Source organism: Cajanus cajan, chromosome 11 (genome assembly GCF_000230855.2).
Source record: "Cajanus cajan strain Asha chromosome 11, NIPB_CcT2T_4, whole genome shotgun sequence".
In the NCBI taxonomy this organism is placed as follows: Eukaryota; Viridiplantae; Streptophyta; class Magnoliopsida; order Fabales; family Fabaceae; genus Cajanus; species Cajanus cajan.
In genome coordinates this window covers 22,176,492-22,248,580 of record NC_138527.1, presented here as the reverse complement: position 1 = coordinate 22,248,580, position 72,089 = coordinate 22,176,492, and the positions used below count along the sequence as shown (strand labels likewise).

The following is a 72,089-nucleotide window of genomic DNA, read 5'->3' as shown; positions in this document are numbered from 1 at the left end:
CTTATTGATCAATCATAAATACCAAACGCCAATTGTCACCATCCGACTAACTCACAATATAATTAATATAAAACAAAGAAAAATAATAAATAATTTAATCAACAAAACTTATCTTAAAAAGCAGAAGAAAAATCACAACAAAGCACAAAAGCATGAAATCAAACCCTAGAAAAGCACTTCAAATTGCAAAATCTTCATTAAAACTAACCTCTTTCTCGAGCCTCGACACCTTCTCCGAGAGCGCCTCCCTGTCCTTCCTCTGCATCACGGCCTCATCCAGCAACCCTAACTCCGAGAACCGCTTCCAGTCCTCAGCGTTCCCGGCGTCCAACTCCACCGCCACGGTGGTTTCGGTGAGAGACCCCAACGGCGGCGGCGGCAGAGGATCGGCGTCAACCGCCTTGCCCTTGGCGGAGGCAGAAGCCACCGCAGAACCTCCTCGGTGCGGCGTGAACGGCGCGGAGGCGGGCCACGCCTTTCTCTGCGGCGTAAACATCGATGCAATGAAACGTTAACCGAGAAAGTTGTGCGGAGAGTAAAATCCGGTGAGGGTTTCGCCGGAAAAGAACAAAAGAGAGGGATTGTGTTTTGTGAAAGGGTTTAAAGGTTTTGAGGAAGAGAAACTCTATGGATTACAATGCTCTCAATGATAATAATTGGGGAAAATTAAAAGCCAATTTTTATGGATAATCTTTAACGTATATAAATATATTTTTTTTCATGTGTAACATATACATAAATATGACACTGAATCAAATAATTGTATATTGTAAAGATTTTATTTGGTAAAAATATAACTTTTTTTTCTTTTTATTATTTATTAATGTTAATTTAATCTTATTTTAATTAATTAAATTAATTTAGTTATATATTTTTAAAATGTATTTATGATTAATCTTTCGTTTCTTTCATTTAAATACTTAATAAATTTAACACGTGTCATATCACATGTCATATTGTCATGTTATGATGTCTAGCTATATCGCATAAAAGCATGACACGTGACATAATATGGTGATATTAATTAGATATTTAAACGAAATAGACGAAAAATTAAACATTAAGATACATTTTAAGATATGAGACTAAATTGATTCAATTAATTAAAATGTGACTAAATTAAATTTAATAAATAATATAAAAAAATAAAAAAATATATTTTTGTCATTTTATTTTATCTTATTAATTTAATCTTTACATATATTTTATGAGAAAAAATCATATAATATAATATATTAATGTATTAGTTATACAAAATCAGAAGTAATATGTTAAAACTATATATTCCACTAAATCTCGCAGTATACTTAATAGAATAAAAGAATTTTTATCTAGCATTAAAGTATAAATAGGTGGGTATTTTCATTTTTCAACCAATTATGTACATCTCCCTGTCTTAAATTCATTGAAAATTTTATTATTAAGAAAATGTTAACTTGATAATTAATTTACTTTTAATTAGTATTTTAATATATATAATGTACATGTATTTTTATTATATATAATATTTATAATAAATTATATAAATAAATAAATATTATATTTAAATATATAAATTATATTTAAAAGTAATATTAATATAAATTTTTAACATATAAAATATATTTTAAATTTATAATAAATAATTTATATTATAGAAAAAATATTTTTATTTATTAATAATTTATTTTAAAATATTAAATAAAAATAACTCTTACAAACTTCTTACAAACTTTCTCTTTAAGGAAAAATTTCTAAAAACTTCATCATAAAACATAAATATTCATGTTTAATATATAAGATTTGATTAAATAAATGACACATCAATTTTACAAAATAAAATTTAGTGTTTTTTTAAATAATACAAAACAATTTAACTAAATGAAGATTTTATATTTTAATAATGTCTCTAATCAATAAATTTGTATTAAAAAAATAATCATATTAATGAGTATATAATCACATGTTAAACTAATCATATTATTGTCTAATTCTAAGAATTCTTTTTCTGGGACTGAATTTTAAACTGATCCTTGGCATCGGCGAGAGGTGGTGGTTGTCATTCCGAGCAGCCTTATTTTTTTCGATTTTATTAAATTGTTATTTTAAAAAAAGAATTTAAAATTTTTAAACAATTTAAAAAATATGTAATAATTGAATAAAATTTATTTATTAATATTTAAAAAAAGTAATTTAAATTTTTACTTTAATAAATTGAAAATATAATAAGTTATAATGTTAAAATAATAATTTTAATAAGTTATTTTTATAATAAATTAGAAATTTAATAAATAATAATTTTAATAAGTTATATTTATAATAAATTAGAAATGTAATAAATAATAAATATGATAAGTTATAGTTATGTGTGTGTTTAAAAATATTAATAATATATACTATTTAAATATCTTTATAATTACTAAATTTAATAAATTAGTATGTATTAAATATATTGATTATATTTACAATGAAAATTACATTTATCAGACTTAAAACTTATTACAACAATAAAGATCAATGGTGGCGGAAACTAAATGCATGACCTATATTTGAACATGTGTTCTTAGTGTGACCAGGGGTGTGACAATAGGAACAATTTTTTACATGATTATGTTATTCTTTAGTGTCTATCTCTATTCTAATCTTGCTGGACTTGGGCCGACCCTTAAAAGTTCTCTTGAATTCCAGATTTGGCTACAAAGTTAGACCAGTGTAAGTAGCTCAATAATCTTCATGTTGAAGATCTCTAAACTGTCATTCGTATACCTTTGCAACTTGTTGTAAGGTATATATGAGAGATATGTAGCTTTCATAGTCGTGGTGTTCATTTAAGCATGAAGCGAGTACATGCGAGCAAGGAATATGAACTTTCTGGAACTTGCCACAATCATACCATATCTCATCTAGCCTTATAGTAAATCTCTCAGCGGGTTGAACTTCTCCCAGATGTTGCGTTTCTTCCACTAGAAATCTAGTGTTTGATTCGTCAAAGGTGATAACTCTATGAATATTTGCCTTTAACTATGCATCTTGAATAGTTTTACTAGCAATTTCCGAGTAGACATGTCCATCATTAATTATTGCATCCACTTTCCTGTCTCTTTGAACGAAGAACTTGTTGCAACGAGTGTATGTCGTCATTACCATGGAACAAATTGATAGATTTCTTGTTTTCTTCAATACCGAATTAATAGACTCTGCTAGGTTTGTTGTTATGTGTCCCCAACGTCGTCCATTGTCCCATGTCAGCGTCCATTTTTCTCTAGGAATGTTATCTAACCATTGTGCTGCTTTAGCATTATTATCTCTTACTATGTTGTAATAGTAAAAGAATCTAGGTTCATTCATCCCATATGTTGGAGAAAAAAATAACAATTAAATAATGAATACTAAGTAACAAAGTTTTAAAAAAAAAGTAATGATAAAATTACCCATGTTGACAACATCCTTCTTCAATGCTGCATTTTTGAATCGTCGCATGAAGTTCTATGCAATGTGTATAATGCAATAAACATGACATAATTGTTTTCTATCCAACCACTTCCATTTTTGGAATATGTATTTCGAATAGCCTCGTGACGATCCAAAATGACGCACAACTCGTCTTTCGATGTTACATACCGCCTTAAGTTCTTTAGGAAAAAAAGTCATGCATCACTAGTTTCACCTTCAACAACAGCAAACGCAATAGAAATTATGTTGTTGCGTCCGTCTTGCGTAACTGCGACCAATAGCGTACCTTTGTATTTGTCGTATAAAAATGTTCCATCCACTTGAACAATTGATTTGCAGAAGGAAAAACCATCAATGCATGGTTTAAAGGTCCAAAATAACCTTTTGAATAAAACACTCCTCTCGTCCAATAAGTCACCTTGGTATGTCGATTGTGTATTTAATTCTAGATAAAGCCCAGAACATACATTTGCATTGATTGCAACATACCTGGTAACTTGTTGTATGAATCCTCCCAGTTGCCAAAGATGTTTTCAATGGCATGTTGCTTCCCCAGCCATATCATTTTCTGTAACTGATTGTATAACCTATTGTCGACTTAATGTAGGCTATGATGGTTGAGATGGGTGTGGATGGATCAATGTCAATAATTTCACGAATGGTTTAAGAAATCATTTGTGATCCCAATTTATTATGATCTTGTGAGATGAGTGGGAAAACACATGTGTGGGGGCCTTCAAGGATCATGATTTCCCAATGTTGCTCTCTAGTGTGTAATATAGCACGACATCTCCAAGCACAGTCGTGGTGAACGGATTCCATGTGTAGACATCCAATTTTGTCCGGACCCACAAAAGCAATGAAATGGACGTCTATTATCAAGGAAAGGAGCTCCCGAAGCATGGAAGCAACAGGACATGACATTAGAGGGCCTAAAAGCCCAAACAAGCTAGTTTTAGTAGCCCAGAACAGGTTGTTACAAAACTGGAACGGGCCGTTCCAAGTCCATAAACAGGCCTAAAACCTAAGTTTGGAATTGGAGTTTATTAGAATTGTTAACATTGAAAAGTGTCTTAACATCTTCGTCATCAGTCAACTCAACACAAGTGTAGTTACTAACCCCGGGCCAAGTCTAATAGGTAGCGAAAATGTATGTTAGCCACCCTTTCAGTAACTTGTTGATGTAGCTTTGTGTGGATGACTCTCTATAGCCTTTCTATATCGTAATTCCTCTCTCTATATGAACTAATTTTTCATATGGGGAGGAGAAGTTGACTCCTTCATTCGGACATTGGTTAATGAAACCATCTGAGTGAACAATAACATAGATTGAAGAAGACATTTTATGAAGGGTTTAAAGGAAATGAACAACATGATTCAGAGGATAGGCTTAGTAGGGGAAGAGGTATAACGAACAAGGTTAGAATGTAAGCTGAAGGTGAATGAAGAAAATGAAGGGAAAAGGGCGTATTTATAATGGTAGCATTGGATTCCCTGTGGGCCCTACACATAAGAAGAAATTGATTTCCTAGGGCGCCCCACGCGTTAGAGGGAATTGATTCCCTAGGCCCCACGCGTCACAAGGAATTGATTCCCTACGCCCTATGCATCAGAGGGAATTGATTCCTTGGGCCCCACACGTCAAAAGGAATTAATTACTTACGCCCCACGCGTCAGATGGAATTGATTCCCTGGGCCCTACGCATCGGTGCATGTAGTGCGAAGATGGAATTGATTCCCTAGGCCCCCACACATCATAAGGAATTGATTCCCTGGGCCCCATGCCTAACCCTATCCCTAAGTATAACTCTAACCCTAACCCTCACCCTCACCCTAAACCATAAACCCCAAAAACTTAGCCCTAAACTGGAAATAATTACCCAAAATCCTAACTGACGTACCATTTTCGAGATGATATTTTATGTAAATATTTTTTGAAATTTTTTACCAAATCCACTTATTTCAATACTTTTCATATCAATGAATTCAATAGTATAAGTTTCAAAAGTCAAAAAAATTTGTAATTTATCCAAAAATTTAGCCCTAAGCTAACAAAAATTACCCTAAACCATAACCGACGTACCACTTTCAGGATAATATTTTATGTAAATTTTTTTGAAATTTTTTACCAAAACCACTTATTTCAATAGTTTTCATATCAATGAATTCAATGGTACAAGTTTCATAAATAAAAAAAATTGTAATTTATCCAAAAACTTAGCTCTAATTTGAAAAAAAAATTAACCTAAACCCTAACCAACATACCACTTTCGGCCACTTTCGGGACGATATTTTATGTAAATTGTTTCTGAAATTTTTTATCAAAGGCACTTATTTCAATTCTTTTCATATCAATAAATTCGATGGTATAAGTTTCAGAAGTCAAAAAAAATTTGTAATTTATCCAAAAACTTAGCCCTAAACTGACACAATTTACCCTAAACCATAACCAACGTACCATTTTCGGGACAATATTTTATGTAAATTTTTTTTGAAATCTTTTATCAAACCCACTTATTTCAATTGTTTTCATATCAATGAATTCAATGGTATAAGTTTCAGAAGTCAAAAATTTTGTAATTTATCCAAAAACTTAGCCCTAACCTGACAAAAATTATCCTAAACCCTAATTGACGTACCATTTTCAAAACGATATTTAATGTAAATTTATTTGAAATTTTTTACCAAATTCACTTATTTCAATAGTTTTCATATCAATAAATTCAATGGTACAAGTTTCAGAAGTCAAGAAAATTTGTAATTTATGCAAAAACTTAACCCTAAACCTTAATAAATTACTCTAAACCCTAACCGTACCATCACTACACCAGAAGTGGCAATAGATAACGCTATTTAGATAGCGCTTTGTGTTATTTTATTTATAAAAAAAAAAATTGTTTATAGCACTTTTCTAAAAAAGTGCTTTCTAAAGAAAATAAATAGACAGCGCATGTGAATAGAAGCGTCATTTATAAGATTTTATAAATTGATTATTTTTTTAAAAAAAATTATTATGGCGCTCATTGAAAAATAACATTTTTAGAAAAATAACTACAAAGCTCTTATTAAAAAACCCTTTTTATTGGTCTTTTGTTTAATGTACCAATTCACTTCACATGCATTTGTATTCGCTGTCCCTCTCATAACCCACTGTTCTTTTTTTTTCCTTCACACCCATGTTAACATTCAGTATTCTATTGTTCATGCTCCTTATCACTCCCGTAGTCATCCTTTACATTCATTCTGAAGTCTTCCTCCACCATCATTCACAAAATTTGTATTGTTGTTCGTAAAGTGTATCTCAAGCTACCTCCGCTCAGCATTCACATTATTGACTCATATTCTACGTTTTTATTATTAGGTGTTTCTTTTTTGTTTTATTTATTGAATATTTTTTTCCATTAATGCTTAACTTTGATTCAAGAAACAAATATTAAATTTTGTTTTTTTGCTTTCTGTACTTTTTCTATGATCAATAGATGAATGCACTGCGACAAATTTCGTGATGAAGAAATTTTGTGACGAAGACGTTAATCTCTTCCATCGAGAAATCTAGGGCTTTTTTTGCAAGATTCATCCTTGAATAGGCTTTTTTCAAGATTCATTAAAGTTACATTCTTTTCTTCTTATAAGAAATAAAAAAAAAGGTGAGTTCTCATATATGCAATTACCTTCTTTTAGTCAAATATTACATTTTTTTTATTTACTATTTTTATATTTAGTTGCGAGTTTATTGCAAATGATGTATGATGATTTGTGTTGTTTTGAAATTTTAATAATTAGACAAGATTATCTTATATGGTTGAAAATGAATTTTACAATTAAGAGATGTTGGTTGAGTGTAAATTGCCTTATAATTTTGTAATTAGTGTCCATGCTTTACTATTTTTTACAAAACCACTCCTAATAAGATTATGAAATATTATAACAAAAATTTGTGAAATCATTAATTGTGAACCCGAAAACATTCATGGCTTCAATTAGAAAATGTGAACCTGAAGAATTATCAGTCTATTGTAATCTTCCTGTGTTGAATTCATAAGACTAAAATAAATAAGTAAAATATCACATATTTTCCATGAAAGATTAAGAAGTGAGACTTAAAAACGGATGTTTATGTCCATCCTAGAAGTACAATTTTAGTGGCAGAAAGTATAATAATTTGGTATGAATTTGGTAAAATGGAAATTCCCATGAAGGTTTCATAGCAATGAGGATCAACATTTTTATCATATATGTAATGCTTGCATATAATTATGCTCCCATTAACCATAACATTTGCACTGAAATATTCAAAAACTGTGAGAACATAATCCTTGTTTCAAGGAAGAGATAGAATAAGTGAGTTTCTTATTGATAAAATTGACAAAATTTGAATGTTTAAAACACTAAAAGTTAGTCATACCGTGGGGAATGTGTTGTTGGTGTAGGAGATGATCATGCAAGTCTTTCCCACAGCCTCATCATAAATGATACACTTGATGAATCTTGTTGTGTTTATATTCTTTCAACTTTGCAATCATGACACACTAACACAAAAAGGCAGTCGTCTTCGATTAAAAGAATTAGTTCTTACAAATAGTTTAAAAAGTGTTTTCAGTCTGATTATTTAGAGCCTAAGAAAAGCATTCCCTGTTTTTATGGTATAGAAGTACTATTTTAGCCAAAACATATCAGCACTTGAAGCAAACCACATTAATGAAAACATAAAACAAATGGGTATGAAACAAATTTCATTACCTGCCCTGTTTAAGTTTATATAGTTTGATAAACTAAAAAAAATAATATCATTGTATAGTTTTTTGTAGGGGAAAGCCTAATAATATGAACATAACTCTTACCTTTTTTTCTACTGGTCAAGAATGCATGACTTGTTGCACAAAAACAAAATCCCTTTCCAAAGACACATCCTCATATATGACCTTTTTTTTTATCTATGCTACTTTTTCTCCTTTATCTGAACTAACAAATCTTTATTCCTAGCAAGACCTTCAATAAAGTGATCAATCTACTCCCTGAAGATTAGCATTAGGCTTGATCTTCATAATATCAACCCCACATAACGAATAAACCTTAAAGTGTGACACATGCATGCTCTAATTTCATACAAGTAGAATATGAGAATATCGAGCTAAACTCAAATTATGCATTATGCAACTCAACATAGGTTCAAGAAATGAATATAGGAAACAATACATACTTGTAGAAAACATGATGAGAAGAAGATGCAGATTTTTAAGGTAGTGTTTTTAGCAATTTTTCATGATAGAGGAAAGTTGTAAGAGGAGGGGAAAGATAAGGAAAGCAGAAGGTAAAATTGTGATTGAAGTGCAAGTGAAAATGAAATGTGAATGTTAAACTATGAGTGAGAAGTGAAGATAATGATAATTGACAAAAGAGCGACAATCGTCGGAGGAGGGGAATTTGCGGTCTGTGTTGTAGTGTAGAAGAGAGTGTTGAGTGTTGAAATAGAAGGAAAGGGAGCGTAGAAAATAAATGAACCTGATTCTGTATCTTCTATTCTCGAACACCGACACTTTGCCAGAATAGTAGCATAGTTTACCAGAATTGGATGATTAATTATAGTAATAGGGAGTGGTGGCTTGGCTTGGAAGGAAATCAAACACATTACACATGTCTAGTAGGTGTGAGTGAGTACGATTCCCATAGAGCATAACAATACCAGTGCATCAGTTGTCATGTGGTCCCCACATACAGGCTATCACAGAATAGTATGTATTATATTCACATATTCACATACAGGCTCAACAATTAAGCAAAGGCAAAAGACAGAGACTCACCAACCACGTGTTCCTGAGACCATGAGTAAGCAAATACAAGCTTACCTAAGGATATACACGTGTTCCTGGGAACTTGAATCCAATACCATGTGTTTATAAGAAAATAAAACACGTGTTTATAATTCAATTCTATATTTTTTTATTTTTTTTATCCATGAGAATACAATTCAATATAGAGATATTTATAACAACTAAACTGAATCCCCTTAATCAATTATAAACTAGTAAACAACGTAAATTGATTGATGAATGTTAATTTAATTTTTTCTTACATGCATATTGATGACAATAAAAATCAAACTTAAATAATAATAGATTTACATATTAATAAAAAGAAAATATTTTCAAATATTTCAAATAAACTTGAATACAAATTCATAAGATAAAATAAAACTCTCTACAAATTTTTTTATACTCAAATTTGATAATTACTTGAGAAGAGTTAAGCACTCTAGCATAATTGTATTTGTCTAATAAGTTTTATAATAATTTATTTAAGGCAACTTGATAATATATTACTAACTTATTAACTAAATTTATTCCATTTTATTAATTTAATTTATACATACAAAACACTTTTTATCGGTAGTATTTTTTTTCTAGTTATTTAAGATGATATTTTTGAGAAAAACTATTATAGTAGTTAATCATAATATTCACAACAAATATTTTATATCAAAAGAAATTTCTTTAGGGCTAAATATATATGAAAATAAAACACGTAATAAGTTTCATGCATGTTTAACTTTATCCAAAGTTATCTTTATGTGCATCTTATAAAAGAAAATAAAACACGTAAAAAGTAGTTTCATGCATGTTTAACTTTTTATTAAATTAAATCTCTATGTAGAGTACTAACGATTATATACATTCTTAACTTTTAAGGGGAAGTCCTACTTCTACATTAAGTTATTTTATATTGTTATGCTTAAAGAAAAAAGAAAATATATTTTTAATATAAGACTTTATAGGAATTCTTTATACTTCTTATTAATTTAATTTTTATTTGTTATAATTATTTATAAATTGATTTTTAATATTTTAATAAAATTATCAATAAATAATATTATTTGACAATATAAATTATTTATCATAAATTTAAAATATAATTTATATTTTATTGTTGAAAAATATAAGTTTTATATATTTAAAAATATCTATTCATATATTTTTAAAATATAATTTATATATTCAAAAATAATATTTTTATATATATAATTTATTTTAAATTTCAAATATATATATATAATAAATATTTAGTCTATCATTATATAGATTAAAATACTAGTTGGTTATAATCACTTTCATTGTCAAAAAATTATATTAAAATTTTTACTTTAATTTTATCTTATGACAGGTTGATATTGTTGAACTTACAACTACTATAGAAAAGATTGAAGGCCTTATTGTACTTGTTGAAAGTTTTTCAAATTTAAAATATTAAGGTAAGTCTTTAAAGAATTTCCTTTTTTATTTTATTATTTGATGTATGAAAAGTATAGATAAACAACAATTTTTTTAAAACTATGCATTTATGTCATTAGATGTTAACATTGATGTAACTATTATCAATGACTAATATGATAGATCAAGAAAAAATGGATCGACAATGGATGTATGCTAGTCGATTGTCAAAAGAATATGAAGATGGGGTGAAAGAGTTTCGTAGATTTGCAGTTGAGCATGCAAAAGATCCTAGTAGAATTATTTGCCCTTGCTTGAAGTGTTGTCATTCAAAGGTAGTTAATGTGGATGTGTTGAAAGAACATTTAGTATGTAATGAAATTGATAAAAGTTATTCATGTTGGACAAAACATGGTGAAACTAGAAACATGATGTTGACCTTGATTTACAAGATAGTGTCAATTATACACCAAGCGAGCCTGACACTACATATGAGTTTGACCAAGTTGAAGAGATTGTAAATGTTGTTGAAGAGGATCTTCATGATTGTCCTTAGATGTTTGACAAATTGGCAAGTGATGCAAATACACCATTATATGATGGTTGTACTAAGTTCACAAGACTATCAGCAGTGTTAAAGCTACTCAAATTAAAAGCAGAAAATGGATGGGAGTTGGATTACAAGACATTTCAGGTTCCCATATTTGGTTGCAAGTGGGTTGATAACAATAGTGGAGTTCGACAAGATGAGACAGGGTTTATGCAAGTGAACTTTAATAAGGAGGGGTACCAAGATGAGCCATTTATCTTAGCATCACAAGCTCAACAAGTTTTTTATGTCACTGATCCTGTTGATGCCAATTGGTCAATTGTGTTGTTAACCAATAAAATAAATGATCACCAAAATGAAGATATAGAGGATGAAGATACAAATGTTGAGGATGACCCATTGTATGAGATATCACATATACTTGACGATGATCCAACGATAGATGATATCCTGTATAGGAGAGATGACCATGATGAGGGGATTTGGATCAATCCATCATTTTGTGTCCATAAGAAACAAAAAAGTTTTAATTTGACTAGGAAGAGGAAAAGGTTGATTTACACATAATTTTTACATTATATTGTTAATTTATTTTTATTTTTATATCTTTCCTTTATATCGATGGTAACATTTTTTATTACTCTTTTTCTTGTAGGTAAATGGCATCTCCTAGCCAAGATGATAGCTTTAATTCTAATGAACCTAAATGGAAGAAAGGTGTAGTTATTATGAAGAAAATCATTGGAGCTAGAAGTGAAGGAAAAAAAATAGATATAATGTATTTATTTTTTGCTTTGGAATCTTAGTTATGTTTCTTGTTTAAAAATTAATATGTGCTTATTTGTTTTATTAGGTTTCATGGAATGCAAAGGGTCAACCAATTGAACCTGGTGGAACAATATTCATTAGTTATCTCGAGTCCATTGTCCGATCTAACATTCCTATAACATGTGATAATTGGAAAGTTTTGACTGTAAGTTCCTATAAGAACATGATTTGGAAGGATATACAAGTAAAATATACTAATTATATCTACTTATTTTAAATTAGTTTCTATGATTAACCAACTTATTTCTATTATTACTTTTTTGACAGTTAACTTTTAATGTTGATGTACCACACAAGAAACATGTACTAAAGGTGGCATGTAAATTGCTTAGGAATTTTAGAACTTACTTGGCTAATTGTTATCTAAAAGACGAGAATGAGAATTATTTAGATAGTCCACCTACTCAACCTCCTGAGCAGTATGCATCCATGATCACTGAGGATGTTTGGAGAAAATTTGTTGCAAAACTTATGGATGAATCTTTTCAGGTATAATATCCAAATATGGTATCTTTATCCTTTGATTCACAATATGTACATATAACTCATTTACTGCCTTTTTATACAGGAAATAAACAAAAAAAACAAGGAGAGGGCATCACACTCTAATAAGTACCCTTATAGGGCCTCATGTAAGGGGTATGCATGCCTCGAGCAAGAAATGGTAAATCAATACATACAAAAATATATAATATACAAGTTTCCAATATGAATTCTAACTTGTATGATTATTTTCACAAAAATTAGATAAAGAAATCAAGATCAAATGTTACAAGTGTTCCCCATCAAGAATTGTGGAAGCATGCTCGTGTGAACAAAGCTGGAGAAATTGAAAATGAAAATGTTCAACAAGTATGGGATAAATGTGAGTAAAATATTTTCATAATAAAATATGACTTAAAAATAGTTATGGTATGTGTTATAGCGAGGTTATATGCTTGAATTTTATATATATATATATATATATATATATATATATATATTTTAGGAATTGTTATCACAAACTATACATCTAGAGGACATAATTAAGTGATGCTCGTTCAGACATTCTTTCTCAAGCTTTATGTGTCCTAGAGTATCTTGGTCGTGTTAGGGGTGTGGGATTTGGAGTCACTCACAAAGACTATTTTCCACCAAAAAAGCGACACACGCAACAGGAGCATGATTTATTAATTGCTCAAGTGAGAGACATGAGTGCAAGAATGGCACGAAAGGAAAAAGAGATGTTGTCACTTAGACAAAAGGACTCATCGGATAGTATATAACAACTTTATGTTTGTAACAATAGTGGCAAAGGGAGTTGCACAATCCCATCTAATAGCTTTCCTGAGGTAATTAATTTCTCTATATTAATTAGCTTCAATATTTTAGTGTAAATTACTTACTTTAAATTTGTAATAGCTCTCTAAATTTTCTTAATTTAAATATTGCATAATATAATTATGTTTTTATAATGTAGGGGGTCTCATGTTGTAAATTGTTTGTATCATCACCATTACTTTGCTTGGTTGCCCATGGAAAATTGCATAATATTCAAAGTGATACATTGCATAGGAGATCTCTACCTAATGGACATGTAAAAGTTAGTATAGATGTTGTTGTAGAGCCAAATGTCTCCTTGCCAATACCTAATATGGATGATGGCATAATGACAATAAGGCAAGCAATAGGTACATTTGTGGCATGTGGCCAATCAACCTCTTACAGGTTGTTGATGCGATATGTTTATACAATTATATTAATTCATAATTATTTATGAAATAATTTACCTATTAGCTAACTTGTTTAATTTGTAACTTTATAGGATTCCACTCTATCTAAAAAGAAAGGGGTTAATAATACGAATGACTTTATTGCACCAAAAGGAAAAAATCGAGGGAAGATGGTTATTCAACATACCCCTCACACTGTAATTTGTCACAGTATTCCTGAATGGTGCAACTACCTCTTTTTACACTTGAAATTGAAGTCGACAAAGTCACTTCCCCCTATAGAAATGGAGAAAGGCATATTTGGACTAGATGAACATAAAGAAATAGTAAATGCAGAAGTTATTGGATAAATTATTGACCATACATGGCTAGGTGCTGTTGCAATTTCTATATATATTGGGTACGTTATAAAACTTTGCATCATACTTTTAAACTTTAATTAGCTCGTTTATGATATTACTAATTCATTATTATATTATTTTTCTTTCATAAGGTACTTGTATCACACAATTATTAAGCCAAATCATATGGTGTTCTTCTTCTTATCCCCCCAGATAACAAAACATGAATTACCTGTGAAAGAACGAATGCACAAAATAGTTAGTATTTTTGTTGATAATAGGGTGCTTCACAAGTTTGTTCTTGCACCAATCAATACAGGGTAAGACTTTTTTCTCCCAAACTTTATTAGCAATAGATTATTTTGAAAGTTATAAACAATTTAGATTTGTTGATTCACTTTATTTTTTTTAGCCAACATTGGGTGTTGCTTGGAATCAATCTTAAAATGGAGATAATTCATTATCTTGATCCATTAGAGAATGACATAAGTATGTGGCAAGATTTGAAGAATTTGTTTGACATGTAATAATATACACATGGTTGACATTTTGTGTGTTTTGTTGTACTATTTTTTTACTTATATATATATATATTATTGTCTTTATTAACTAAAGTTATACAAGCCTACCGAGCTCAAGGAGGAGCTATGGTTTCAAAGTCTAAGTCAAGTAACATTAATTGGATAACAATTAAGGTAAATTATAATTGCTATTTGAAAATCAATCAATGATGTTAATTTTAATTATATTGATATTTTTGCTTTTTGGTTATAGTGTCCGAAACAATCAAATGGCAATGATTTGGATATTACATTTGTCGGTATATGAAGGAAATTATGACCTATTGTGAAGGGGGGACAATTCCAAAAGATGAATAAAATATATTGGTTCCTTATAATTCCTTTTAAGTACAATCTTAGTTGGTTTATTTTATTTTATTTTTTTCAGTACTTCCCTAAATGCAGCGTGCAACGATATTCTAATGATCAAATCACAGAAGTTAGAGAAGATTGGTGTTTGTATGTCATTAAAAAATGCTTGTAGGTTAGTATGTTGTGATATAGCATTTTTAGGCCATGCCACTTTTCTTTTATGCTATTTTTTTTAATCTTTATATATTTTCTTTTATATTGTATCTAGTTGGTGACTTACAATTTTTCTTTTCTTTGCAGAACAAATGGGCTGTGGAATATTCTAAGAGCGAGAACTACATGATATTGGACAAGCATTGATTATATGTTACTATCAAGTTGATGTCAAATAACTAAATGTAATATGTTAGGTCTATATACATTTATTTATTTGAGTCTATGACTAGGAGTTACATGGTAATAGACAAGCATTGATTTTGTTTAGATATATGTAACTATTATTGCAACAAATTAAATGTAATATATGTTAGGTTTATATAAACTAATCTTTTAATTTTAATGTATACATTATACATTATATTTTTGAATTAGATTTGCCTACATTCTTGATTGATTGGTATAGTTCTATGTCTTGGGATTATTTTTGCATGCATAGCAGAATCAACAAGTGTCAATGATGTGAAAAATTATTAAAAAAAATTAAACATATAGATAGCGCTTAAATAAGGAAACGCTTTCTACTGGTTAGAATATAAAAAGCGCTTTTTCTACAAGCGCTTTCTATAAGATAAACCAAAGACAACGCTTTAACATAAAATGTTGTGTATACATTCAAAGATAGAGAGCACTTATTTGAAAAAACGTCATGTAGGTACTTGGACACAGATAACGCACTTAAAAGGAAGTGTTTTCTATTTGCATATACATAGATAACGCTTTTTTAGAAGCGTTATCTATTAATAGACATCGTTCAAATAGAGAGCGCTTTTTAAGCGTTGTCTATCATTAAAATAAGCGTCATCTATTGATGTTTTTGACGTAGTGCATGTGGGTCCTACCTTTGTCAACGATAAGGACATGTCAGTCATGCTTTCAAAGCATTGATTCCCTCTGTCCACATTACAGGACATGTCAGTCACGCCTTCAAAGCATTTATTCCCTCTATCCACGTTACAGGACATGTCAGTCATGCCTTCAAAGCATTGATTCCCTTCGTCCATGTTACAGGACATGTCGGTCACGCCTTCAGAGATATTAATGATGTGAATCTTGTCTCAAAAGACTCAAACTGTGGCTAATAATGTAATTACAACTTCAGGAATCCAATGCAAGTGTCTTTCTGGCTCAATCATCCCACCTCTATAAATAACCATATGCTAACTATTAGAGTAACTATCATTCTTAGTTTCATCCTTCTTTGCTTTGTTTCAAACTTCCATTCTCAGTTGCATCCTTCTTTGTTTCGTTTCTCACTTATCAAATACCAAAAATGTTATTGTGGAAGCAAAATGAACACAGGTCTGCCTTCATTGGTAGAACAGTAAGTTGAACAACATCGTTATTTGCTTAAAATTTCAATGAACCTCTTACACATAATGTGTCTAATTTTGTTAATCATCATAGGAGATTGAAAATATTATTTCCTCTTACTGTCATTCAATGCCAGAACCCCACCCTCTAATTATTCCTATACTAGAGGAAGTTGGTTTTTTTGGGGTTGCAAACCTCAAGCATCTCAAGGTAATCACCCATTGGTGACAGCTTTGGTCGAAAGATGGAGACCTGAGACTCACACCTTTCATTTTCCAATAAGGGGGTGCACCATAACACTGGAGGATGTTGCACTTCAACTTGGCCTAAGAGTTGATGGATTACTAGTCATTAGCCCAACATTATATGACTAGGAGGATATGTGTTCCACGTATCTTGGCATCGTGTCAGTTAAAGGAGAGTCACTAATTGGCTCTATGATAAAGCTAAAGTGGTTGAATGACAATATGTTGGAATTACCAGAGGAACCATCACAAGAAGAATTACATGAACATTGTAGGGCATATATATTAGGTTTAATATATATATAGGAGGTGTTTTGATGCCTGGCAAAATAGACAATAAGGTACATCTTATGTATTTATCTTTATTAATAAATCTTAGAAAAACACGATGATATAGTCGGGGGTCTGCTTGTTGAGGTATGTTATATAGGAAAATGTGTAAAGCTACAAATGTTACAAGCAGAACAATGGGTGGTTGTGCATCATTGTTACAATCCTGGGCATGACATCGCATACCATATATTGCGCCAATTTGTAGAGTACCACCGACATTCCCTTTGGTCTGCAAATGGAGCAGGGTAGAGTACTAAAATTTTAAAGTGTACCTCATAATGATGTTGTCAGATGTAGATTAAGGTTTGATCACATTCAGGCTAATCAGGTAAATCTTCATCACAAAGTTTTATTTGTTTCTTATTTTCTTTTGTTTAGCATATTATCTTAAGTAACAAAGTTTAGTTTATTTGTAGTTTTTATGGGCTCCATATCAAGGCTTGCAAACATCAATACCCATGCAAATATAGAGATGCCCAATTGTGGACTTCATGTACCCCTATCATTTGTTTTGCAATTGTTGAATGACACCAATCAGATAGAGTGAAATTGCAATTTTGTCTCTTCTAGGATGTCCCTTCTCCACCCAATAATTTGGATAACCTACACAAAATTGACATAAAGGGGAAAACAAGATGAAAATTGGGTTACAAGACATGCTCAATGGATCGACATGTTGAACAATAGACATGAGCACACATTAATGGGTCATCCAATGCAAGGCTCATTGTTTCACACATGAGAATACATGGAATGGTACATGGCCAATTCCATTTATTTCCTATCTGTGCCACGACTATTACAAGATCCAAGGACCCATCAATAACGAAGGACTTCAACAATATTTGAAACTAGTGCGACTTCCATGTCGTCATATGAAGAGAGTCATTAGCATGTATCAAATTCTCCATACAACATCACGCCACAAGAAAACATAAATGATAGAAGACGTTCGTTTGCAACAACTTTAGAGGATTTTTTTACAAATTTATTTGGAGTAGATTTTAGAACTCCATCTTCAGCACAATCATACATGCAATCTCTTTACCAACTAGAATTTGCTAATGAGCCTAGTAGTTCTTCAGCTGCATTCTAACTATCAGTGCTTGATGATGATCCAAATCCTACTGAGCAACAACCTCCACGGCGTAACCCAGGCCACAACAGACGTCACCCGTTGTGGAATTGGATACCATTACAGAGATTAAAAACCTTATATATAATTCACTTTATCTGAATGTTATGAATTTTTACTTTTAATGCACACTCTCTCTCTTTATCAACGTAATATTTAAGTTATTAATATTATAAATTGTTAAAGTATAAATTATTAATATTATAAATTATTAACATTATACATTATTAAAAGTATACATTATTAAAATTATACATTATTATAATTCTAACTTATTAAAATTAAACATTATTATAAAATTTAAAACACATATATATTAAAATTATTACTTATTAACATTATTAATAATTTCAATTATTAATTATAAAAAGTAATAATATTTTATACACATATATTTATAATTCATTTTTACACTTTTATAATATTTATTTTAAATATATATATATATAATATTTATATTTTATACATATATATATATTTATATTAACATTATAACTTATTATATTTTTAATTTATTAAATTTAAAAGTTAACTTACTTTTTTTTAGATATTATTAAATAAATATTATTTAAATATTACATATTTTTTAAATTGTTTAAAAACTATAAATTCTTTTTTTTTTTTAATTTCAATTTAATCAAAACGAAAAAAAAGAAAAAAAAAAAACGCCGCTCGAAATTCAACTCCCTGGGAACCGAATTCTGGTAGCCAAAATGTACGACAGAGACCACAAAGGAGGTCAGAATTCAGTTCCTGAGAAACCAAATTCTGAACCTCAATAGTAATCAGTTCTACTCTTGTAAATATTTTCTGACAAGTTCCATTTTTGTAATTTTAAAAAAATTATTATTTCAGAAAAAAATCCTAATTCTAATTGACCTCATTTATAAATAATTTTAATATAAAAAAAAGAAATTATAATTGGTGATCGAAAATAAATGTCTCTCTATTATACTTTATATTTATTAAAATGCTTTTGAATATGAAATTTTTAATTCTCTATATGCACATTTTTTAATCACATTCAATTTATTTTATAATTATCTTCAATATTTTATGTCTTGATAATTTTTCTTTTTTAACCTACTTTTTTTAATGTGTTCTTTATCTATTTTCTTTATTTAATCATAGTATTTTTTATACTTAATTGTTTATTTATTTATTTATATTAAACTGAAGTCTTCAAATATTTGTATCAATTTGATAAAACGAAATGCGAAAAGTCTAACTCAGAAATTGAATCACAATTAATATTTAAGATTTTTTTAAAACATTCATAATTTAACTTATGTTAAGCCTAGTAACATTGGGCTGGAAAATTAAATATTTGCTGCTCAATTGATTCTTGTTTATAATTTAAAATAATTGAACATCTATCCTCGATTATATGCTACATAAAAAAAACTGTAGGTAAATACATTGAAAATCTAATAGCAGACCATCGTGACATATCAGAAGAAATAAAATATAAGTGTGATTGAAATTATTAAAATGTCAAGTCTTAATATTTTACTTAAAAAACACACGAAGTTTGTTTATGATAATATACCGATAATCAAAAAATGTGTAAAAATAATTATACATTGAAAGGATTTTGGTTTTAAAAACTTTTATAATATTTTCATCATTGATAAAAGGTTAATATATAAAAAAGAAACATAAAGAATATTTTATCATTGATTGAAATTAAAATCATAAAATACTATAATGTACTAGCTAGCTGAAAATAAAATATAAAAAAAAGGATAATATCTTAATTCGACAACATCCCAAACATTTATATGGTAGTAGGTTCAATTATAATTGTCTTTTTGAATTCTTTTGTAGGCATCACCTTTGCAAATAGAGTAGTCTTTCATCTTATCTTTTGCTAACTAAGAAAATGTTCTTTTTGAATTTCTTTGATATCTTTATATATATGATTAATAAAAGAGATGTGAATAGACATTTAAAGCAGTGATTTAAAACCCGGACCGAACCGGCCGGTCGGACCGGTTGGATCGGGAATCGGTGGTCTAGCCGGTCCGAATTTTAAGTTGGACCGGTTATGCAATCGACCCGTTTTAAATCGAATTAAACCGGTCAATTTTCCAGTTCAACCGGTGAACCGGTAGGTTAAACCGGTTCAACCACTTTCTTTTTTTTTAAATTTTTTTTAAGGGACCATAAACCACAAAAATAATAATGAAAATTGAATCTCTTAATAAAAAGCAAGGAGTCTTATTAAATTTAACAATGACTACTTGTTCTAATATATTTGTTTGCAATATATACAACTTAAATAACTTTTATAGTATATTATTAATTTTAAATTATATATTTAATAATATAATATCTATGTAAATATTCCATATATTATTTTATGATATTAATTGCAAGCATATTATATATGTACATATTATTTATATTTTTAATTTGTATTAATATACCGTTTAACATGTAATTTTTTATGTATTTTTTTACAAAATAAAAATAAAAATAATTTTAAATAAGATAGAAAAATTGAAATTTAAAATAAGATATGAATTTATTAAAATTTATAAGTATTAAATATATTTAATATAAATTTTTTTAATAAAAATAAATAAAAATCGAGTCATGCGGTTTAACTAGTGACCCACTGGTTCAACCTTTGACTCACTGACCCACTACCTTAACCGGTTCGATGACCGGTCCGGTTTTTAAAACTATGATTCAAAGTGACTATTTAGAAAAAACTGATATTTAGAGGGGTGTATTGGTTCAAGATTTCGTAGGATTTTAAAAGATTTTTTTTGAGTAAAAAAGTCCATTGGTATTCAATCAGGATTTTATATCGCTTAAAAATAATCCAGTGGTATTCAATCTGGATTTTCAAGATTTTTTAAAGAGTCTATTAAAATCCATTGGTATTCATTTGAGATTTTCTACAACTTAAAAACAATCTATTAGTATTCAAAAATATAAGGATTTTAAAAGATTGTTGTGTGAGATGGATTTTGAAAGACTTTCTAGTGTTATCTATAAATACCAAATTCATAAAACAATCTCATCCAAACCCATCGGATTTTGAAGGATTGTTTGAAGTGACTTTTCAAGAATTTTCAAGTGAGTTTTTCATTTTTTTTTTCTATGCTTTTGTCTTCTCCATTTTTTCTCTACTAATAATATTGCACTATTATTCATTGCTCATATATGATATTGTAATACTGTTCTCATTCCATTCCTCTATTTTGTGAAACTCCGATATGTAAATGGTAGTGTCATTGACTTGCTCTATTTTTCTGTTCGTTCTCTTTAATTGACTTGCTTTATTTTATTTTATGTAGTTGAATTTGTTCTTTCATATAACACAAAAAATGCTTGAAATTTTAACTTTTAAGTGGTCATTTTTTTTATAACAAACGTCAAGAAAAGAAAAAGGTGAAAGATAAAATTGATATCATAATCTCTACAATATATATATATATATATATATATATATATATATATATAAAAGATGAATTTGTTAGGGTTTCTGTGAGTAGAATGAGATGAAAATGGATCTTAGTTGGGGGAAGAACCCTCTCAGCATAAATATTTTTTGGTGGATTGTGGATTTCCTAATCGACGCCAATTTTTAGCTCCATTTCGAGGTGTAAGATATCATCTACAAGATTTTGCAGGTCAGGGTAATGACCCTGAAAATGAGAAAGAATTGTTCAATCTTCGTCATGCGTCTTTAAAGAATATGATCGAGAGAATATTTGGTATTTTTAAATCAAGGTTCACAATTTTTAAGTCAGCGCCTCCATTTTTATTTAAGACACAAGTAGAACTTGTGTTAGTACGTGCAACACTACATAACTTTCTACGTAAATAATGTTGTTCCGATGAATTTCCAATTGAAGCGGTGGATGAACCTTCATCTTCAATGTTACCAGTTAATGAAGATCATATTTTTGAGCCTATTATTCAAACCCAGGAGCAATAACAAAAAGGCGTTAATGCTTGAAGGACTAGTATAACTATGGATATGTAGGTGAATGCTATTTAAGAGGATAGAATATTATGGAGAATTATTATTATTATTATTATTTAGACATTATTTTTTTATATTATTTTTGTCTTTGACTCTTTTTAAATATGAATGTATGAAATTTTTTATGAAATCTTATCAAATGTAAAAAATCCACGAAAATTTTACAAAATCCCACAGAATCCATTAAAATCCTGATTTAAAAGTCTTGCAGAATATTAAAATCCTGATTTTAAGTCTTGTAGAATCCTGCAAAATCTTAAAAGTCATGAAAATCTTGCAAAGTCTTTTAAAATCCGCAGGATTTTTTTTAACTAAAAAAGTCCTTTAAAATCCTAATCCAATACACCCCCCTTAGTGTGGTGTGGTCAGTGTTTTAAAACCCGGACCGACCCGGCCGGTCGGACCGGTTGGACCGGGAACCGGTGGTCCAGCCGGTCCAAATCTGAAGTTGGATCGGTTATGCAGTCGACCCGTTTCAAACCGGATTGAACCGGTCAATTTTCCGGTTCAACCGGTGAACCGGTGGGTCAAACCAGTTCAACCACTTTTTTTTTTAATAAATTTTTTAAGGGACCATAAATCACAAAAATAATAATGAAAATTGAATCTCTTAATGAAAAAGTAAGGAGTCTTATTAAATATAACAATGACTACTTGTTCTAATATATTTGTTTGCAATATATACAACTTAAATAACTTTTATAGTATATTATTAATTTTAAATTATATATTTAATAATTCAATATCTATGTAAATATTACATATATTATTTTGTGATATTAATTGCAAGCATATTATATATGTACATATTATTTATATTTTTAATTTGTATTAATATACCGTTTAACATGTAATTTTTTTATGTATTTTTTTACAAAATAAAAATAAAAATAATTTTAAATAAGATAGAAAAATTTAAATTTAAAATAAGATATGAATTTATTAAAATTTATAAGTATAAATATATTTAATATGAATATTTTTTAATAAAAATAAATAAAAATCGAGTCATGCGGTTCAACCAGTGACCCACCGGTTCAACCTTTGACCCACTGACCCAATACCTTAACCGGTTCGATGACCGGTCCGGTTTTTAAAACTATGGGTGTGGTAGTTTTCAAGAAAAAGTAATGTGCATTTGTCATATAAAGGTGTACTTTTGTATTTTTTAATGTGGGAATTTAAGTGAAAAAAAATAAGTGGAAGAACTACTTCACTTTATATATATATATATATATATATATATATATATATATATATATATATATATATATATATATATAAAGATGAATCCATTTACTTAGATTTGTTTCACTTAATAATTCATGTTATACGTTAAATTTTAACAATTCAATTGTTAAATTAAAAATTCTTAATGCATATATCAAGTTTACAGATTTTATAAAAAAATTGAAAATTATTTAATACTTCATTTTATTAATTAAATTTGAAGAGATTAAAGTGTTTCGCCAAAGTTTGATTTCATTTTGAATGGAAAAAATTAAAGAAAACAAGAAATAGTGAAAACTACTAGACATATGAAAACTTAACTTTACTAAAAACATGTTGATGATCTAATAACATGCTGTTGGGATACAAACAAGTCCCACATCGATAAAATAAGATAAGAAATAACAACTTATATAGCACAAAAATACTTTAATGATAAAGAGGCCTTTTGGGTGATGACCAAAAGCAAAACCGTGAGGGCTTAAGCCCAAAAAGGACAATATTTCATCATTGTGGAGTATGTTTGTGTAATAACCTTATAAAAATAATCCTCATAAAATATCCCCTTAGACAAATACCATAAAAAATAACAACTTATATAGCACAAAAATACTTCAATGATAAAGAGGCCTTTTGGGTGATGACCAAAAGCAAAACCGTGAGGGCTTAAGCCCAAAATGGACAATATCTCATCATTATGGAGTATGCTTGTGTAATAACCTTATAAAAATAACCCTTATAAAATATCCCCCCATAACCCCTCAAAAATACTTCAATGATAAAGAGGCCTTTTGGGTGATGACCAAAAGCAAAACCACGAGGGCTTAGGCCCAAAACAGACAATATCTCATCATTATGGAGTATGTTTGTGTAATAACCTTATAGAAATAACCCTCATAAAATAACCCTCATGAAAGGTTAGGTCCCTTGTTTGAGGGGAGGATTGTTGGGATATAAACAAGTCCCACATCGATAAAATAAGATAAGAAATAATAACTTATATAGAACAAAAATACTTCAATGATAAAAAGGCTTTTTGGGTGATGACCAAAAGCAAAACCGTGAGAGCTTAGGCCCAAAATGGACAATATCTCATCATTGTAAAGTATGCTTGTGTAATAACCTTATAAAAATAACCCTTATAAAATATCCCCTCAGAAAAATATCATAAAAATAACCCTAACACATGTATGACCTCAAATATCATAAGCAAAAAGCACATAAACAATTTTTGCCAACACGTATATCATATGTATTTTCAAGATTCAAAAGCAAAATGTACTATTAGAAGTGATGACATACAAAGACTAAACATGATATCTAAGACATAGGTATTGTACTATTTCAAACAAAAAATGACTCTATCACCATATAATTTTCATGCGAATCATATTCATACACCAAACAACATATTAGACATCAAAAAATAAAGGAAAGCTCATAAAACAAGAATCCTATGGTAAAACATAAAGATTCGTTCTATAGAAACTAGTACTAATGAAATACACGATCAACCAACATTTATCAAATTTGAAAAAAAGTATAAAAAAAATGGTTCAATCCTCTTATTTGGATTTCTCGAACGGAGAGATCCATAAATCGAGATCCTAGTGCATATAGATACAAATGGTCTAATGGATAATTTATAGGAACATTTGGACTATTTCCATGAATTCCAAATACTTAAAAACAAACTTCAAATGGTGGAAAAGGTAGGGACGAGGCCCGCCACTTCCAAGTAGAAGATAAACAACAATGTAGAACTTATCACAAGGAGAAAATCCTTGATAAAAATTCGTAAAGACAAATATCTCCAAGTGAGAGAACTATGACTTTTGAAAAAGAGAAAACACAAAGTGTATCTCACATATATCTCAAAAGTGATGTCCAAATACAGAAATATCTTATATATAGGGTTTTGTAGCTTATGGTGCAAGTTACTCTAACCTAGGTTAAAAATAACCTAATTTAAATTAACTTTTATTTAAGACTATTAATCCTAGTCTAATGATGTTATTCGGCCAACCAAGCCCCAAATATCACTATCTTAAATCTAGAATGACAAATGAGAGTTTGTCATGTGGTAAGACAAGAAAAGTATGATTCATGTTACCATCTTAAATCCAATAAAACAAATGGTAGCTTGCCATGTGGCATGAAATGTTTGGTGTGATTAGACAAGTAACATGTTAGCTCCTTGAAAGGTCTAAGAACACCTTGACCCCTCCATATTGGATGTCCAACACATCATGTGTGTCTTGCAAGTGGACATCCCACATGGAGCATGGTAAGGTGCTTTTGGGCTTTACACAATAAATTATATATATAAATAAATATTATACTTGAATATGTAGATTATATTTAAAATTTATATAAATAAATATTGCTTAAAAATATTAAAATTTGATTCATAAGTAAATTATGATAAATAAAAATTAAATTAAATAAAAATATAAAAATTCATAAAAACCCTCTTATGGTTGATGGTTTATTTAACTAAAATATTAATAAAGACGATATATTTTCCTGATGGTTTATTTGTTAACTTCAAAAAGATGCATTCCCCCGTACTTTTATTTTTTTTTTTGTTTTTATTTTTTCTCTATAAAATTATTTTTCAATTTTTTCACACTTTTTAAATAATTACTCAAAACGATCCAGTCTCTTTAACTAATAACCAATCACTCATATTTAACTTTAATTATTTTTAATATTTACTTTTAATAAATATTAATTATCTTAAACATTTTATATGTATTGAAATTAAAATACTAGTTATTATTAATTATTGATATTATTATTAACTATTAATATTAATTATTACTCCATCAACATTCATATATGTGAAAAATACTTAAATTCACACATACTTAAAAAAATTAGTTAAATTAATATAATTTTATTGATTTTATATAAAAATTAAACTTTATTTCTTAAATTATTTTTAATAATATTTATCGAAAAAAGTAATCACATTAAATTTAATTTAAGACGTATTTTTTTTAATTTTTAAATGATAACATTAAATATTTATGCTTAAGTTTAAAATTTTATACACCTTTTTCTTAAATATGTGTAAGTGTAATAAACAACAAATCTAAGTTTGAATCCATGACTAACCTTGGACTAGATTCTCCTGGATCTTAATTCTTATATCAAACACGCTCCTCTTTTAACTGGTTTTCCGTATGAAGTAAAATAAAACAAACCAAAAAAGATAAAAATGTTAGAAGATATAGCTATTATTATTATTATTATTATATAAATTATAGAAATTATATATTAAATATTGCATCACCTCTTTCAATTCACATCACCCCAGTTGAAATCTGAAACCGATTACAGATTAGAGGCTTCTTCAAACAAGGGGCCCCAAAACCTAAACCCTAATCTGATTTGCTAGCGATTATGGCGTCCGAGAGTGCTTCTCGATCGAGTTCCGCGGCTGATTCCTACGTTGGCAGCTTGATAAGCTTGACCTCCAAGAGTGAGATCAGATACGAAGGCATTCTCTACAACATCAACACCGAAGAGTCCAGTATTGGCCTCAGAAACGGTATTCTTCTGCTACCCACTTGTTTTTTCCCGAGGAATTTCCCTTAATCCTTTCTGGGTTTTGTTAATTTTCTGCTTAATTTGGTTTCCATGGTTTCAGATCTCTGAATTCACTCTCAAAATTTGATCTTTATTATTGCTGAGGTTGTTGTTGTTAATTGCTGAAGGGTGGGCTTTATCACGGGGTTGTGAATTCAGGGCACAGGGAAGGAATTATTATGAACTTGTGGTGGTTTTGGGGGGTTTTCTGTTATAATGTTGTGAAGGGCTTTGAATTATTATTTTTTTATCTCTGAGGCAGCTGGGTTGCGTGTTCTACTGATGTATCTTAAGTGTGTTATGTGCTTTTTAATCTATCTCTATTGGAGCATCTGAATTGTGCTTCTTTCAATATGTGATTTTCACTTGGACAACTACTTAGGTTTGATTCTTGTATTATTTGAGTTTGTTATTTGCTGTTTTCTTTCGTGGATTGTACAGTTATCGCGTTCCAGATTACGCATTATGATCAATAAATTGGAGGAGTACATAAGAATCTCAAAAACTCCCTAAGTGGTTAGCCAGCTAGTGCAACGCCAAAATAAGCAAAATTCAGATGCTCCAGTGGTGATAGATTAATGACAAAGCTTCCAAACACTAAGGCTAGCCTGAATTAAAGAATGAAGATTCATATTTTTCCCTTTATGTTTGGGTTATTAATGCTAGTGAGGGAATAATAATTGGCATACATATTTGTATTCCAGGGCTGTCAATCATGCGCAGTAGAGCCATTGTGGTGGGTCATTTGCTGTAGAACTGTTGTGGCACATCACAGCTTGCTTTTGTTCTTGGAGTGTTGCGAATCCCAACCATTTGTGGCATTAGTAGTGGGTGCAACATTGATTAATGGCTGGAAAATGAAACCCCTGTTTATCCCTCAATCTGGTGTCATTTAAGTTTTATATTGGGGACAGTTTCATGATTTAACTTCCCTTATTCAGGCTGTGCCTCTTCCATGAGTGCTGTGCCTCTTCCATCAGGCTATTTTGTCACCACAGCTCCATCCACTCCCTTCTCCATCTGCAATCTCTTCCTTCTCTCTCTGTGAAGCTGTCTGCATTTTAGTCTCCTTCATTTGCAATTGAATCTTCTAAGAAGGGGGAGGCAATACTTAACCGCTGGGGTCTTAGTATTAAAGTAAACAAAGGGTTAGGGTGGGGCAATTGGCTCAATTACCATAAACATTTGGTATCAGAGGGTGTACTACATAGCATGGCTACTGGGATTGCAAAGCATGCTGGAATGTTACACTCCAATTGCAAGATATAGCTTGATTCCCACATAGGAAGTATAGGGTTTTGATGTGAGGTTTATATGGTCTAGGACTCTCCCATCACAGTAGCTAGATTTTGGTGTGTGGTCTTCCTAGATTTGCATCATTGTTTAATGTTTACTTATTTTAGGCCTTAAATGGTTCCTCTCTTTCATTTTCCTTTCCATTCCCTTCTCTTCTATCTATCCAAACAAGGTTTAACTGTAATGCTAGTTGATGTATTAATTTCCTAGTGCACCATATGGATTTTTTCTTTTTGTTTGAATTCCCATTACATGCATACACACACACACACATATTTCTTGGTTAGAAGTTGCAGCCATTACTAGTGAAAAGAGAAGAATCACATCAAGCAAATTTATGTACTGTTATAAAGGTTTTTCTGTTTGCTTACATTTCGAATGATCAAAACTGTTGATCATTGGTTTTCATATGTGCAAGATTTTCATGCAATGCAAATATGTGGACTATTGCAGCTGTGAATTTTGCCATCTAAATATGTTGTTTACTATCATGGTTTTGGTTGGTGGAGTGATGCTTTTGTTTTTTGTGTTGTAGTGCGATCTTTTGGAACAGAAGGAAGAAAAAAGGATGGTCCACAAATTCCTCCAGGCGACAAGGTTTATGAGTATATACTTTTCCGCGGGTCTGACATCAAGGTATCATGCATGGAATACATAAAAGTTTCTCTCTAAATTGTTAGTGTATTGGTACCTGATTATTATGTTGAGTGTATGTTAGAAACAATGGCATGTCGCTCATGTGACATTTTGTAAAAAAAACCTTTTTGGTATAACTTGGTTCTAGAATCTTTGAATGCATAAACCAGGAGATGAAACATTAGAAGGCTGATTCAGATTTTCTTATCTCTTATGATTTCATGTGATTATCTGATAAAGGCTTTGTTTAAATGTTACTGTGTGGACATGTTGAATGATTGTTGACCATATTATGAATCATATCAGCTGATACATCTGAATTTTTTATGCAGGATTTACAGGTTAAATCTTCTCCACCTGTCCAGCCTACTCCCCAAGTCAACAATGACCCAGCTATTATTCAGGTTGATAATTTTTTTTTGTCTGAATAATGAATTAGTTAAATGAATCACATCCTAATTATATTGAATTGCATTTGCAGTCTCACTATCCTCGCCCAGTCACCACATCTACAACTTTGCCTTCTGCTGTAAGTGGGCCTTTGACTGATCTTGGTTCTCAAACCACCCAGCTTGGACTTCCTGGGTCAAATTTGCAAGGGCCCTTGCCTTTGTATCAACCTGGAGGGAACATAGGATCATGGGGAGCTTCTCCACCTGCTCCAAATGCAAATGGTGGTAGGCTTGCGATGCCAATGTATTGGCAAGGATACTATGCCCCAAATGGGCTTCCTCAGTTACACCAACAATCTTTTCTTCGACCGCCACCTGGTTTATCAATGCCTCCATCCATGCAGCAGCCATTGCAGTATCCCAATTTCAGTCCCTCTTTACCTAATGTATCTTGTAATTTGCCAGAATTACCATCATCTTTGCTACCTGTGAGTTCTAGTACCTCCAGTGTAACATCTGCCTCCTTTCCTTCATCTAATTTGCCTCCTGCACCTTCTGCTTTGCCTCCTGCACCTTCTACTTTATCTCCTGTACCTTCTGCTGCGCTAGCTTCTGAAATTTTGCCAGTATCAGTAACAAACAAGGCACCCAATGTTTCAACTTCAGCAGCCGTGTTAGCTGCTAACTTACCATCACTGACTTCACTGACCGATTCTAGTTCAGATATTAATGCTATAGTGCCACCAATCTCAAGCAAATTGAATGCGATTTCAGGTTCTAGCTTGCCCTATCAAACTGTATCCCAGTTGTCTTCTGCAGTTGTTGGATCATCAAGTACTATCCATACCGAAACATCTGCCCCATCTCTGGTAACCCCAGGTCAATTATTGCAGCCTGGTCCAACTATAGTTTCTTCAGCTCAGCCTTCACAAGCACCTCATAAGGATGTTGAAGTGGTTCAGGTGTCATCAACATCATCTCCTGAGCCATCTTTGCCAGTTTCTGCGGAAACTCAACCACCAATACTGCCATTGCCAGTAACTTCACGGCCCAGCCACAGGGTATCCTTCTCTTGATCTATCAATTTTATGCATGCGGATATCACACACACTAATGGTTTTTTATGTTCTTGTGTTGTATACAATATGGTAGCATGGCGGAGACTAGAGTCTTGTAAATTAACTGGAATAATCTCATCATCCAAAGATATTTAGTGTGTTTGGATGAGTGGTTTTAAACTTGATTTTAGATGATCTTGATTTTGTTTAGAATGAAGTTTGAACTGAAGTTATTTATGTTTGGAAACTTTAATCTAAAAGTTGAAAACTTTTCAACCCAAGTTAAAACTTCCATCTTTTCCTATTTTTGAAAATTTTGATTTTAAAAATATAAGCAAACATGTTTTCTTTCCTAGCAAAATCACATGTGCCCAAGTGGAATGTGCATTTGACATGTTTAAACGTTGTTCCAAATGTGGAAATTATGACAGTGATCTTTCATGGCAAGTCATCTCTACCCACCCTGTAATCAAGGCTTTGATCAAATCAGGAATGTGGGGAAATTGTTCTCTGTAATTTAAATAGTGCACTAACTCTTTTTCCTACTGAGCAACATCTCTGATTTTCCTGTTTCTTTTGCATAGAATTTAAAGTAGTATTTGATCTGGTTTGCCCATGGTTTTAATTGACAACTGCTATACATGAATTATGATAATTGATGAGTCTTTCTTATTTTATTTTCTGTGTACTAATATCAAATAAATTTAGCACTGTGTAATTAATAACTAAGTATGGATATTTTATTACATCAATTTATCCTGTTTACCATCTATTTTTTTGATTGAAAAGGACTTCTGACATTTGGTTGCACTTTTTTAAGGTCAGTGGAGCTCTTAACCAGACTCATCCTGGCTATAGTTACAGAGGACGTGGAAGAGGAAGAGGAACTGGGGTAATGTTCAGTTTACTGTTTCATTTAACATGTATGCCTTTTTTTACAATGGCTTATATCAATTGAAATCGAGAATGCATTGGATGATTTGGAGTCTTAAAGGTTTTGTTGTTTTGGAGGGGGTGTTGGTGGTTTGGATGGAAAAGGGGTTGTCAGTTTTGAGTTTCATACTTCACTTTTCATTTATTATAAATGTTAATATACTCCAAGTTTTTTTTTTTTAATAATTGTTGTTGGACCATTAAGATTAGTTGAATAAATCTACTAGACAATTTATGTCTTTAGTTTTTAATTTTTTTTCTTATATCGATAAGTTATGAAGGTAATATTCAGTTGAGCTCTTGAAAAATTCAATTCATGCTTCACAGGGTTTGCGCCCAGTCACAAAATTCACTGAAGATTTTGATTTCATGGCAATGAATGAGAAGTTCAAAAAGGATGAAGTATGGGGTCATCTTGGTAAAAATAAGTCTAATTCAAAAGACAAAGATGGGGAAGAAAATTCCTTTGATGAAGATTATCAAGATGAAGACAATGACGATGAATCAAACTTTGAGGTCAAGGTAATGTTATCTAGTTAAATGTTTTTCTTTTTTTGATATGCACTTAGTTAAATGTATTTTTGTTTTCAGTCTATGTCTTTGACTCTGCTTTTCATGTTTTTTGCAGCCTATTTATAACAAGGACGACTTCTTTGACTCGCTCTCATCCAACGTGCATGGTAATGCTTCTCAAAATGGAAGGACTAGATACTCTGAACAAATCAAGATTGATACTGAGGTAATTTCTATCTTTCATACTCATCTCATATTTGGGGGACAATGTTCATTTCTTTTTCTGATTTGTGGTGCAGACATTTGGCGATTTTGTGAGGCATCGTGGTGGTCGAGGCGGCCGTGGTGGACGTTCTCGAGGTGGTTATTATGGAAGAGGTGGAGGATATGGCTACTCTGGACGAGGAAGGGGACGTGGTGGCGGTGGCGGTGGCATTCCCGGTCGCAATTTGTAGTTGGCAGCAGTTAATGTTTAGTGATGGACATGGTGGACAACAAGAACCTGGGTAGCCTCCCATTAAAGCACCGTAATTATGTTAGGATTATGCTTCATTGTTGTGTTACCTTTGTTATATGTTTATTTCACAGAATAAGTAGGACATTTTTTTTCCTTTTACCATTATGTTGGCCTTGTTACTCTACCAAAGTCAAGTTGGTTTGATGGAGAAAATGTTTGTGCTCCATTTTATTTATAAGCTTATATCAACAGGCAGGAGTTTAGACTAATTTATTGCAGGTTAATGTTTATGCATGTAAGCAATTAGTCAATCATCCATTTCTTAGGCATTTGTGCTGTGGTGGTAAATGATTGTTATCCCTCCAATTATTTATATGCATATTTTTTTTTAACTATAAGCTTAACACAGTTAGATGTGTTTGAAAATAATCACTTGGAAATCGTGGTGGAGAGTAATGGGTTTTAATATGGACGTCAGAAAAATTCACTTATGATGCTTCTTGTTGTAATACTCTTACGAAAAACTTTTTCTTTGGTAACGAGTAAGCAAGCATACAATAAAACAAGGGCATCACAAATAATTGCTACTATTGTTATTTAACTTTTATGTTTCTTATTGGGTTTCATGCCTTGTATTTATAATCAGTGTTTTAAAACCCGGACCGACCCGGCCGGTCGGACTGGTTGGACCGGGAACCGGTGGTCCAGCCGGTTCGAATTTGAAGTTGGATCGGTTATGCAATCGACCCGTTTCAAACCGGATTGAACCGGTCAATTTTCCGGTTCAACCGGTGAACCGGTGGGTCAAACCGGTTCAACCACTTTTTTTTTTAATTTTTTTTAAATTTTTTTAAGGGACCATAAATCACAAAAATAATAATGAAAATTGAATCTCTTAATGAAAAAGCAAGGAGTCTTATTAAATATAACAATGACTACTTGTTCTAATATATTTGTTTGCAATATATACAACTTAAATAACTTTTATAGTATATTATTAATTTTAAATTTATATTTAATAATGCAATATCTATGTAAATATTACATATATTATTTTGTGATATTAATTGCAAGCATATTATATATGTACATATTATTTATATTTTTAATTTGTATTAATATACCGTTTAACATGTAATTTTTTTATGTATTTTTTTACAAAATAAAAATAAAAATTTTAAATAAGATAGAAAAATTGAAATTTAAAATAAGATATGAATTTATTAAAATTTATAAGTATAAAATATATTTAATATAAATATTTTTTAATAAAAATCGAGCCATGCGGTTCAACTAGTGACCCACCGGTTCAACCTTTGACCCACTGACCCAGTACCTTAACCGGTTCGATGACCGGTCCGGTTTTTAAAACTATGTTTATAATAGCTAGGTCTATTTGGAATGGTGGTAATAAGTTCAGTTTAAAGTTTTCAAATTTAAAATATTAAAATAAAACGTGTTTGGTTCTAATTTTGGTGTAAAATAAGGTACTTATAATTTAATTAAGGTTAAACTACTTTTTTTTACTTCTTGTAGTTTTATTTACTCTACCTTTAAGTTCTTATAATTAAAAATAATTTTTTAGTCTTTATATTTATTTTTTAAAATCTTTAAGATAATTTTTTTTTGTTTTTAAATTTGTAATTTTTTAATCTTTTGAGTCTCTAACATTAATTTTTTATGACATGATTTCTGTTGTGTTGTTGTTAGGGATATTTAACTTTGTGTTATCAACATTGAATTTATTTTGTTGGATTTATCTTAAATTGAGTCTTTTAATGTATTGTATTGTTCCTTTTTTTTTACCTTTACTTGATGTTTATTGTTGAGACATTATTTTTTTATCTTCATAAAATTTAAAATTTCTCTACTATGTCAATACATAAGAGGTGACATTACAAAAAATAATAATTAATGACAAATACTAAAAAAAGTAAGTATAGAAATTAAAAAGATATATTTTAAATTATACGAATCAAAAAGAATTAATTAAGATAAATATAGTGATTAAAGATATTTATTTTAAGTTATAACGACTAAAAAATAAAGTAAAATTATAGAAACTAAAATTAATTCTTATATATTAAACATGAACCTCTCTGTCTTGCACAAAAGTATTTTTATGAGCTTTTCTTCAATAAAAAGGTTTGTAGGAATTTTTATAATCTTTTATCTAATTCAATTTTTATTTATTGTTATTATTTTATTAATTAAATATTAATATTTTAAAATAATTATCAATAAATAAAAAATATTTTTTTACAATAAAAATTATTTATCATAAATACAAAATATAATTTATGTTTAAAAATATTTATGTATACTTATTTTAAATATAATTTATATATTCAAATATAATATTTTTATATAATTTATTATAAATTTTAATTATATTATGTATAATAAACATGAACAAACTAAAATACTAGTCTTTAATTAATTTTAAATTGAAAACACGATCGTCCGATCATCAAACAACTTGGACTAGGTTTATAGGATTTAATAACTTAAAAGTAGCATTGAAATTTAAAATTTATAGTACAAAAAATATAAAATACGATTAAAAAAGTTGAAGTTTGGTTTTGTTAGTTTTTTTTTAAATGAAAATTTAAGTCTAACCAGTAACCATCTTACTGAAGGCCTAAAACGATTACAATTGTTATGGTTTATGTTATCATTGAGAATGTTATATACACTTTTTTACATTTTCTAATTATTATAAAATTTTATCTAAACCCACTCTTTAACATGACTCTTGTGACTTGCATCTAAACCACTCAATTAGTTGTTTATAAGTTACAAGAAAATACAAAGGGAATTTAGGAGATGAAGGGTGTGTTTGAAGCACTATTCAGTCGCATTCAACATCAATTTATTCAATTTATTATAAGAGTAGGATGGACGTTGAGGAAGCACTAAATAGTTTTATTCAATTTATTATAAGAGAAGGATTCACGTTAAACATGCACTAAAAAGTGAATATGGGTAAAACAAACATGCTCAAAGTCATTTCACATGACTAAAAAAATAAGTAATTCTCTCTCTCTCTAGCATGAGGATATCATAGATAATTTCCCTCTCAAAAAACATTAGAAGGAAAAAAAATAAAATAAAATCTATGTGTGGCATCAAAAGGGATGACATAAAAAAAAATATTGTTTCTTTCACAAAAATTAGAAGAAAGACAAAATGACTTTACCTCATTTGATATCATTAAGAAGAAAGAAAGAATAATTAAACTATAAAAAAGGTTAAATATATTTTTTTTCTGAAAAATATTGATTGATACAATTGATATATTGATTGGTATCGATTTGTGTCCCTTAAACTAAAATGTTCAGAGTTTGATCTTGATCTTAGATATGAAATAAATTATGTTGGAAGAAAAATATTTATCTTGTGTACACTTATAGTCTTCAATATAAATTAGTCATTATTTTCGTTGGTGGATACTTTATCATGGTTACCCAATATATATATATATATGTGTGTGTGTATTTTTTGGTCCTTAATTTTTTTTAAATTTCATTTTTAGTCTTTTAATTTTTTTTTATTTTATGAATTGCAGTCCCTAAACTTTTTATTTGTGTTAATATTTTTTATTTCTTTCATCAAGTATTATTGTTAAGTAGTGATGCTAACAACTATCTTAAAGGTTATGTATATGTTATGTCATCAACTAGTATGACATGACAATCATGTACACTTTTTGAAAATTGTTTTAAGTCCTTATTTCTTCACAATTTTTAGTTTAGTTTCTTAACAATTTTTTGACCAATCTCAGTCTCTTATCTTCTCATAAAATTTACTTTTAGTCCAACAATTTTTTTGACAATTTTAACCACTCAATTAATATTCATCATTGCTTTTGAGCTCTCACATCAAGTACAATCATAAAGCAAAGATGTGACGATCACATTAGTAGTTACCCAACTTTTCATTTGATTTATTAGTTTGTCAACACAACAAATAAATGATACAACATTGTTGATATGAGACATTTTCTTATCGGTTCTATGGTGTTATAATCTTCTCACTACAAAAAAAAAATGGGTTTGAAATTTTAAAAGAAAGAAAAAGAAGAGATATGATAAGAAAAACCAATGATTTTCAATATTCAAGTCAACAACTCACTTACCACAATCCAATACACAAAAATCAACAACTTACCATAAGCAAAATCAACAAACCATTAAATTCTGATTAAAACTCAAAGCACCAATACCAAATGACATAATAGTGTGTTTGGATGAAAAATTTTATAAATGTAAGGAATTTTAAATTTTTGGTATTTGAATTACTTTGATTTCAATTTCTATCATTCTTAAAATATTTTGTTTGGATAAGTCAATTCAAATTTCTTAAATTTTAAATTGTTAAGTTAAATATGATAATTTGATTCCACCACAATAAAATTGATTTTAAAAATATATTTATATGTTGAGACTTTTAAATTAAATTTTATAAAAATAAATATTAATCCATTTTTAAGTATTTAATAATTTTAAAAATTAATATTAGATAATATTTAATAATTTTAAAAATATTTTTAAAAATTCAATAATTAAAAGAAAGAAGAGATAAGTTAAAATATATAGGTGAAATAAGAAAAACAAATATAAGGAATTTCAAATTCTTACTTTTTGGGGAGAGATTGAAATTATACTATTTTAAAGAATTTCACAAATGCTTAGATTTCAAATTCTTTGTAAATTCCTCATCCAAACAAAACATTTCACCTCAAAAAATTTGAAATTCTTCAAATAAATTAATTATCTTATATAAATTCTCCTTCCAAACACACCATAAATTTTTAAACATTTTCCGTATTCCAATCTCCAACCCCACTTTTAGAAGAAAAAAAATACTAAGCTCTCTTATAATTTTATTTCTGACAATACACTCTCTAACACAAGCCTCTTAATGTATTATATTGAAAATTACAAAATTAGGAGACAGAAACATTAATTTGAATGTGAGATCCGTCAATTTTATGTGTTCTCCAACAAATTTTAATCAATTAAAAAAGTTTCAAAATAGTGAATTAGAAAATATATTTCTAGAATTTCTCTTTATACTAGTAATTATTTCACTCCAAACAAATTGCTTAATTATTGATTTTAATTTAGCTTTTCGAATAAATTTTTATTACATACACTACTAGATACTTATTTTCTCTAGGAACACGCAAGCATATTCGTACAATTTTTTACACAGCTTAACACCACTTCTTAACTTTTCACATATAACATAGTTTCAAAAGATTGATCCTTCAAGTAGGTTCTGCACGGAGAACAATTTTATTCGAGAAATGATGCAATTATGCAATATTGAAAGTCGCCATACATCACTTTTCCTTGTAATATATATTGGTGAAATGACACACTTATTCATAGCTTTTATCCTCAACACCCTTTATCTCTTAGCATATATATAATTTGAACACTATAATATCAAATTACTTGCATGTAGAAACTAGGACTTTCCTAGGAGGAAGGGAAGGTCTTCTACCATGAAGCAAAGCATAGTTATCAAAGAAGACAACATCCCCTTTCTCCCACTTGAACTGAATGCTCTCTTCTTCAATGATCTGTTCACACCTTTTCACTACATGTTCTGGAATCTCTGTTCCATCTGCCATCATGGCTGAGCTAAGCTCCTTCCCATACATTCCTACCAAGGTGTTGAACCACATTCTTCTTCCTTTCCTTCCTTCAAATACCTTGGTTAAGTTTCTTGGTCCAAGTATTGTCTTCACCCCACCATCTGGAAGCCACTCCATGTCCATTCCTAGAGCTTTTGCCCTACAACAATTTTTTAATAAAAAATGTAAGGTTCAATGAGCCAAGCCACACATGATGGCATAGAGATTTTCACTAGATTCTCTATGTATAAGTTTACTTATATGCCTATCAATAATGCAGCTTGTTGATTTATTTATTATTGCTTCAGTTAGATCCATGCTAACTTGTCTATGACAAGTTAGTGTACTTGTTAGACATCATATACTCACACATTGTGAGGGTGATTTATTTAGTGAAAAATCCTGTGTTTGATTCTCTTTCTGTACGAAATCCTTTAGGACCAACAATAATAATAATACTGTAAACGAAATTAGTCTTTGCTTTAATATACAGGAAATAGCCGTGACAAAAAAATAGTCTGATGTTGCTGCTATTCTCATGTGTTTAAAAGAAGCAAATAAATACCTTCTCTCAGCTTCTTTGCGATCTGAGGTTCCAAATGCATCCTCCCACCCTCTACCTCTCATGGAGGAGTTATCATTCTGAGTACTACGAGCTGTAAATGAATACTTCAACCCCTTCTTCTCCATCTCCTTCACCTCTTCTGGGAACTCCTCCACCATCCTTTCTGTCACTTTGAAACTTGGAACAAAAGGGGTCTCTCCCCCTTCAGGGGGAGGTATCTCACAAAACAGTATCACTTTCTTGGGGTATTCCCGAATCTGTTAAATTAATCACCAATGTTTGAAATGCACATGGAAAGTTAAGTTTCATTGAAAATCCAAATAATTGGCTAGATATTACTAGTGATTTTTTTTTTCATTAAAGTTATAGTTTTGATTGTTTAGGAAATATATGCAAGTAGCTAGATGATGTATGAAGCTGAATTAAAAAGATATATATTGACATATGTTGTTGTAGGATATACTATACCAGTTCAAATTAATATTTATGTTAAATAATCAGTGTGCATGGGTCACATCACATCATCAATTTCTTCCCCCAATTAGTGTGTGCAAACGTTCGAAGTATATGACATAATCAAAATATTTTATTATCATGAATAGAAGGATATACAGAGAATATTGTCAAACATTATCGACTAGTGCAATTAATTATATACATGTTTTTATGTATGCTAACTTTGTTTCAGTTTGGTCAAACTGATTGTTATCAAAAAAGGATCAAACAAACAGATAATCTGATTAACCAACAGAATTCATTCACTGAAAGATTCTCTAAAATGCATAGTGATCTCAAATTCTGTTCTTTTTATCCTTCTTTGTGATCAAACAGGATCTCAGTTTTTTTGAATTGAAATTCCTTAGTGATTAGTTGAAATGAAAGTTACCAACAACACTAGAAACAAAAAGAAAGAAAAACTGTTTGAAAATACTTATTTCAGCGATTCTATGATTCTTGCAATATGATGATACATGAAACTAGTAAACTGCATCTCTTCTAATGTCAAAGATTGTTCTTCACTTATATATACTATTATGATCATATGAGTAGTTGACGTGGAATCTCTAATATATCATGGTGATGCTAATTTGAATGTATAGTTTTGAGTTTTGGCTTACCAAAACCATTTCATGGTGATAGTATATGAACTCTGAGAGGGGTCCTTCGTTGGCAGTCCATACCCTTTTGTAAATATGCGTGCGAGGTGCTGGTCCTACATAACGAATGTCTTCCCATCCACAGGTTTCTACGATCTCATTGAAGTCCTCAGCATTCTTGACATCATAGCCTCTGAGAAGAACAGCACTGTTCTTGATGATCATTTGCTCAAACCACTCTTTGTTGTTCTTCAGAGCCAAGACCAAGGACTCCAAATCACTCTTGTTAGCCACTGGAGGTTGCAGCACCAAGGGCATGGTTTCTCCATCCACCACTTTTTCTCCCTCACATTTTCCCACCTTGAAGTCCTTGCAAGAAAACTCCATCTTTCTAATAACGTTTTTGTTATAGTTTAACTTGTGTGGTTTTACCTTCAATTGGCTTATATATATATATAGTATAGTAGTGGTTGGTGTTGACAATTACTATGCTAAAATGACGAGGCTGGCTTTGCCATTGGTCTATAGAGATTCTTCTTGTCCTTTTCTAGCTGTTCATTTATGTAAAGAATTTGAGATGATCAGTGTTTTAGGATTTGCAAATTATAAAAAAGCATCATTTTCGTTGAAGACATTTTAGGGGGGATTAAAATTATCTTCATTTGTTTTTTGTTTCAATTGTATACTATTGTTCCAAAAGCAGCCTGCAAAACTGCTAATGGCACAAGGAATTTTTAACTAGCTGAATGGTAATGATAAAATTGAGGTAGCGCCAAAAAAGTGATAAGATCAATTATAATCCCAAAACCAAACTCACAGATATCTTAGTAATTATCTCTGGACGTTGCTTAAGAAATTTTGGTTGTGACTGTGAGGAAGCCACGTAATCTTGTAAAATTTGATTCCTAGTTTTTTTTTTTTTTATAAACTTAATCCAGAAACAATATATTCATTAACTATTAGGATTTTGGAAGCTCCAAGGTTAGTGAGATGCATTGTAAAATGAAATTTCTTGTTCTATAGCAACGTGTCTCTTAGCAGGCCTATGCCAAAGCAAACACTTATTTACTTAGGTTATCACGGGTTAGGATGGATTAGTTTGGTAAAATTTTGAATCAAGTAATCCATAAGCCTTTTATTTTTTATAATCAGGTTAGGTCGGACATAAAATGTTGTATCTAGTTAAACCTTTTGATTCAATGATTATAAGGTTTGTTCTGAGATACATGGGATTACTCGATGTTCCCAGATTCCATGTTTTATGAGCAATAAAGAAAATAACAATAATTTTTTAACACTTTTTATTATTGGTTGAAAATTACAAATTTTGATGAGTCTTAAGTTCTAGATTAAAAGTCACTCGTTAAATAAGATGCATGATCTATGATATTTATATTTTCCAATAAATTTTAGCCAATAAAAAGGTGTTAAAAATAGAATGTCTTTAACATTTTTTCATAAAGGAATTATTATGTGATCAACGACTATTATGGTATCAATTAATCTTTACATAATATATAATAAAATGTAAAGTTTGAATATGTTATATAAATATCTATTTTGATCAAAAATTTGCTAGTATCATTAGAGTTATCACATTTGAAATACTAGTTGCTTTGACCTTCGCTGGACTGTACTTTTAACGTATTCTATAATAAGCTTAATCTAAACTCATCATTATTAAAGTCTAAGTTTGAGCCTATATGATCCTATACCATTAAAGTCAAATTCAATCCGGTAATGATCAAAGTAATGACAAAAATTCAAGTTTAAGAGGGTGTATTGTGTTAGGATTTTAAAGTACCTTTTCAGTTAAAAAAAGTCTTGTAAATTTTAAAAGACTTTGCAAGATTTTCATGATTTTTAAGATTTTGTAAGATTTTACTCTACAAGACTTTTAAAAAGGTGTATTGGTTTAGGATTTTGTAGGATTTTAAAAGATTTTTTTTAGTAAAAAAGTCTGTTGGTATTCGATTAGGATTTTATGTCACTTAAAAATAATATAGTAATATTCAATATGGATTTTCAAGATTTTTTAAAGAGTTCATTAAAATGCATTGATATTCATTTGAGATTTTTTACAACTTAAAAACAATCCATTAGTATTAAAAAATATATAGGGATTTCAAATGATTGTTGTATTAGAGGAATTTTGAAGGACTTTTTTTAGTAGTATCTATAAATATCAAATTCATAAAAAAATCTCATCCAAACCCATCAGATTTTGGAGGATTGTTTGAAGTGACTTATCAAGTGCTCAGGGCCGTATTTAGGAATTTTGGGGACTTGGGCAAAAATTAAGACAAGGGCCTATGTTAATATAGCCTAATAATTTTTATGTTATTTTTCTAGGCTTTTAAGCTGCAAAATTATTTATTAAAATTTTATAATCAAGTAATTCAAACATCTCACTCTCAATAGATAGTATAGTTAACCCATTCAATCTATCTTGTAGCATAATTGATCTTAAATATGATTTAATCAATTTTAATTTTGAAACACTTTTTGCAGTAATCGCAACAGTTATAGGTAATGTTAATAATATTCTATAAGTAATGTATGTATTTGGAAAAGACTATGATCTTTTTATATGGTTCAATATTTTTAATGGTGTGTTAATTTCATTTGTTAGAATTTCTTTCAATAACTTTAATTCTGAAAACAAATCAAGACCATCAATATCAGAATATATGGTCCTCAAAACTCAAAATCTTTTCAAGATTGATACAATATTTTTTCAATTCATCTTCCCCTAAAGTTTTAAATTTATTTGAATTAAATAAAAAAACCAAACATGTTTTCATATTCTAAAAAATGTTTAAATTGATTCTCAATAGAAGAAATAGATTGATGTAATATATACAAAAAATAATCAATGTGAAAAGAATCTTCAACAGAATGAGCTATCTCATCACTATCAATGTCATCAAAATATTTTTTCCTATGAATCTTACATTTTTCATTGAATTTAGGCTCTATATCCATTTCAATAGTCATTTCTTTGGTGGATTCTAATGCAAATGCAAAACCATTTTCCCTATAATTTTTTAAATAAGTTATAAGACATCTTAAGTGATCTATAACAATATCTATATGCATATCTTTAGATTGCATAATCTTACTTACAAAATTAATCGCAAAAAGTATATCATGTCAAATATTTATTCCTAATAAAAATTCAAAATTCTCCATCTCATAAGCCGCTAAACACCTGGCTTCACTCCTTATCTTATGATCTTTACTAGTTTTTGATAATTGAACAAGTGCATCCCTTATTTTTGGTGCTTGAAACTTTATGACTTTAATGCTTTCAAGTAATTTTAATAATAAAAAAATAAGAGATATAAAAAATGTAAGATAGTGTCTTATAAAATATTGGGCCTTATCTCAAATATTATTAATTTTTTAAAAATTAATTTATATCAATAATACTACTATTAAAAGAATTTTGAGGCCTTATAAGTTTGGGGGCTCTAGGCATTAGCCTTAATTGTCTTATTGAATGTCTGGCCCTACAAGTGCTTCAAGAATTTTCAAGTGAGTTTTTCATTTTTTTTTCTATGCTCATGTCTTCTCCATTTTTTTTTCTCTTGCTAATAATACTACAATAATGCTCATATATAATATTGTACTACTATCTCCATTATGAACATAGAAAAATGGAGACAGTAGTACATTATTATATATGAGCATTAGTACAGTATTATTAGTAAGAGAAAAAAAATGTAGAAGACATGAACATAGAAAAAAAAGATGAAAAAATCACTTAGAAATTCTTGAAACAAGTCATTTCAAGCAATCCTCCAAAATCTGATGAGTTTGGATGTGATTGTTTTATGAATTTGGTATTTATAGATACCACTAAAAAGTCCTTCAAAATTCCTTTAATACAACAATCCTTTGAAATCCTTGTATTTTTGAATACCAATCCATTGTTTTTAAGTTGTAAAAAGTCTCAAATGAATACCAATGCATTTTAATGGACTCTTTAAAAAATCTTGAAAATCTAAATTAAATATCACTGATTATTTTTAAGTAACATAAAATCCTGATCGAATATTAACGAATTTTTTTTATTCAAAAAAATCTTTTAAATCTTATGAAATCCTAAACCAATACACCTTCTTAAGCTTATTAAAATCGAATATTGAACCAATACTTAAAATGAACAAAAGTGAATTGCAACAAAGTTTGTTAGCCAAACACAAAGTCACACCAGACAAGTTGAAGAAAGATGAACAACAAACACTCATTTTGGCAAGAACAATATCGTTTGTGATTATAGTGGTCTATAGATAAATGTGGTCCTGAACTACGAGATGTTCCAAAAAAAAGTGTCACAAATATTATAGCGTTTGTTGTTGATCGGCAGACTGCAAAATCAAACCATATATTATAATGAAAAACAATATATCTATATTTGACTTCTATAATATATGCAATGCGACAGTATAATTAGTTTGAATGTTTCATTAGTCACCATTTCCATCACTCATATGATGTCATAACTTCACATTCACGTACACTTGTCATGCTAAATAGAGAGTTTGACCAGCAATTAAGTTTCATTTTATTTTCAACTTCCGACTCAATATATATGTGTGTGCTATCTTCTGCTTGGAGTGTGCTCTCTGTATGTATATGCAAGAGTCTAAACTAAGCTCAGAAACTTAAAGCCAGAAACACGAGACAACTGAATAATCCAACTTAATTACTATAGGTGCATATTTTAAATTCAGGAAGAAAAAAAAAAGACCAGATAAGAAGGTAATAATTACAGTGACAAACACTGCAAAAATCGTTTAATCAAGAAAAGAAAAACTTTATATAAAAAGCAACTTTAAGGCTCGGATAAGACAATTTTCAGCTACCTTGAAGCCTCATAAAAATTAGTTCATTAATTAAGATTGTTGCTTAACTTTGTGAACAATGTTTTTGTTTTGTATAGTATTATAACTAATTATAATTATAAATTTATAATCATCATTGTAATGTTGCATATAACATGTCATCCACACCTTTATATCATTGCTAGGTTTCTAAAACCTACATGTGGCACTTTTAAGCCTTTTTCTAACCTTAAGCTTCTATTTTGATGTTAGTGATGATTGCCAACAATGCACCTGTGATGCATTTTCCTTTTTATTTCAGTGGGAAGAGACTTACACAGTAAATTGGCATTATGCATTCTACCTAGTTTCTTGGTCAGTACTTTTGCCATTTTTCTCTCAAGTTCTTTGTCTTTTAACTTAATCACTAGATAAAATTTCATTACGATTTTATATCCCATAAATTACACTAATACTCTTAAAATTTTGTGAAATTACTTATAATTTTCATGTTTTTCTAACATTTATAGATTAAGGAGAATTAATGTAAGAGTAAAAAAAATGGTGCTCATTTATATTCTCGAAATTTTAGAAATGAATATATAATTTTATATATATATATTTGACCCATACAGTAAAAAAGTTAAAAAAAATTTCACTGTATATGCATCCATCTTAAGACCAAAAATAATCTTTTACCTCTTTTTTTTCTTTATTATTTTTTTGTGTGAAAACATTCACTGTTATTCAATTTTGAAGAAAAAAATCCCAACTCGTTCTCACTGTTGTGGTGTAGATAGAGCTAGAGAGATACAATATATAATGTGATGTGTGATGTAAAAAAAAGAAAGCATAGGTTGGAATTAGTTTAGAAGTTAGAATTGAGTAATAAATTAAGTATTATGTGTCACTTAAATAAATAAGAAAAACTAATTTTCACACATAAGAATTAAAGGAAAGTTATATTTCATTTAATGAAGCTTTATAAGAGATGAGTGTATAATTTTTCCTAAAAATTAAAATAATATTTTAAAATGTAAAAATTAAAAATAAATTAAAAGTAGTAATAAAAACAATCTACTAGAGGTTTGATACTATAAATGAATTAAATATTATTTTATGTACATAAATTTAAGTAAACTTATTTTTAATAACTCAAATTTATTTATTTATTTTTTTTTTAAAAATTACATGGACTTAAAAATTAAATATCGATGCATCCATTTTTAATGGCCTTGGACGTTTTGGGCTAGGAATGTGTAAGGAACTTCAAAAGAGAATTTATAGCTGCTAGAACTTCTTGACACCTTGGAATACCTCCTACCGACGAAGTCGAAGTATTATAATGTGTTTGAATGATAAATTTAAATGGAGTAAGTCATTTATTTGAAGAATTTCAAATTTTTTGAGATGAAATATTTTGTTTGGATGATGAATTTATAAGGAATTTGAAATTCAAGCATTTGTGAAATTCTTTAAAAATAGTAGAATTTCAAATTCTTACTATTTCAAATTCTCTCAAAAGAGTAAGAATTTGAAATTCCTCATATTTTTTTCTTCTTATTTCACTTATATATTTTATCTTATCTCTTATCTCTTCATGTTTTTAATTATTGAATATTTAAAAATATATTTAAAATTATTAAATATTATCTAATGTTAATTTTTAAAATATTAAATATTTAAAAATTAGATAATATTTATTTTTATAAAATTTAATTTAAAAATCTCAACATAAAATATATTTTTAAAATCAATTTTATCATGGTAGAATTAAATTATCATATCCAACCTAACAATTTAAAATTTGAGAAATTTGAATTGACTTTTCCGAACAAAATATTTTAAGAATGATAGAAATTGAAATCAAAGTAATTCAAATACCAAGAATTTAAAATTCTTTGAATTTGTAAAATTCTTCATCCAAACACACCATTAATGTTGTGTTGGATAAAGCATTTCATGAATTCAGGCATTATTTATTTTTAAAATCCAATTTCATCTTCTAATTTTATATTATTTAGTTTATATTTTTAATTTTTTTTAAAATATTCAATGATATACTTCCTTCTAAATTGACACTTATAATATCAATAAAATTAGAAAAATAGATAATATTAATTTTTTTTAAAAAAAAAGTTAGAGGATTAAATTGAACATTTTAAAAATATTAGACTAAATTAAATATTTTAAAAATAGAGTGACAAATTGAATAATAATTAACAAAATTGGTAAAAAAAAATATCAAATAGGTGAAAAAAATTCAAATTTATTTAGACAAAAAATATATAAATTATTATTTAATTTGGTCTTTCTATTTTTATAATGTTGAATTTGATCCTTTAATTTTTTTTAAAAAATATGTAATATTATCCTTTCATTCAATTTCATTACTGTCATTAGTGTCAATATAGATAGAAGAAAAACATTAAACATTTTCTAAAAATTAGACGACTAAATGGAACTATTTAAAAATAGTAGGATCAAATTGAATCTCAAAAATAAAAAGGTACGAAATGTATAATTTAGCAAAACTTGTTCAATGACTTGGTTTACCAAAATGGGTTGCAAACAAATGGTTGATAACATCTCTTCTCGATCCATCCAACTCGTTTCCATCCTCTCGTACTCGATTTAATAAATTAGGTATTACCTATAATCGTATTCATACCTATGTTCAATCAAATAAGGTATTATTCGTCATAATTGAGACGAGTTCAAACATTACACATAACACAAGTACCAATTTATTTGACATCCCTTCTCGCCACCATCATGACCATTATGTTATAAATTTGAAAATGAAAATTATTTTTAGAAAATTGAATATAGAAAATGTTTTAATAAACTTATCAACCCCTTAGTTTTCCATGTTTGATTTTTTATTTTAAAAATAACATTTCTAAAGAACATTGTTTATTAGGGGTGGTTTTTACATAGGTTTCCCACAAAATTGTTTTTATGGTGGTGGAAACTAGCATTCCCAAGTTAAAAATAAAGTTAAAATAAAGTTTAAATGTGGTAAAAAAAATCATTATTCCTTTATTTGTTTGTTTAATGCAATAGAAATATTTGATTCTCAGGTTGTTGAATCCTGCCTTAATATATATTTTAGGCTAAAACCTTATTTTGGTCCCTTATAATAATTGTTTGTTTCAATTTAGTCCCACTTTTATTTTTTGTTTCAATTTGGTCCCAAATTAATTAATTGGTTTCAATTTGATCCCAAATAAATTAATTGGTTTCAATTTGGGACTTCCGTCCAAATTATTTAAACGAAGTTAACTATTGGCCACGTAGATACCACGTAGATGCATAGGTGGATGCCAATTTTTTTTTAAAAGACCTGGACCCAGAATGGTCCGTTTTGAAACCAGAACGGGTCGTTCTGGTTGCACTTTTGGTGTGTAAAATTTGCATCCGGAACGGCCCGTTTCAGATGCAAATATAACACACTAAAAGTGAAACCAGAACGGACCGTTCTGGTTTCAGAATGGGCCGTTCTGGTTTCAGAACGGGCCGTTCTGGTTCCACACTGCTAAACATAAACAATGATTATAGTTTACGGTTGTGAATCATGGAAGGAAAAATACCCAAGTTACAAAGTATTTCAAACACTGAATTTGGAAATATTGTTAATGAAAATTAATAACTTCAATTGCTAAACAGTTAGGCTATACAGTGTATTATTAAGGACAATGCAATGTATCACTAAAGACAATGGTAGTAGATTTTATTTTATTTCAAACTGGAGTGAAACACTTACTACTAAATTGACACTATAGAGTAAAAGATGAAATGATATGATATTTTTCCTTGAAGTCATTAACGATGTACCCCAACAACAACATCTTGTTCTTGAAGAGGTAGAACCTGAAGTAAAGGAAGAGGATACACAAGACTAACATTTCACCACACAACCATATGCAGGGACAAATCTAAGTTAATTATAGTGGGGGCACTTGCCCCCACTAAAATTGCTTTCATTCTTTTTTTTATATTTTATTTTTATTATGTTTATCCTATTAATTTTTATCATTTTATTCCTCTAATTTTAAATAAGTTGCAAAAAATTATAAAGTGACACTTAAATATTTCTTCAGACAGAAAGAGAAAAGAAAAAGTTATTACTCTATTTATAAGACAATTGTATTTTATAAAAATAAGTAATTTTAAAATTTTTACCATAAAAAAATACTTTTCAAAATTATTATATTTTTAATAAAATTAATAAAGAATATTCTATTCTCAGTTTTGGAACGGCCCCAGAACGGCCCGTTATGAATCCAGAACGGCCCGTTCTGTTGCATCTGGAACGGCCCATTTCAGGTGCAAAATTAACACACCACTAGTGCATCCGGAACGGCCCGTTCTGGTTTCAGAACGGGCCGTTCTGGTTCCAGATGTTTTTCAAAAAATTTGGCGTCCACGTGGTATCCACGTATACATCTACGTGGCATCCACGTGGCCAAAAGTTAACTCCGTTTAAATAATTTGGACAGAAGTCCCAAATTGAAATCAATTAATTTATTTGGGACCAAATTGAAACAAAAAATAAAAGTGGGACTAAATTGAAACAAACAATTATTATAAGGGACCAAAATAGGGTTTTAGCCTATATTTTAATAATGACAAACTTTTAGTTTCAAGTTTTAACCATGAAGAGCACTATTGTGGAGTACTAACAGATTTGTTCAAGTGTTTCATATTCACTTTGATTAGTACTTAGAAGCTTAAGGATATTTTCAACTCAAAAGCACCAATAGAAAGTAACTAAGCTGCTTGAGCTGATATATAGTATTGTGGTCTTAGTTATTCTGTGAGCATACATAGACTATTGATCAAAAGAGTTCAAGTTGGACATTTTCTCCCAGGAAGATGCCTCAAAGACTTGGTTTAGAGGTCCAATTCTTTGAACACTTCATCAAGAAGTTTCAGTTCAAGCTTATATTTTCAAAAGACTGGTATTGAAAACTTTATTTAGAAGGTTTTTCAAAAGGATGTCCAGAAGGAAGCTCATAAGGTTGCTCAAAAGGAAGTTCAAATGGTAGCTCAAAAGAAAGCTTTAAAAGTAAACTACTTTTGAGGAGTTTAATGACTACATTAATGAAAGTACAAGTTGATGTCAACACTACTTAAAAACTAAGCTACCTATAATGACCATATTCCAAAGGCTATGAAAGGAAGACCAATGCTACAAATTTGAAGTAAGCAAGATCAAAGAAAGCCATCAAAATACAAGTTTCCATAGTTGTAATCCTCGTTTCATACTCTATGTTTAGAGATCTCCACTTCTACTTTTCAAACACTTTCGTAATAGAAATAGAAGTGAAAAACTTTCTTAGCAAAAGTTCCTAGTTAAGGAGAGATTGTTGTAACCATAGTTGTTGCTAGGATACACAAAAAATTGATTCTGTAAAAAGCCTTCCTTACCCAGATTTGGTGTTCAAAGGTGTGAGAATGAGTAAAGAGATTCAACAATTGGTTGAGTGGGCTTATAATAGTAGGTGGCTGTGAGTGTAGGTGCCCCAACAAGTATTGTTAAGGAAGAAGTCTTAATAGATTGCGGTTGTTAACAAAGAAGTCTTAACAACAATTGTTTATTACAATATATATTTGAACTACATGTTTTATATTGTCTAAACATTTGAGCAAAGAAAATTTTAAAGGAAAGACTAAGTTTTACTCACTTAGAAGCATGATTTTACTCTAAACTTCTCAGCAATAGACTTTGAAGTAACTAAGTTTTTAAAACACTCAAAAACATCATCTTCTGAATAACAAATTTTCATAAAGAATTGAAGAAAGACAACAAGTATATATTTATGACTAACCAAACAAATTTTTATCATTCCTTGAAATCATGACACCAAAGATTTAGTATTCCCATGAATTATAATTCTTTGACATAAAAAAATTACCATGTTGAGAGAGTATTATAAGTATTTATACTACTTTTATTATTAATTGATTTAGTATAGTATCTGATAATTAAAGTATGTTTATTCTTATAAAATTCAAAAATTGCTTAAGGAAAAAATTTAAAGATCCAAATTTTCTATTACATTCATTAATTTTACATTAAATTACCTTTTATTCACGAGTCATCGCATGTAACATGTCAATAAGTTTCATTAAAATTAATGATACATCATCATCAATTAAAGACAACTAAATATCAATTGATACATAACATTAAAAATTAGAAACTAAAATTATATAATTAAAAATATGTCCACAAAAATTACATATAAAAAATTATAAGCCTAGCCAAAAATTTATTGAAATATAAAATTATAAGGTTTCCTAAATTAAATATCGATGCATCCATTTTTAATGATCTTGAACGTTTTGGGCTAGGAATGTGTATCAGGAACTTCAAAAGAGAATTTGTAATTGCTAGAACTTCTTGACACATTGAAATACTTCTTACCACCGAAAAGTGTGTTTGGATGTGAAATTTAAATAAAATAATTTATTTATTTGAAGAATTTTAAATTTTTAAAATGAAATGTTTTATTTGGATAGAAAATTTATAAAGAATTTAAAATTTAAGAATTTGTGAAAATTTTTAAAATAGTATAACTTTAAATTCTCCCAAAAAATTAAGAATTTGAAAATTTCTCATATTTATTTTTCTTATTTCACTCATATATTTTATCTTATCTCTTATCTTTTCATTCTTTTAATTATTGAATATTCAAAAATATTTTTAAAATGATTAAATATTATCTAATATTAATTTTTAAAATTATTAAATATTTTAAAATTTGTTAGTATTTATTTTTATAAAATTTAATTTAAAAATCTCAACATATGAATATATTTTTAAAATCAATTTTACCATGATGGAATCAAATTACCATAACTAAACTAAAATTTTAAAATTTAAAAAATTTGTAATTGACTTATCTAAACAAAATATTTTTAAAATGATAGAAAGTGAAATCAAAGTAATTCAAATACCAAGAATTTTAAATTCCTTAAATTTGTAAAATCCTTCGTCCAAACACACCATTAATGTTGTGTTGGATGAAACATTTCATAAATTCAAGCATTATTTGTTTATTTTATTTATTTTTAAAATTCAATCTCATCTTCTAATTTTATATTATTTAATTTAGATTTTTAATTTTTAAAAAATATTCAATGATATACTTCCATCTAAATCGACACTTACAATATCAATAAAATTAGACAAACAGATAATATTGAATATTTTAAAAAAATTAGAGGACCAAATTGAACATTTTAAAAATAGGAGACTAAATTAAACATTTTAAAAATAGAGTGACCAAATTGAATAATCATTAACAAAATAGGAAAAAAAATATTAAATAGGTAAAAAAAATTAAATTTATTTAGACAAAAAATGTTAGATAAATTATTATTTAATTTGGTCTCCCTATTTTTATAATGTTGAATTTGATCCTTTAATTTTTTTTAAAAAAATATCTAATATTATCCTTTCATCCAATTTTATTACTGTTGTTAGTGTCAATATAGATAGAAGAGAAACATTAAACATTTTCTAAAAATTAGAGGACTAATTGAACTATTTAAAAATAGTAGGATCAAATTGAATCTAAAAAATAAAAAAAGGAACAAAATGTATAATTTAGCCTAACTTGTTGAATGACTTGGGTTACCAAAACTGGGTTGCAAACAAGTGGTTGATAACATCTCTTCTTAATCCATCCAACTCGTTTTCATCCCCCTGTACTTGATTTAATAAATTGGATATTACCTATAATACTATTCATACTTGTGTTCGATCAAAAAAGATATTCAAACATTACTTATGACACAAGTATCAATTTATTTGACATACCTTCTCGCCACCATTATGACTATTGTCTTATAAATTTGAAAATGAAAATTATTTTTAGAAAATAGAAATAGAATATAGAAAATGTTTTCATAAACTTATCAACCCCTTAGTTTTTCATGTTTGATTTGTTATTTTAAAAATAACATTTCTAGAAAACATTGTTTATTAGGGGTGGTTTTTACACAGGTTTCCCATGGAATTGTTTTTATGGTGGAGGTGGAAACTAGCATTCCTAAGTTAAAAATAAAGTTTAAATGTGGTAAAAAAATCATTATTTCTTTATTTGATTATTTAATGCAGTAAAAATATTTGATTTCCATGTTGTTGAATCCCGCCTTAATATATGTTTTAATAATGACAAACTTTTAGTTTCAAGTTTTAACCATGAGGAGTATTATTGTGGATACTAACAGATTTGTTCAAGTGTTTCATATTTACTTTGATTAGTACTCAGAAGCTTTAAGGATATTTCAGCCCAAAAACATCAATAAAAAGCAACTAAATTGCTTGAGCTGACATATAGTACTATGGTCTTAGTTGTTCTATGAGCATACAAAGATCGTTGATCAAAAGGGTTCAAGTTAGATATTTTCTCTCAAGGAAGATGCCTCAAAGACTTAGTTTAGAGGTCCAATTCTTTGAACCCTTCATCAAGAAGTTTTAGTTCAAGCTTAGCTTTTTAGAAGACTGGTATTGAAGACTTTATTTAGAAGATTTCTCAAAAGGATGTTCAGAAGGAAACTCATAAGATTGTTCAAAAAGGAAGATTCAAAAGTAAACTACTTTTGAGAAATTTACTGACTACATTAATGAAAATACAAGTTGATGTCAACACTACTTAAAACTAAGCTACCCATAATGACCATATTCCAAAGGCTATGAAATGAAGACCAATGCTACAAATTTGAAGTAAGCAAGATCAAAGAAAGTCATCAAAATACAAGCTTCCATAGTTTTAATCCTTACTTCATACTCTATGTTTAGAGATCTCCACTTCTACTTTTTAAACACTTTCGTAATAGAAAAAGAAGTGAAAAACTTCCTTAGCAAAAGTTCCTAGTTAAGGAGAGATTGTTGTAACCATAGTTTTTGCTAGATACACAAAAAATTGATTATGTAAAAAGCCTTCCTTACCCAAATTTGGTGTTCAAAGGTGTAGGAAGGATTAAAGAGATTCAACCAGTTGGTTGAGTAAACTTATAGTAGGTGGTTGTGAGTGTAGGTGCCCCAACAGGTATTGTTAAGGAAGAAGTCTTAGTAGATTGCAGTTGTTAAGGAAGAAGTTTTAACTGTAATTGTTTATTACAATATATATTTGAACTATATGTTTTATTACCATCTCAATATTTGATTAAAAAAAGTTCTAAAGGAAAGACTAAGTTTTACTCACTTAGAAGCACAATTTTACTCTAAACTTCTCAAAAGCAGACTTTGAAGTAACTAAGTTTTTAAAACACTCAAAAGCATCATCTTCTAAGTAACAAATTCTCATAAAGAATTGAAGAAAGACAACAAGTATATATTTATTGCTAACCAAACAAATTTTTATCATTCCTTGAAATCATGACTCCAAGGATTTAGTATTTCCATGAATTATGATTCTTGGACATAAAGAAACTTAACATGTACTAAAACACTCCCTTAAGGTAAGTAGATCAATATATATATATATATATATATATATATATATATATATATATATATAATATTAAGTGAGAAAGAATTTATTATGAGAGATAAGAGGGTTAAAATATAACTATTAGATTAATCAAGTGAGAGAAAATTAATCTAAGGGTTATATTTTAACCCTCTCATCTCTCATAATAAATTTCCTCTCACTTAATATGCTCCCTATATATATATATATATATATATATATATATATATATTAGGAATATCACTTCTTCAGTTCATGTCAAGATCATATTATTAGTATTTATACTACTTTTATTATTAATTAATTTAGTATAGTATCTTATAGTTAAAATATGTTTATTCTTAATAGTTCAAAAATTGTTTGAAGAAAAAAATTTAAGGATCTAATTTTTCTATTACTTTAATTAATTTTACAATAAGTCGTCCTAAATTCATATGAGCCATCACATGTAACATGTCAATAAGTCACATTAAAATTAATGTTTAGCATCATCAATTAACGACAACTAAATATCAATGGATACATGATATTAAAAGTTAGAAACTAAAATTATGTAATTAAGAATACGTCCACAAAAATTACATATAAAAAATTATAAACCTAGCCTAAAATTAATTTATTGAAATATAGAATTATAAGGTTTCCTAAATTAAATATCGTGTAAATGATTGGTCCACATGAAAGCATTCCAACACAAGACTACTGCTTGGACTCTAGAGAATTTACTCTAGCACTAGTTTCCTAGTTGGATCTAAAGCTGAGTTGTCGGCAAAGACACAGTGAGACTACTCTCACTCAACTCAAACAACACAAACACACTTGTTATGGCCACACTACTTCCTCTCCTCTTTTTTGCAAGAGTTTCAGGCCTTGCTGTGGCAGTACTTGTCCTCTTCTGGGCCCTTTCTTTCAAATCTAGCTTTCTCACTCCCTCACTTTCCCAACAAGACCTCATCTATGCAGTAACTACCAACTACATTGCCCTCCCTCTTCTCCCTTTCTACATTATTCAACTAACTTCCTCTTTCTCTAATTGTAGGTTCTCCATCCTCTCCTCATGGTCATTGGCTTTATCCTCTTGAGTGGAGAAGGTACCTTATCTTAGCTTAGCTCTATTTTTTTCCTTTTCTTTTATCTTATCCTCTTGTGCAGCAATTTTGGTGCACAGATGGTTACCTGGGTCAAGGGGTTTGAAGAAATTGGTGCATTTGTGGCTTCAAGGGGTGGCTTTAACTTGTGGGATCTTTGGGATTTGGACTAAGTTCCAGGGAAAGGATGGGATTGTGGCTAATTTCTTTAGCTTGCACTCATGGATGGGTTTGGTTTGTGTATCTCTCTTTGGAGCCCAGGTATTGCTTCTTCATTCAGATAACTTAGAGAAGTTAATTAATTTTGGTACATTATTTTCTTACTTATTATCCAATAATGTTTTTGATAGATGAATTTGAGTTGGCACGAGTCCTTACTCAAGTTAAATTTCCGAAAACATTGTCCTAACTAGAAATATTTCTTAGTAAACAAAAAAAAATAAAATAATGATGTCTTTGAAAGGCTTACTCAATGGGACAAAATACCTTTAAAAATATAAAAAGGATAAAAGTTAAAGATTTTGGTTAAACTTGTTGGTTTAGTTTTTGACATAATTTTAGCATTTTTGCCTCTGTTGTGATAATTTTATGATGTCACTGTCCTTGGCACTAAATGGGTGCTAACATAGTGGATGATTGATGATGCCATGGTGGTCCTACACTACTCTTCTTTTCGGAAGAAAGGAAGACACGTTGCGTTTCAAACATTTTTTTTGTTTATTCGATACAAATTCATTAGATGCAGTTTATCTTTCACAAGATAGAAGACACAGAAGAGAAACTTTTCTTGGAAATATTAGTTTTTTTTTTTTTTTTAATGTTTGATATCTATTTTTAAAAAATAAGATTCATAGAGAATATTATTTTCTGAAAATTATTTTGATCTTATTTTTCTATTAGAGAATATTATTTTCTGAAATTATTTTTATCTTATTTTTCTATAAAAAAAATAAGATTCATAGAGAATATTATTTTTTGAAAATTATTTTTATTTTATTTTTTTTATAAAAACATTCTTACGAGAGAAGTCGAAAATCCATTTGTTAGTCGAAAATTATTTTTATCTTATTTTTCTACAAAAAAAAAAAAAGATTCATAGAGAATAGTGTTTTCTGAAAATTATTTTTGTCTTATAGTATTTATTAATATTTTTTATTTTTATTTATTTTTAAATGAGATGAAATAATATATTTTTATCCTTCTTAATTACAAGATAATATTTTTTTATTAAATTTTGTGTTTAAATAAATTTATTTATAAATTTTCAACTTTTTAAAATAGTTTAAATTTTATCAATTGTAAATATTATTATATAAATATTTATATATATATATAATTACTTTTTATTATCCTCAAAAAGTAATTAAATCATAAAAAATTTTAATGTTATATTTATAATAAAATTTATGTAAATAAAAATATATAATAAATAACTAAATAAATTTTAACTATCATGAAAAGTGATTATCAAGATTTGTAACTATCGATGAAAATACCTATCCTCTTCCTTATAGGAAAAATAAATTCATTGGAAGACATCTCATAGAAAATATTTAAAATTGTTAAAGTTAAGAAAATATTTTTTATTTTTATTTATTTTTATTATAAATGAAAAGGCATCTTGTTTTTATTTTGTTTTTAGTTTTTGAAAAATATATAAATATAGTGAAATAATAAAAATATTTTTATTAGATTCTTATACAATTTTTATAAAATAAAAATGAGGTGAAATTTTTCATAACTAAAAACAAAGACAGAAAATATATTTAATATATAACGAATTATAATTTGATACTACTTCATGAATTAAATACTTTTTATTCAAATATACTTACTTCGATAATAATAACTAATAAGTGTATTAATTTTAATTATAATCTATAATAATATATAAAAGTGATAAATTCTCTGATTTGCATATTTTTTATGATGTTTTTGTCCATATAATTTGTAATTTTTCTTTTATTTTTATTTTTATTATTTTTTCAGAGAAAGTAGAGACGACTATTAAAAAGTTGTGGAAGAAAGTGAAATTAATTCAAGAAAGTTTTTTTTTTTATAAAATGAAAATGTTCAAAGTGCTTATTTTATTTTAAAATGATTCTAAATTTGATTTTTAAATGGTTAAAAATGTTGAATCTTTTATAATTGTATAATTTAATAATTTATAATTAAACGGATAACAATGAAATAAAGTTCCTATCTTCCGTTGGGTGTAACGTGCAAGTAACGGATAATTTTAAGAAATACATGCACGTGCACTTCTAGAAATATGTCGGCCGAAAGTTGTTGGAATGAAATGAAATTTTATTACCGGTATTGCCTAAAAGTCCCACATTGCTTAGGAGTCGAGGCTAAGAGTAATTTATAAACACTCTTCCTCCTTAACTCACCAAGATACCTTTTCAAGGATAACGTCAAAGCAAACAATACCTCGGATGTGGTCATCCTAACAATGACAACGAACTTATTATAGTAACAATTACATTTCCCAGATGGGCTGAAAAGCCCAATCTATTGCTCCTCTTTATTGATTTTTGGCTAATGATATATATACTTCTTTTTATTTTTTTTTTAATTTTAAAATATTCATAATATTTTTTATGCTTGCATTACTTCTTTGTGTAAAATATTTTGACACGTACATTTAAATATGCCCTATGATCTGATCCATTTTATTTGATGCATGGCCACACAGTGGTTGATTGGCTTCTTGAACTTTTGGCACAGAGGAGAGGTTCGCACTGTGAGGATAAGGATCTTACCATGGCATGTGTTCCTTGGCCTATACACTTATGCATTGGCAATAGCAACAGCAGAAACTGGATTGCTAGAGAAATTAACATTCTTGCAAACAAAGAGAAATGTAGCCAAACACAGCACTGAGTCCATGGTGGTTAATAGTTTAGGCTTGGTTCTTGCCCTTCTCAGTGGCTTTGTTATTTTGGCTGCTGTTTCACCTAAGTATCATACAATTCAAAACAAACTTTTGTACTCAGATACCAAGTGTTTGTCATCTTAATGAAACGTGGTAGTAAAACTTCAAATGTAACATATTTTGTCTTTTGTGATCCTTAATTAAGTTTGCATGTGTACATTTGAGTTAGATGTGAAGCAGTTTGGGTTTGTTGGTGCAAACTGCAAAATGTAAGAGGTTTTTAGGTTAAGGAGTGTAGAAGAGTAATAGTTGAATGATCGATTATTTGAGCACTGGTCATAGTTGAGAACATGACAAGTAGAACCTTCAGGAATATGAAGTAGAGGGAGGGAAAGCATAATCTTGATTTTATGCCTAAAATATAAGAGATAGGGCTTATGGAAACAGGTAAGCAATTTTAACTACTTTTAGACCTTTTAAATATGGGAAAATATGTTTTAATCAAGGCTAATGACTAAGATCAAATTACTTTATCTTTTATTAGTTTAAAAAAAGTATTTTGTGGTTATATATTTTATTTAAAAATTTATTAAAAATAATAAATAAAATTAGGATTAAGTAATAAATGAGTAGTTAACAATTTGAAGATATGAGTAGTTGCACATGGTTGACTTATGTGAGTGGTGACCGGTGAGAATAAAAATAAATTATAATATTATTTTTATTATTTAAAGATTTAAGGGTAAAATCATCTGAAAAAGATGGAGATGAAAAATGGTTATAAATAAATTTATCCCTTTCATATATAGTGTACTTCTAACTTGGACAAATTGAATCGAGCTTACAATGAGTTTGGACTAGCCAAACAGTCTAGTCGACTCACCATATTAAATTCAAAACACAATTAATAGTAGGAATTCCCATATCATATCTCCCATAATCTGGGCAATACGTCAATGGTTCATTGAATACCATGCCCAATCACAAGAGCGTATCAATAAATATCATGGATGATTATCTCCTAAAATTAGACAACAGTATAAACCATTTATACAAGGGTATCATGTATCATTCTAATCTAATATGATTCTTAACCTAAACTCCTCTCTAACTTGAATGTTGAAGTATCTTTGTAAGTGTCCCTTATTGTGTAGATATTGGAATGACGAGGATGTCATCCTACCATCGAAGCACTTGCAAATTTCAATAAGAACATTTGGTGCCCATCGTGAGGTTGAAGTGAAACTATCCACTAGTCACACATGATTTCCATTCGAAATGACGATGAATAACAACACGGTTGAAATCTCCTTAACAAACGACAATGTGGGCCCTATCCCACGGCAATGCAGGCCCTATCCCTAAACAATCGCCCCATGCCTTCGTAGTCACCGCAACCCTGCTCACGGAGCTCATGATGACCATTGCCACCATAGACCCATCTATCCTGCCACCTTATGCCGAATTACTGCAATGCATGAAGACCATGCAAAAACATAATGAAGAGGTTTTAACTGCCCTCCACCAATAACTTAAGGTTGATCCACGTACTATAAAGCTGATCGTACTTGTTACGAGCAAGAACTATAGGCCCTATGCAAAGAAAATAACAACACGCACTCAGAAACCAACATCTTCACAAAAAAAGGAATACATTTCCTTTAGATCATCCCAAGACACACATTGCACAAAAATCCCAGCTCAACAAGGAGATCCATCCCCTTCTCAGATCCCACCAAGACGACTTAATAGTGAACATTGTGGTCATCCCTTTATCGACATCGTAGTTGACACACCACTTGCTAGATGCTGGAAACACCTTGTCATGAAAGAATATGATGACTTAACTTGTTTGAATGAACACTTGGCCATGTAGGAAACTAGAATGCACCTCCACACCTCTCTTTGTGGTTGTGAACAAAAATCAAACAACTCAATGACCCTTTTCCCAATGGCTCCTACATAGGTTTCCCACGCCCCATCCCCTAAGCAAGTCGCCACATCACCAAGGTTGGCCCTCTAAAACAACCACCCTTGAGGAAGCACAAAGCCTTTCCTATTATTAATAATATCAACAAGACCAGACCCCTCATCCAACACCACCATAATTAGCTCAAGCGCATCACCAGTTGTCTTCCCCTTAACAATGATTGTCCATTCGACCTCCCAAACATTCATGGTTACAAGCTTAGTTCCCACATTCATTGTAGTCCCCTCAATCACTTGCCTTTGACCCAATCTCTTCACCTTTGGTTTATTCGCAAGTGGAGATTTTGCTCACCGCAAATACTCAACAACTGACTTACTTGCCCTAGTTGAGTTAGAATTTTTCGACGACTGTGATGTTAGATGAGCAATAGTCCTCAACACAACAATAATTTTTGCTTCCTAACTAAGGGCATCACCACCTTCTCCTCGACCACAAGTAATGGCCTTGTTCATCGCTATCAACATTAAACTTGGTTTTCAACTACTTCCACATGCTTTTCCTTATCAACCCTATGCATAAACAAACAATGTATCAACATACAACACAAAAACCAACGATGGTGAAATGAAACCAAGTAAAACACTTGACACAACCACACTTACCCTCCAAAGCTTGGTCCAAATTGATAATGCCCATTAACCTTGGTCTTTGTAGTCCCCATTTTTCCTTCACCACTAAATCTATCAAGATTCTCCCTCCAATAATAAGGAAACTTAGCTGCCCCTATTTGGGCTTTGAAACACAATGTTCCTCCTCTTATGGCCCATAGTCACCTCTATGTAAACATAATCGCTCTTGAACCCTTGAACAATTGGGAAAACAGGCTAAACAAACCTCTCCTATTTCACATGTTCAATGAAATCCAACCTATAGGTAAACCTACCTTCATTTGATAAAAGAACATGAACTTGGACAAAATTAGCTCTATCCCAATGTATGTGCACACCACTTTAAAGGCTCTTAAAAACGCCCAATTGTTTGGATGAAGCTGGCTTAGAGCAACATTTGCTCACCTTAAAAATGAACATTCCAGATCACTAAATGGTAGTGTAACCTCAATATCTTGAAGAACACAAGTGTACATATACATGAATGGGCAAGGGTACATTTCCTTGTCTAGGTACACACAATCACCCTCAACATAGGGATGAATCGCGAACAAATGAGAGTCACATGACGTGAACAAAGCATAACTATCAAGTAAAGAGACCATTGTCTCCTCCATATCCAACCAACTCTCGTACCAATCTACCTCAGTATTCACCCATTTGTAGCCCTTTCTGTCTAGAGGACCTTTACCCTTATCGTTGCCCATTTCCTTTAACTGTGAATTCACAACTTCTTTAACTCTAATCAAAATAGACTTTACCATTACCACCTGATGAACCATGCCAATAGTAACCACCCTTGCACCACCCACACTAGATGTTCCCCCCCAAATGGTGATGACATCACTCTCAATAGGCAACCTCATCACAATATCAAAGAAGTTGCTATCCCTTGAAAAAAATACCAAACACCACTTCCTTGTTCATGCACACTTGAATGCAACACAAATAAAAAAACTTAAAGATAACGAGAGGGAATGAAATTGCCTAAAGCGACAATAACAAACTAGGACAACAACTACGACCTCAAGAATGATTGCAAACAATAGACAAGTGAAACACGAAGCAACACTAGTGAGAAATGAACAAACCTTCAAAACCACTCTTATAAAATCATAGTCACTAAACCACTCTCTCTCCTTAGATCAAAGGTTCACATTCAAATCTAGCATGTAATGAGCGACCTAGATTCACCCACAACAACAATAATCATTACTCATTAAAGCACACGAGAAACTATTACAAGCGTGCGTTATACGCCAACAACTAACTCACTTGATCTGCAAACTAATAGTTCCTTCACTCTTGCAAAGCTCAAAATTGGGGGGTTTATGTACCTCCCAACTCGGATGAATCGAGTCAAGCTTACAACTAGTTTGGATTGACTGAACAACCCAATTAACTCGCCACATTAAATCTAGAACATAATTGATAGGAAGAATCCTCATATCATATCTCCTAAAATCTTGGGCAATATGTCAATGATTCATTGAATACCATGTGCAATCACATGAGTGTATTAACAAATATCATTCAAAATTATTTCCTAAAATTAGACAACACTATCAACCACTTATATAGGGGTATCCGGTATCATTCTAATATAATCTGATTCTTAAGCTAAACTCTTTTTTAACTTGAGCGTCAAAGTATGTAAATGTCCCTTACTACACAAATATTGAAACAACAAGGACGTCATCCTATTGTCGGAGCACTTATAAATTTCGATAACAGCAAATGGGTATTTGTCCTTTTACAACTCTTTTCACATCATTTTTACAAGATTTCCTTTATCATATTTTATTAAATTAAAAAACATAAAAAAATAAAATTAATATAAGTCTGTTAGGTAACTTTTTTGGAGGGAACTAGAAGCTCAATTAAAGAATAAAGTCTCTTCGATGAATCAATCATATATTTTAGAAATCAATCAATATTATATGACAAATAATTAGATATTGTTTATGTTTATGTTAAAAATAAATGATGACATGAAAAAAAAATATTTTGATGCATGAAAAAAAAATATACATAAGAACATGTGGTTGAGTTGATCATCCAGTTATGTTAGATTTTATATAGTAATTATGCTTTTTAACACCATATAGTAATTATGTTAGAATGTTCAAATCATAATTAATTACTGTAGTTAAATATTTCAGATTAAAAAATTCTTCTTCATCACTATTACTATAATTATATATTTTAAGAATTAAAAGTAAAATAAAAAAATCTCCTTCATCACTATTACTATAATTCTCCTTCATCACTATTACTACCCCTGCATATCTACTTCGTAAATTTTTTTAAATCACTTTTTTAATTTTAAAAATGGCCCCAAGTATCATTTCCCTTAACTAAAGTTATCAAAATCATATAATAAAGAGCATTAACATCGACAATTAAATTCTTTATTAATTATAGTTAAGTACATTAATTTTATTAAATCCAACAACTATTACAATTTTTACGCTAAATATTATACATTAATTCGAAATATCCTAAACAAATATTATCAGTTAATTTGACATATTTAAAGACATTATATGGCAATTTAAATTTATATAATAAAATATTAACGAAAATTCTAACATGAAATAGTATGAAATGTGGTACATGGATGAAACACTATTTTTAATAATTAAATTTAATAATATAATAATTAATTGTTCAAATTTGTTACCTGTAACTTGGAAAAGAAAATTTTTGTATTTTACATATTAGTCCTTGTGTAAAAATACAGAATTTGAGAGGGTTGCTGTTTTGGCCACCGACGGGTGGTGAGGATGAGGAAGACGATGGCGGCGAGACAGTCAAGGGCAAGTCAGGGGCAGGGAGGGTCGGATTTGGAAGTGGCGAGATTTTGGTCGTAGTGGATGTAGTTGACAACAGAGAAGATGAAGGAGAGGCCTGTGAGAGTTGAATGCCATGGACGACGAGGAGGGGGAGGTAGCGGCAAAGGAGGGACATGAGGTCGATGGCGCCGAGGAGGAACCTGCGCCTCCGCTACCACCAAGCAAACAAAGTTGCACTTCCACTGCCATTGCTTGAAGGAGACCGCGCCTCCGTTGCCACCGCGCGAACAAAGTCGCGCTTCTGCAGCCACCGCTTGAAGGAGTCACCTCGTGAACGAAGCTGCGCTTTCGCTGTCATCGCTTAAAGGAGCCCGCGACTCTACTGCCACCGCCCGAAGGAGCCGCACCTCCACTGCCACCACCGTGGAAGGAGACAGTACCTCCGCTGTCACCGTGTCTCCACCACCACGCCTCCATCGTACCTCTGCATATAATATAAAAACTATTTTACAAATATAAACAAGTTGAAAAATTTATTATTACCGGTAACTTTAGTGCCTTATGAATGAGGCATCGACTTAACTACTTCATGTTATAAGCATTCAAATATTAAATAGTTATGAAGAATTATTATTAGAATATTAAATAGTTATGAAGAATTAATATTAGAGTAAGTGAAAGACGCATCGGATGGTGTGTGGGTTCGCTAGCGGCGCTGTGACGCAGTGGTGAGTGGTTAGTGGTTACACTCTCACTCCCAACGCATTGCGCATCTTCCTCAAAAGTCAAAAGTCAACCAAACCCTAATTCCCCAAAATGTGGTCTGCAATAACCTCTATCACCCCTCCGCTCTTCCTCTCCCTCCGCCCCCTCCCCCGCCGCCCCCTCGCCGCCTCCCTCTCTTGGGCCTCCCCCGACCCACCCGACGACTTCGGCGGCTGGGCCCTCCCCCACGCCCCGGCCCACTCCACCGTCAACAAACCTCCCCTCATCCACCCCAATTCCCCATCTCCTTCCTACGCCCTCCTCGGCTTCGGCACTTCCCTCGCTCTTCTCCTCGCCGTCTTCGCCGCCTCCAGGAGAGGTACGTTACGTCACAAAACCTTCTCCTTCTTCTTCAGAATGCGTGCCTCTCTCCTTTTTCACTCAAAGGAAATCTCTGCTGCGCGTTTAGGGTTCCACGTTCCGTTCGCGAGACCGTTGCAAGGGCTGTGGACTCGCGTGGAGACTCGCCGTGATCAAAACGACACTCCGGAGTCTGACGTTTCTGCCGGAACCAAGTCAACTGTGTCCGAGAACAGCGTTGCCGTTACGGAAACTGGTAGATGCTTCGTGCTTTTTGTTTTTTTCATCATGATAGTGGTTTTGGTATTATCGCATTCGTTTGTTGTTTGAGTTCCTTAATTTGTCTCTGAAATTGCAGACATAATTTAATGTTTCCTAATTTCAGAAACTGAAATAGTCACATTTTGGAATTTTAGGGATAAATTGACTGGTTTACTCTACTAGTAAATTTAGGGTCTGATTTTGTGTATTACTAATACTCTATGGTTGCTTTTTGTAGTTTTCTTATCCTTGTTTTTCCTTGTCATGTCTGTAGCTGTGGAAAAGCTTGAACGAATTGTGATCCCGGTTTCGGTGGATTCTACACAAGAAGAAGCATTGTCAGTCCTAAAGACACTGAAGGTTTGTTTCTAGAAGCAATTATTCTTCTTTTGATGTATTAGAAGCGTGGTTTTTAAATGTGAATCAGAGGGACCAGTAGTATCTGCCTACGCGGTGTTAAATCGTTGATGGTTGTAGAGCTTCGAGGTAACTTTGTCTTTTGTAATTGAATCTCTACTAATGGGAAACCTAGAAGCCTTTGATATTGTGAGCCTTAGCTCTCTATTGTATTTAATTCAGTTCAATGTATTGGCAATTGGGAAACAATTGCTCCGGTCATTTGTTTTGGTTGTATTTATACTGCTTCTTAAGTTTGTGGACCAAAGATAAAGCAAGAACTGAGGGGAAAGAGCCAGAGAAAGGTTAACGGGAATGGAATAAACATGGACATTTTGGTTTTTGTTATAAATGATGATGGTGATTATGAAATTTGATTTATTGTGCCTCTTGGAATTGGATGCTTTTGCATGTAGTGTAACATTTATGCTATGGTGCACCTGAAATTGTGCTGCTTGCTTGCGTGGAATTTTCTCTTGTAGTTTATTGCCTTGCACGTGTCTTCATTGCATAATGTAGCGCTAACACTGTGCTATGTTTTGGATGCTTAGGTAGAGTTGTAGGCTTGAATATTGTGGTTTTTGTTGATATGTCTAGATAATTGAAGATGACGTAGAAGCCAATGAATTGTGTACCAGAAGAGAATTTGCTAGATGGCTAGTTAAATTGAATTCTTCCTTGGAAAGGTCAGTAGTTCCTGATATGTCATGCATGTAACTTTGCAGTCTGGGACTGAATGAGCTAAAAATATGTAGCTATGTCTGACTTCCATTCCTTGTCTTCCAGGAATCCTAAACACAGGATCGTTCCTATAGTATCACTTTCTGGATCTGTAGTTGCTGCATTTGATGATATCAGTATTGTCGACCCAGACTTTAGATCCATTCAAGGTAAAATTGATGGAACTTTACTTCAACACATAATTTTGTCTCGTGCAGAAATTTAAATGTTTGCTTTTGAATTTGTGGATAAAGTCTTAGCAGAAGCAGGTGTGATCCCCAGCAAATTATCATGGAATGATAGTTCCAATTACAATGGATTTGACAGTCAAGAAAACATAAACTTTTTTCCTGATAGGTATATTTGTATTCCATCCTTCTACGCTGTACAATCAAATTTCATTTTACTGAATTGAATATATGTGCACTTCAGATTCATCTCACGACAAGATCTAGTAGATTGGAGAGCTCAGCTGGAATATGAATTTTTCTCTGGGGTAATTGATCAGGTAGGCTGTTTTCAAAAGTTAGGTATTTGGATAGTTTTCAATATTCATTGTGAAAAACTTCACCTTTCTTTCAGCTCTTAATACATGACTTTTTTACAGTCCAGATATCAATTAAAAAAGCAGGTTATATGGATGTGAAGGAAATCACTTCTCCAGCAGTTTATGTGGACATGTTGGCAGGGGATAGGAGTATACTTAGAAAAGTTTTTGGTATCACTCCTCAGGCTTTTCCTCTATGCATTGATGTTTTTCTTTTTGTTTCATCAAATACATCAAATTTCTTTACACGTCTCTATCTGTAATTTCTTGTTGTCAATGATGGTAAAACTTTGATAATACGAGACATGATAGATCAGAAATATTTCGTTTCATTAAAAGTTATATAAATTAAATTCCAGTTTAGGTTATTATAGTATTTGTCTGGGAATGGGAACAAATGAACAATAGATCAATTAGTGTAGGTTGTTTGATGTTGAAGTGTAGAAGAAAGTGTAAGTGTAACAGTAGAAGCATAACAAAATGAGAAGCAAAACTAGACTCAGAATTTCCAGCAGCACCCATTTTATGCTTACTAGGGGAGAAGAGACACTTCATGCCTCTATATATTTATTTAAAAATAAAAATAAAAATAGTGGTTTAGGGTAGTTAAATGATATATGGTTCCAAAAATGTGGAGATGTAAATGATTGAGAAACTGGGAGAGAGACACAATGTGAGTACTGAGTAATAATAGGAGTGTAGGTTACGTCTACAGAGAAATATGAAAACTTCCTATAGTGAAAAAGTAACGTATAGAGGATACCACCATAATGTGTAAAAGAATGAGTTAATAAGTTTGTAATATTTTTCCAGTAAAAGTGGAGACAAAAAAAAGTTAAGAGAAAAGGTATTTCCTTTATATAATGATGATATGATGATGATATAGATGGTGTGCCGTATACCTATAATGATCATTAGGCTGAGTTAATGAATGAATAGTGAGGCTTGTTATATATTTTATTTAAGACTTGGATTATTTCTATGTATCTAAGAATGCTTAGTTGAAGAATGATCTTACAAAGAATCTGTGTGAACTTATTGTTACAGGACAGAGCAAGCGATTTCAGCCAAACAAACCTTCAACAAAAGCACAAGCAGCGGTGGCTCTGACAAGTGGCAGGATGAAGGAGGCAATATCAGCTGAAATGTTGAGAATAGAAGCTGAGAATTCTGCCAGATTGGCTGAGGCAGAAGAGATCAGGTCTGAGTTGCTTAGCCGAGGAGATATACAGAGGTTTTGGGATGAGAAGCTTAATAAAGAGAAAATTCGTGGTTTTGAGGTAGAGAGGCTTTATCATATGGAAGTAAAAAATTTGCAAGATGAGGAGATCAATCAAGATAAGATATATGCGGAGTATTTAAAAGAAAAGGCAGCGATGGATTGTCAGAAGCAGCTGCTGCTTAGCTTAAAGAAAGAAATTGATGAGATATCAGAAAAACTTGCATCAGAGAGAGTCATATATCTGGACGAAAGGCATGTTGTACAAAAGTTGCTCAAAGATTTAGAATTCAAGCATGAAGAAATGCTTGACACCAAATCCACTCTAGAAGCTGAGAAAGAAGCTCTTCAGATTCTTAGGTAATTTGTGATTTACTCTTGTTAGTCTACTTTTAGAATGTCGTGATTATTTTGGATACTCCTTAATTCCGTGTCAACTAAAGTATCCATTTTGATTTATGGCCTTTCAAACCACAATTTATATATTGGGAGGCTTGTAAAGCCATGGAGTGGGAAGGTTTGGGAGTTTATTTGATGTCGTAACAGATTACTATGGTATTGCTAAACACATTGCTATGATAGCTAAATGGTTTTCTCTGATGGTCAATTCAATATGGCAACTGGTAATTTGAAGTTAATCTGGTGTACTTTAGACCTTAAATGGTGGGATGCCAAACTGGAAGTTGCTGATACTAATGTAAATATTTTGGAAATTTATTTCCCAAATATGTTTGTCAGACAACTTTTATTTTTAGATTGATTGATGGTTCTTTACTCAGGATTTGGGAGGACATTTAGGTGGAGAGTGGAGACTGTTCTGTTTTACTGTCTTTTTCTTCCTTGCACATCTAAATTGTTTACTTTTGATGCGATCATGTCCTGGTTTTAGGTATTTCTTTTACCTTTTTAGTTAAATCCTGTCTTTGGGTGCATTTAGGCAACCAAGTATAAAAAGTTCTGGAGTGATGCTGGTGCAGAAATTTTGATGGACATGAATTAAGTTTATGGTACTAAAAGTACAGTCATATATCTAATTAGTACTTGGTTGGTTCTATTATGTATTTATGTTACTAGTAGCATAGCCATAGCATTATAAAATAATCAGTTGATGTGCAAATTGGTAAAATTACTTTCACCCAAGTGAACCTGCTAGAAATTGTGATTATATTTGGAGTTAGGACTCTAATGAATTATGCAAATGTTGCAGATCTTGGGTGGAGGACGAGGCAAGGAGAAGCCAAGCTCGGGCAGCTGTTCTCGAAGAGGTAGGGCGAAGATGGAAATGGGAGGACCAAGCTTGATTGTAAATTAACATATCTACATATCAATATATTTACTAAAAAGATAAATTCTTTAGACTACAATGCTTTGTTTTGTATTATGGTCTTTTGGGAGAGAAAGGAAAGGACTAAGGGTGATGACGAGCCTCATCCTTTGTTTGGTATATACACATTCAGAAAGGAAAGTGTTAAATTATGATGCAAATTCTAGAAAAGAAAAGAGTATTCTAGAAACATAATTAAGATAAGATGTATAAGAAAAGAAAAGAAAATTCTAGAATCATAAGAAAAGTTGTAAAAGTCTCTAGAAAAAACTAAAAGAGTGTAGAGATTTAAATAGTATAGAAAATTCTAGATATTTCCACCATCATCTAGAGATGGAGCACCATGCCTATAAATAGGCAAATTGGAACTTCATTGTATCATCAACAACATCAACAACAATTACCACAACTACTACTACTCTCACAATACAAATAAGTTTCTATTATTCCTCCAACTATTCCCTTGACAACTATCATATACTAACAGTGGTACTAGAGCTACGTTCGATCATCTACTGGGCGTAGAAAAATCACCCAACTACTTCCAAAATTCCCTTATATACTTATAAACATCTTTCTTTGATCTATGGCCTCCAATACTGTTAATTTTTCATCTGTCCCTTTACCAGTTTTTACTGGTGAAAATTTTGATCATTGGAAGCTCAAACTAAAGACATACTTTATCTCACAAAAACTGTGGGATATCGTTCAATCTGGTTATACAAAACCAGATAATACTATCACTCTATCTAAGGAGGAGCAGAAGAAGTTAGAAGATTGTGAACAAAAGGATGCACAAGCACTGTTTGTTCTTCAACAAGCTGTGGGAGAAACTATCGCTAGAAGGATCATGGACGCCAATACTGCAAAAAAGGCATGAGATATTTTGGAAGAAGAATTTGAAGGCAATGAACAGGTACGCTCCGTCAAGCTACACTATCTAAGAAGAGAATTTGAGACCATTAAAATGAAGGAATTCGAGACCATTGAAGAATACTATGGAAGAATAAAAGAAATAGTTAATAAAATGAAATTATATGGAAAAGAAATTAAGGAGAAGAGAGTGGTGGAAAAAATTCTTATCAGTCTCACGGAAAAATATGATTCCATTGTAGCTTCCATAGAAACTTCCTCGGATCCATCTTCTCTATCGGTGAATAAATTAATTGGTCTCCTCGGAGCTCATGAAGCAAGATTAAATAGCCGTGCCGATACAAATTCAGTTGAAAATGCATTTCAATCAAAGCTTAAATTACAGTCTAGAAATAAAGAAGATGGAGGAAAGAAAAATGCTGGAGAATATTCTAGAAACAAAGATTCTAGAAACTTCTCTGGAAACAAAAAAGATAAATACCCTTTATGTGGTATTTGCAATAAGCCGGGACATGCAGAAAAAGATTGTTGGCATCGTGGTAAGCCAATATGTCACTATTGCAATAAACCCGGTCACGTGGAGAAGTACTGTCATAACAAAAATAAACATCAAGCAAATTTTGCCAAAGAGCATAATCAAGAGCAACGTCTGTTCTATGCTAACCAAGAATCTTGTGACAACGGAGATGGAAGCTGGTACTTGGATAGTGGATGTAGCAATCACATGGCCAAGGACCAAAGCATCTTCAAAGACATTGATAACTCCGTCAAAGTCAAAGTTCGACTGGGAAAGGGCACCATGGTGGAGTCTCAAGGCAAAGGCACTGTCGTGGTGGAGACAAAGAAAGGTACGAGACTCATCAAGGACGTGTTACTAGTTCCTAATCTTAAAGAAAATCTTTTAAGCATTGGCCAAATGATGGAAAATGGGTATTCTCTTCACTTTGAAAGAGATATATGCAAAATTTATGATAGTAAAAAGGTAGAGATTGGCCAAGTAAAAATGGAGAAGAGAAATAGAAGCTTTCCTTTAAGCTTCAATTGTGGCACTAATCTTGCCATGAAGGTAGAAGTTGATGACTCATGGCTCTGGCATCGGAGATTTGGCCATTTCAATATTCATGCCTTAAAGCTTCTACATCAGAAAGGTATGATGAGGGATCTACCCAACCTAAAGGAAAATAATGAAGCTTGTGAAGGATGCCTTCTCGGAAAGCAACACCGATTGCCGTTCTCAACAAGCAAAGCATGGAGAGCCAAGGACTTGTTGGAGCTAATTCATACAGATGTTTGTGGACCGATGAGGACACCATCACACACCAACAACAGGTATTTCATCCTCTTCATTGATGATTTTTCTAGAATGACGTGGTTCTATTTTCTAAAGACAAAGTCAAAAGTCTTTGGAATATTTAAGAAATTCAAGGCCCTTATCGAAAAGCAAAGTGGAAAACAAATAAAAGTACTTAGAAGTGATCGTGGCAAGGAGTATACATCTCGCGAGTTTAACAAATTTTGCGAAGATGAAGGCATAGAGCGACAACTTACAGTCGCATATACTCCTCAACAAAATGGTGTGTCAGAGAGGAAGAATCAAACAGTCATGGAGATGGCGAGATCGATGTTGAAGGAGAAAGGACTGCCAAATACATTCTGGGCTGAAGCAGTCTACACTGCAGTCTACCTACTCAACAGATGTCCTACTAAGGCAGTTCGGGACAAGACTCCAATAGAAGCTTGGAGCGGGAAGAAGCCATCAGCTAAGCACCTAGGGTCTTTGGATCTATCTGCTACATTCATGTGCCAGATGAAAAAAGGCATAAGTTAGAAGACAAGACCGTACGAGGCATATTCTTGGGATACAGCTCACAATCAAAAGGCTACCGAGTCTACAATCTTCAGACAAAGAAACTAACAATCAGTAGAGATATTGAAGTAGATGAAAATGCTACTTGGAACTGGGAAGAAGAACGAATTGAGAAGAAGACTATATACATGCCCATCAATCAACCAACTACATCAAGTCTGGAAGACAACAATCAAGACATTGTTATCTCTCCAGAATCTCCAAGAATAGTTCCACAACAAGAAGAATCATCATCTGAGTCTATTCCAAGACGAGTTAGATCACTAGTAGATATATATGAAACCTGCAACTTGGCCATACTTGAACCAGGAAGCTTTGAAGAGGCAGCAAACCAAGAAGTATGGGTCAAGGCTATGGAAGAAGAGATTAAAATGATTGAGAAGAATAATACATGGGAGCTCGTAGATTGCCCTCATGGAAAAGATATCATTGGAGTAAAATGGGTATATAAAACAAAGCTTAATCCTGATGGAACTATACAAAAACACAAAGCAAGATTGGTCGCTAAAGGCTACTCACAACAACCAGGAGTGGACTACAATG

The 72,089-nt window shown here is 30.5% G+C and overlaps 5 protein-coding genes across 6 annotated transcripts in view; 3 read left to right on the top strand and 2 right to left on the bottom strand.

Moving 5' to 3' along the window:
* The window catches only part of LINC3 (little nuclei3), an 8,334-nt gene extending 7,685 nt beyond the window's left edge, over positions 1–649 (bottom strand). The window contains exon 1 of one of the 2 annotated variants that reach the window (XM_020347739.3): positions 209–649. In XM_020347739.3, coding sequence (XP_020203328.2) covers positions 209–496 — 288 coding nt within the window. In that variant the 5' untranslated portion in view covers positions 497–649. The remainder of the gene's footprint in view (positions 1–208) is intronic. The other variant, XM_020347740.3, reaches the window with a different exon arrangement.
* A 26,058-nt stretch (positions 650–26,707) lies between these two features.
* Positions 26,708–32,621, top strand: DCP5 (decapping 5). The gene is made up of 8 exons (XM_020378108.3): positions 26,708–26,969; positions 28,839–28,939; positions 29,272–29,343; positions 29,421–30,392; positions 31,210–31,281; positions 31,650–31,844; positions 31,951–32,061; positions 32,135–32,621. The coding sequence occupies exons 1-8, from the start codon at positions 26,822–26,824 to the stop codon at positions 32,288–32,290; spliced, it is 1,827 nt and encodes a 608-aa protein (XP_020233697.2). The 5' UTR covers positions 26,708–26,821; the 3' UTR covers positions 32,291–32,621.
* A 4,935-nt stretch (positions 32,622–37,556) lies between these two features.
* Positions 37,557–40,005, bottom strand: LOC109813858 (clavaminate synthase-like protein At3g21360). Its single transcript, XM_020378123.3, has 3 exons — positions 39,620–40,005; positions 38,502–38,758; positions 37,557–38,096 (listed from the first exon to the last, which is right to left on the bottom strand). Exons 1-3 carry the CDS (start codon positions 39,983–39,985, stop codon positions 37,751–37,753), a joined length of 969 nt encoding a protein of 322 aa, XP_020233712.1. The 5' UTR covers positions 39,986–40,005; the 3' UTR covers positions 37,557–37,750.
* Positions 40,006–54,617: 14,612 nt separating this feature from the next.
* LOC109813848 (Cytochrome b561/ferric reductase transmembrane protein family) lies at positions 54,618–58,055 on the top strand. The gene is made up of 4 exons (XM_020378113.3): positions 54,618–54,877; positions 54,955–55,006; positions 55,068–55,264; positions 57,702–58,055. The coding sequence occupies exons 1-4, from the start codon at positions 54,740–54,742 to the stop codon at positions 58,023–58,025; spliced, it is 711 nt and encodes a 236-aa protein (XP_020233702.1). The 5' UTR covers positions 54,618–54,739; the 3' UTR covers positions 58,026–58,055.
* Positions 58,056–63,944: 5,889 nt separating this feature from the next.
* Positions 63,945–68,926, top strand: LOC109813852 (SLH domain protein). The gene is made up of 10 exons (XM_020378116.3): positions 63,945–64,358; positions 64,449–64,595; positions 64,875–64,960; positions 65,594–65,682; positions 65,783–65,886; positions 65,971–66,073; positions 66,149–66,224; positions 66,329–66,434; positions 67,311–67,842; positions 68,690–68,926. The coding sequence occupies exons 1-10, from the start codon at positions 64,091–64,093 to the stop codon at positions 68,781–68,783; spliced, it is 1,605 nt and encodes a 534-aa protein (XP_020233705.2). The 5' UTR covers positions 63,945–64,090; the 3' UTR covers positions 68,784–68,926.
* The last annotated feature ends 3,163 nt before the right edge of the window (positions 68,927–72,089 follow it).

Coding starts and splice junctions, on each gene's coding strand:
- DCP5 (XM_020378108.3), top strand. CDS start 26,822: ATGGCGTCCGAGAGTGCTTCTCGATCGAGTTCCGCGGCTGATTCCTAC. Junction 29,344..29,420: donor ATGACCCAGCTATTATTCAG/GTTGATAATTTT, acceptor TTGCATTTGCAG/TCTCACTATCCTCGCCCAGT. Junction 32,062..32,134: donor AAATCAAGATTGATACTGAG/GTAATTTCTATC, acceptor TTTGTGGTGCAG/ACATTTGGCGATTTTGTGAG.
- LOC109813858 (XM_020378123.3), bottom strand. CDS start 39,985: ATGGAGTTTTCTTGCAAGGACTTCAAGGTGGGAAAATGTGAGGGAGAA. Junction 38,759..39,619: donor ATCACCATGAAATGGTTTTG/GTAAGCCAAAAC, acceptor TTAATTTAACAG/ATTCGGGAATACCCCAAGAA. Junction 38,097..38,501: donor CGCAAAGAAGCTGAGAGAAG/GTATTTATTTGC, acceptor AAATTGTTGTAG/GGCAAAAGCTCTAGGAATGG.
- LOC109813848 (XM_020378113.3), top strand. CDS start 54,740: ATGGCCACACTACTTCCTCTCCTCTTTTTTGCAAGAGTTTCAGGCCTT. Junction 54,878..54,954: donor AACAAGACCTCATCTATGCA/GTAACTACCAAC, acceptor CTCTAATTGTAG/GTTCTCCATCCTCTCCTCAT. Junction 55,007..55,067: donor TATCCTCTTGAGTGGAGAAG/GTACCTTATCTT, acceptor CCTCTTGTGCAG/CAATTTTGGTGCACAGATGG.
- LOC109813852 (XM_020378116.3), top strand. CDS start 64,091: ATGTGGTCTGCAATAACCTCTATCACCCCTCCGCTCTTCCTCTCCCTC. Junction 64,596..64,874: donor CGTTGCCGTTACGGAAACTG/GTAGATGCTTCG, acceptor TCATGTCTGTAG/CTGTGGAAAAGCTTGAACGA. Junction 66,225..66,328: donor TCTCTGGGGTAATTGATCAG/GTAGGCTGTTTT, acceptor TTTACAGTCCAG/ATATCAATTAAAAAAGCAGG.